We start from the raw sequence: 59,944 nt of genomic DNA on the forward strand, positions 1-59,944 counted from the left end.
TTTAATAGTCCAGAACGGCCTGTTCCAACTTGAGAACGACCCGTTCTGGGCAATGAACTCGCATATATTTTGGTAGTTTGGAACGGCCCGTTCCAATTTCGGAACAGCCCATTCCAAGCTACTAATTCACCCCTATACATTTATAAAATTTACCAAAATACCCTCAATTTAATCAAATAAAAATGAAATAAAACTAGGGTGTTACAATTCTCCCCTCCTTTTAAAAATTTCGTCCTCGAAATTACCTGAAGCAAATAAAAATGGATATGAAGCTTTCATCTTCTCCTCTAGCTCCCCTGTAGCACTTTCAGATGTAGCTCCTCCCCAAATAACTTTCACCAAAGGAATTTCCTTACCCCTAAGTTGCTTCACCATTCGATCCTCAACTCTCACCGAGGTAGCTTCCATAGTTAGGTTCTCCTTAACCTCAAGATGATCTGACTCAATCACATGCGAATGATCATGAATGTACTTTCGAAGCTGGGAAATGTGGTAAACATCGTGGAGATTTGACAGATTAGGAGGCAAAGCAATTTGGTAGGCAACACTACCGACTCTTTTTAGAATTTGGAAAGGACCAATAAATCGAGGAGTAAGTTTTCTGGATTTCAATGCCCTGCCAACCCCAGTCCATGGAGTGACTTTCAAGAACACATGGTCACCTTCTTGAAATTCCAAGTCCTTCCTTCTCCTGTCAGCATAACTTTTCTGTCTACTCTGAGTTGTCCTCATCCTCTCTTGTATCAATCTAACCTTATTAGTGGTTTGTTGCACAATCTCAGGTCCTAAGATAACATTATCACCAGGCTCGCACCAACACAAAGGGGTCCTACATCTCCTACCATATAAACTCTATCAAAGGTAAAAGACTATCCCAACTACCCCCTTGGTCCAACACACAGGCTCTAAGCAAATCCTCTAAAGATTGAATAGTCCTCTCAGTCTGACCATCAATTTGAGGGTGGTAAGCTGAACTAAGTCTAAGTTGGGTCCCCAAAGCTCGTTGTAGGCTCTCCCAAAACCTATAGGTGAATCTAGGGTCTCTGTCTGAAATTATGCTAGATGGTATCCCATGCAATCTCACAATCTCATCAATATACAGTCCAACCAATCTCTCTAGAAAATACCTAATGTTAATAGGTAAGAAATGTGCACTCTTAGTCAACCTATCATCTAGAAACCAAATGGAATCATGCCCTCTCCTAGTCCTAGGCAAAGCAACTACAAAATCCATAGAGATGTTATCCCACTTCCACTCGGGTATACTCAAAGGCTGAAGTAGTCCTGAAGGTTTCTGATGTTCTATCTTAGCCTTCTAACACACTAAACAGGCACTCACAAATTCAGCTATATCTTTCTTCATCCTAGGCCACCAAAATATCTTCCTAAGGTCTTGATACATCTTAGTTGCTCTTGGGTGAAAACTAAGCTTGCTCCTATGACCTTCCTCTAGGATCAAACGTCTAAGTGTAGGGTCGCTAGGCATGCATACTCGGTCTTTAAGTCTTAACACTCCATCTACACCCAAGGTAAATTCTCCTCCAAAACCTTGTCCTATAGCATCACGTCTAGTCACTAGAAATGAATCCACTAACTGTGCTTCTCCAATTTCTGTCAACAACTCACTAGTCACCCGAGTCATACCTAGTCTCACACTACTAGGGGTCACCTCACAAGTCAAACTCAAGTCTCTAAATTGATCCAAAAGGTCCATCTCCCTAATCATAAGAGAAGACAAATGCAAAGATTTCCTACTTAAAGCATCACCTACCACATTGGCTTTGCCCGGATGATAACTAAGATCAAAATCATAATCCTTAAGGAACTCTAACCATCTCCTTTGCCTCATATTTAATTCCTTTTGGTCACACAAATACCTAAGACTCTTATGATCACTAAACACCTCAAATTTTGAACCATACAAATAATGTCTCCAAATCTTAAGTGTGAATACCACAGCTGCTAATTCAAGATCATGGGTGGGGTAATTCTTCTCATGTATTTTCAATTGCCTAGATGCATAAGATACGACCTTTCCCTCTTGCATTAACACTCCACCCAAACCCATCTTAGAAGCATCACAATAAACCACAAAAGTCTTACTAAGGTCAGGCAACACTAAAACAGGTGCACTAGTCAACTTCTCCTTAAGGGTTCGGAAACTATTCTCACATTTACTATCCCATACAAACACAACTCCTTTCCTAGTTAAACTTGTCAAGGGTAATCCTAATTTAGAGAATCCCTCTATGAATCTTCTATAGTATCCAACCAATCCAAGGAAGCTCCTAATCTCACTAACTGACTTAGGTGTTTTCCACTTAAGCACCGCCTCAACTTTAGATGGATCTACTGCTATACGCCCACTCGAAATCACATGTCCTAAGAAACTCTCCTCCTCTAGCCAAAAGTCACACTTAGACAACTTGGCATAAAGTTGTCTCTCCCTGAGGGTTTGAAGTACTACCTTTAAGTGTTCCTCAGGTTCCTCTTTAGTCTTGGAATAAACTAGTATGTCATCTATGAAGACAACTACAAATTTATCCAAGTACGGATGAAAAATTCGGTTCATGTAATTCATAAAACTTGAAGGATCATTCGTCACACCAAAAGGCATTACTAGATACTCATAGTGTCCATAACGAGTCCTAAATGCTGTCTTAGGTACATCCTCACCCTTAACTCTAATCTGATGGTACCCCGATCTAAGATCAATTTTACTAAATACACAAGCACCCACTAACTGGTCCATAAGACCATCTATCCTAGGCAATGGATATTTATTCTTAATGGTCACCTTGTTCAACTGGCGATAATCTACACACAATCTCATGCTACCATCCTTCTTCTTAACTAATAGTACGGGTGCTCCCCAAGGTGGTACACTAGGCCTCACAAACCCCTTCTCCAACAAGTCTTCTATTTGTTTCTTAAGCTCCACTAACTCTACGGGTGACATCCTATAAGGTGCAATAGAAATAGGTCTTGTTCCTGGTACTAAGTCCATGGAAAATTCTACTTCTCTTCTAGGTGGTAAGCTAGACATATCATCAGAGAAGACATCCGAAAATTCACACACAACAGGCAGTTCATTCACCAAAACATTACTCTCAGAATTCAAAGAAGCTAACAACATGTACACTTGGGCATCTTCTTGTAAAAATACCTTAACTTGGTTGGCAGTCAAATAATCCTTACTTTTTCAACAGGCTCACCAAAAATAATAGATTTATTAGCACAATTCAAAAGGACATGATTGGAAGATAACCAGTCCATACCCAGAATAACATCTAGCTGACTTAGAGGCAAACAAATTAAGTCAACCATGAAATCTCTACCATCAATAATCAAAGGACACTTTAAACAGACATCAGAAGTAGACACTGAACCACTAGTTGGTGTCTCTACTATTAATTCAAAAGACAAGGAAGAAACAGGTAATTTTAATTTGGACACACACGCATGTGATATGAAAGAGTGAGTCGCACCAGAATCATACAAAACAATTAGAGGAGTTCCATTGATGAAACACATACCCTGGATTAAGTCTTCGGATTGAGTAGCTTCAGCACCACTCAAGGCAAACACCCTTCCTGTCGTTCTAGGTTTACTAACACTCCCTCCAACTTCTGTTGTTTCTTTCCTATTCTGGGGGCATTCACTAGCTTTGTGTCCCTTCGCTTGACATTTGAAGCATGTTATAACTCTTTGCATCCGACACTCAACTGCCCTATGACCTGGCTGCCCACATTTGAAGCAATTTTTGTGTGGAACAGAACCCATACTTCCCCCTCTAGAAGTTTGGCTAGTCATTGGAGCTTGAATCCTTTGTTGCAAAGAACCTTGGTTATTCACTTTAGAACTCGAATCTCCAACAGACTTGGTGTAAGGCTTACCCTTACTAGATGAATCAAACTTATTATTCCTCATGGGTCCTCCACTCTTATAATGAGTTACCCTAGCACGATTTTCCTCATCATATACTCGACACTTGTTTACCAATTCATGATAGTGAGTGATCCCTTGTAATTGAAAACTTGTTTAATCTCAGGGCGAAGACCACTCACAAACTTCACACATTTTTCCTCCTCATTGCCCACAGCATCATACATAGGACAAAATCTGACCAAGTCTTCAAACTTAGTCACATACTTAGCCACAAAATTTTTTCCTTGCTTCAACTCAAGGAATTCTACCCGTTTCTTATCTCTTACATCTTGGGGAAAGTCTTTCTCCAAGAATAGCTGCTTGAAATTCTCCCAGTTCACTTAAGTACCTGCAACTATCATTCTTTGCAAAGCACCTTGCCACCAAATGCCAGCCTCTCCAGAAAGCATGAAGGCAGCCAAAGTCACCTTCTGTATCAAAGGACATCCCATAACTTGGAATATCTTTTCAACTTCAAAAATCCAGTCAGCAGCTCCATCTGGATTATAACCTCCACGGAAGCTTGGCGGATTATTTTGCTGGAATCTCTCTAACCAATCTATCTCTGGTCGTTGGTTCAAATTCCCAAGAGCCTGAGCCATCGCTTGTAGAGCATCAGCGATTGCACGATCGTTCCTACCTCCTGCCATTACTTTTCTGATCTCCAAAAAAGTTAACAATTATACTATAAGTAAACAACAAACTTAATCAATCATTGCACTAACATATCAACAAATTCCACAATCAATTCATTCCATCAATTATCTACCAAACAAGCATAGTAGACTCATAACTCACGGCCGATTGGATCGACCTGCTCTGATACTACTGTGACACCCTTACTACCCCAACACATATATTGTAATAATAAAAACTGACAAATAAATTTTTCAATTTCGGTAAAAGGGGTTCACATAAAAATCTTCGAAATTATTCTTCAACAACCACAATAATAATATAAAAAAATGAAACGTAAGAGTTTACAAATTGTTTTCATAAATAACGTTTACAATTCCAAATCTATATAAAACCTATGTTCTAAATTCCTCTGCCCCGATGTCACAATATCAGAGCATCCCCACAATTCAACTGTTAGCATTCTAGATGCCACTCGAAGCCAGATCTTCCTCACCTAAAACATCAACAATTTATACGGTGAGAAAAGAAAATATCTATATGCAAAGCACATACAAACACACGACAATTGTAATCTCATCATAACTCGTTGCTTAATAAAATAATTACAAGCGTTCATATATATATTATAATTTATCAATCATTCATCATCTTCACATCTCAATTCACAACTACATCAATCCATCACAATCCACATAAATCTTACAATTAACATTATGTCAAGACCACGCCACAACTGACACAAGTGATACGGGTTAACTGCCTCACTCATCCCACACCATGCCAGGGGCACACTCGTCCCTGAAGCATCACCTACCCAGGGTTCATCTCATCCCTGGTCATTAGTGTGAGGAACCACAAGCACATTACAATCCACGCAATCTCTTGCAATTAACCCTATGCCAGGGCTGCCATATGTGACATAAGTGATGCGTGTTAATTGCCTCACTCATCCCACACTATGCCAAGGGCACGCTCGTCCTTGAAGCATCACTACTCAAGGTTCGTCTCATCCGTGGTCATTAGTGTGAGGTACCACAATCACAATCATAATCATATCCACACAACATCTCATTTCATCTCAATTCCATATTACATGCACAACAGATAAGTCTAACAAAATAAGAGTTTACACACCATTCGAGCAATTCACATCTAGATCATCAATTCTTATCAAATAATATACCAATAACATTCATAAATTAATATTATAAATAATGGAATTATCAATTTAATAAAACTTTAACGTAAACAATAAAACCCCCAATTCTTTCAAAACCTAACTCACATGCACTTTTCTACAGTTTCGTTCTCCCTCTCAGATCATCATTCTTATAAATTAAATATATATTTCTAATCCTCAACACATACAGAATCTAATGGTATCATTAATTCCTCAAACAAAAATATTTCAATTTTTCCAAAACCTAGCCTACAGGCACTTTTCTATAATTTCGTTCTCTCTCCTAGAGCATCATTTTTACAAACAAAATATATATTTATCGTCCTAAATATATACAGAATCAAATAATGCCGATAATTCTTCAAACAGAAAATTTTCTAAAATTGCTCAAAATTCTAAGGGGTTCTTCCTCTACCCAATTCCCTCATGTAACTCTATATATAAATAATTCCCTTTTCCCCCGTACCTGGATATGAAGAAGCTGAATCTAGACTAGATCTGGTTGATCTCCCTCGCTGGGTTCCCCCCGGTCTGAAGCAGAAAGTAGAGGAAAGAAGAGAGAGCAGAAGAAAAGAATTCAGAATCAGAATGAGAGGTGTGCTTTTTGGGAGTGGCAAACAGCTCTATTTATAGGCTTTTTACGCCGGAACGGCCCGTTCCAAATCCGGAACGGCCCGTTCTGGACCTTTAAAACATGGCTAAAAAACACATCCAGAATGGCCCGTTCCAAAACCAGAACGGGCCGTTCTGGTGTGCATTAATTACCCACAACGGTCACGCCCCGTTCCAAGCCCGTTTTCAATTAGGGTTAATGGCATAATTAATAGTCCGGAACGGCCCGTTCCATCTTGAGAACGGCCCGTTCTGGGATATTAACTCACACACAACTTGGTAGTTTGGAACGGCCTGTTCCAATTCCAGAACGGCCCGTTCCAATTCCGGAATGGCCCATTTCGAGCTACTAAATCACATGCTTTTTGGTAGTATGGAACGGCTCGTTCCAATTCCGGAACAGCCCATTCCAAGCTACTAAATCACCCCTATCACCTTTATAAAATTACCAAAATACCCTTAAAAAAAATAAAATTGAAATAGAAAAATGGGGTGTTACAATTCTCCCCTCCTTTAAGAAATTTCGTCCTCGAAATTACCTGAAGCAAATAAAAATGGATATGACGCTTTCATCTTCTTCTCTAGCTCCCAAGTAGCACTTTTAGGTGTAGCTCCTCCCCAAATAACTTTCACTAAAGGAATTTCCTTACCCCTAAGTTGCTTCACCATTCGATCCTCGACTCTCACCGGGGTAGCTTCCACAGTTAGGTTCTCCTTAACCTCAAGATGATCCGACTCAATCACATGCGAAGGATCATGGATGTATTTCCGAAGTTGGGAAATGTGGAAGACATCATGGAGATTTGACAGATTAGGAGGCAAAGCAATTTGGTAGGCCACACTACCGACTCTTTTTAGAATTTGGAAAGGACCAATAAATCGAGGAGTAAGTTTTCTGGATTTCAATGCCCTGCCAACCCCAGTCCACGGAGTGACTTTCAATAACACATGGTCACCTTCTTGAAATTCCAAGTCCTTCCTTCTCCTGTCAGCATAACTTTTCTGTCTACTCTGAGATGTCCTCATCCTCTCTTGTATCAATCTAACCTTATCAGTGGTTTGTTGCACAATCTCAGGTCCTACGATAACATTATCACCAAGTTCGCACCAACACAAAGGGGTCCTACATCTCCTACCATACAAGGCTTCATAAGGTGCCATACCTATACTAGAGTGGTAACTATTATTATAGGTAAACTCTATCAAAGGTAAAAGACTATCCCAACTACCCCCTTGGTCCAACACACAGGCTCTAAGCAAATCCTCTAAAGATTGAATAGTCCTCTCAATCTGACCATCAGTTTGAGGGTGGTAAGCTGAACTAAGTCTAAGTTGGGTCCCCAAAGCTCGTTGTAGGCTCTCCCAAAACCTAGAGGTGAATCTAGGGTCTCTGTCTGAAACTATGCTAGATGGTATCCCATGCAATCTCACAATCTCATCAATATACAGTCCAGCCAATCTCTCTAGAGAATACCTAATGTTAATAGGTAAGAAATGTGCACTCTTAGTCAACCTATCAACAATAACCCAAATGGAATCATGTCCTCTCCTAGTCCTAGGCAAAGCAACTACAAAATCCATAGAAATGTTATCCCACTTCCACTCGGGTATACTCAAAGGCTGAAGTAGTCCTGAAGGTTTCTGATGTTCTATCTTAGCCTTCTGACACACTAAACAGGCACTCACAAATTCAACTATATCTTTCTTCATCCTAGGCCACCAAAATATCTTCCTAAGGTCTTGATACATCTTAGTTGCTCCTGGGTGAAAACTAAGCTTGCTCCTATGACCTTCCTCTAAGATCAAACGTCTAAGTGTAGGGTCACTAGGCACGCACACTCGGTCTTTAAATCTTAACACTCCATCTACACCCAAGGTAAATTCTCCTCCAACACCTTGTCCTATAGCATCATGTCTAGCCACTAGAAATAACATTTACAATTCCAAATCCATATAAAAACCTATGTTCTAAAAATCCTCTGCCCCAATGTCACAATATCAAAGCATCCCCACAATTCAACCGTTGGCATTCTAGATGCCACTCGTAGCCAGATCTTCCTCACCTAAAACATCCACAATTTGTACGGTAAGAAAAGAAAACATCCATATGTAAAGCACATACAAACACACAACAATGTAATCTCATTACATAATGAAATATTTACAAGCATTTCTATATATCATAACTCTATCAATCATGCATCATTTTCACTTCATAATTCGCAATCACACTCATTTATCTCAAATCTTGCAATTAACATTATCATTTTCACATTCATAATTTACACAATCTTACAATTAACACTATGCCAAGGCCACGCCACAACTGACATAAGTGATACAGGTTAATTGCCTCACTCATCCCACACCATACCAGGGTCACGCCCTCCCTGTAGCATCACTTACTCAGGGGCCGTGCCATCCCTAGTCATTGATGTGAGGAACCACAATCACATCACAATCCACACAATCTCTTACAATTAACCCTATGCCAGGGCTGCCATATTTTACATAAGTGATATGTGTTAACTGTCTTACTCATCCCACACCATGCCAGGGTCACGCCCTCCCTGTAGCATCACTTACCCAGGGGCCGTGCCATCCCTAGTCATTAGTGTGAGGAATCACAATCACATTCTCATTCACATCCACATCCACATCCACATCTCAATTCCACAATACATACACAATCCACATAAAATAGTGGTTCACATACCCCTCAAGTAATTCACCATGAATCCTCATCTAAATCATCAATTTTATCAAATAATATAACAATAACATTCATAAATTAGTATAATAATCAATGGAATTAGCAATTTAATATAATCTTAACCCAAACAATAAAACCCCTAATTTTTTCAAAACCTAACTCACAGGCACTTTTTTACAATTTCGTTCTCTCTCCCAGATCATCATTTGTACAAATTATTAGCATATTTCTAATCCTCAATACATATACAGTCTAATGGAATCATTAAATCCTTAAATATAAATAATTCAATTTTTTTCCAAAACCTAACTTACAGGCACTTTTCTACATATAAATAATTCCCTTTTCCCCCGTACCTGAATATGTAGAAGCTGAATTTATACGAGATCTGGTTGGTCTCCCTCGCTGGGTTCGCCTCGGTCTGAAACAGAAAGTAGAGGGAAAAGAATAGAGAGCAGAAGAAAAGAAATCAGAAAATGAGAGGTGTGCTTTTTGGGAGTGGCAGAGAGCTCAATTTATAGGCATCCAGCTTCGTCGGAACGGCCCGTTCCAAATTCGGAACGGCCCGTTCTGGACCTTTGAATCATGGGTAAAAATCACACCCAGAGTGACCCGTTCTCAAACCATAACGGCCCGTTCTGGTTGCATTTATTACTCACAACTGCCATAGCCCATTCCAACCCCGTTCTAAGCCATTTCCCACTTAGAGTTAAAGGCAGTTTTTAATAGTCCAGAACGGCCCGTTCCAACTTGAGAACGGCCCGTTCTGGGCAACGAACTCGCATATATTTTGGTAGTTTGGAACGGCCCGTTCCAATTCTGGAACAGCCCGTTCCAAGCTACTAAATCACCCTTATACATTTATAAAATTTACCAAAATACCCTCAATTTAATAAAATAAAAATGAAATAAAACTAGGGTGTTACACTCATCTTCATCAAACAACTTAACAACTTTACAACCTTATAAACAACTTCAACAATATACAACATATTTGACACAAAATACAAATCAACGAACATATTTAAAGTTCATCTATCATGCCAACTTATAAATCAACTTAATCACCCAACAACTCAACCATTTCAACAAGAAAACACAATGCATAAAGCTTCCTTAACCTGAATATTGGCTCCGAATAGCCAAGAATTCAGGAATAAGAAAAAATTTCCTCTGAGCTCGACTCCCGAACTTTAATCCTTCAAAATCAAGCTTCCTAGTAGACCAGAGTCCTTCTCTCTAAACTTCTCTCCCTCTTTCTTTCCCTTTCTCTCCCTCCTTAACGCCTATTTATAGAGGTCAAGAGTGGCCAAGATGACCCATTTTGAATCTGTAACGACCCGTTCTAGGCTCCTTCATCATGTGTAAAATTCACATGCAGAACGGCCCGTTCTGGCATGTCTAGAACGGCCCGTTCCCAAACCATAATGGCCCGTTCTAGAGTTGAATTTAACTCACAACAACCACATTTGGAACGACCCGTTCCAGTCTAGGATTTATAGGCCAATTTAGTATTTTGGAATGACCCATTCCAGTTTGGGAATGACCCGTTCTGGGCTACTAAATCACCCATCGCCTTCTAAAATGCTTACTACGTTACAGAAATTATATATTATATAGTCTTGACATGGTTTGTTGGAGAGTAAAAGAGACGATTATAGGTCCATCGAGGAGGATAGGTGAAGCCTTGATTAGTAGCATTATTGTTGAAGATCCTTGTCCATGGAAGATGATTGTATTATTTTGTGTATCAGTTGCCCATTGCATACTAGGGAAAATGATGTGTACCAAAATGGTGAAAGATCCAACATGGGGTGAATCCATCTATATATCAATTAATAATATATATATATATATATATATATATATATATATATATATATATAACACAAAAGAAGTGAGAACAATTATCCAATAAATACAAATTAATAAATAGAATGTACAAAATTCTTTTGTAACCAATATTCATTATAAATTCTAGATTTTTCTTGTTGTAGTGAAATTTGAATTATTCCTGTAGTGATTAGTCAGGATAAATGAGTTTAATCATAATCTTAAATAACAAAAAGATATTTCACCTTAAGTTCTTTACTCATTTAAATCTCTAAGATCAAACTTCCAACTACAAATTAATTCAAATTTTCATTCTTATTGCCATAGATTAACATTTATCTTTATAAGGAATGATAATATAATAATAAGTTAAGCTTAGAAAGATTAACAAAATTATATGATAGTTAGAAATAATAAAAATGTTTAAACTAAACAATTTAAAATATTTTTAGTTATATAGAATTTAGTACAACATAGTTTACAACAATAAGATGTGTTTAAGAACATTAAACTAGTTATATGACATAGGCAAATATCATAAAATAATAAAACAACATAAATTAATAACACTTTATTGGCTATTTAGAGTTAAAAGTATTATAGAGTAAATAAATGAATGAGGTTAGGGGCACCTCACTAAATAAATATATATAAATATAACATAAAGTAAATAAATATAATAATATAAAAAATTAAAAGAGATAAAAGTCTCATCCCCCTTACTTTAACAAAAGAGTAAAATCAGTTAAAGATAACTTAAACAAGGTAAAATAATTTTTCCCACTCTTTTTTTTTTCTTTGAGTTTCTTCTCTTCCTTCTTTCTCACTTTCTTCCTTCTTTTATGATATTCTCTCCCTTTCTCCAATTTCCTCTCCTAAAGGTCCCCCCTTATCCTATTTATAGTCAAATTTAATTATTATTACTATTATTATTATTATTATTAACCATTTAGTTTGAATTGAATCGAAAGTTTTGATCCTCTTTTCTTTAGATAATTCCTATTACTAAGAGATAAGAGGATAAGATTCCGTGCTACTGAAGATTTTATCTGCAGTCATTTTTTTTAATAAATCTTTCCTCTTTTTATATAAATATATATTTTAAAATAATTTAAAATAATTTTATTACTTATATTAAATATTTAAGATTTAAGATAATTCAATATATTATTATGAAAAATATTATAAATAAGATTTTAAAATTTTATAATATAACTAAATATCATATAATTCCATTTTAGTTTACTGGGAATATTAAAATAAAATTTTTAATGTATTATAATTATATAAAAATATTGTACTTAATCTCTATTTGTTTTAAGTTATGATAACTAGAAATTTAGACTATTATCTTAAGAATAAGATAATAATAATAAAATTGAGAATATTATAATATTGTATCAAAATTTTAGAATACTACAATTCTCCCCTACTTACAGAAATTTCATCTTTGAAATTTTTATTACTTAAAATAAATAAGGATAACTTTCCCTAATTTTCTCTTCTAATTCCCATGTAGCGTCTCCAGTGTCATTATTTCAAATGAACTTTACCAGTGAAATGTGTTTGTCTCTCAACTGTTTGATTCTCCTGTCTACGATCGGTACATACATTGTTTCAAATGTAAGGTTATCCTTTAATTGTATTGTATCAGACATTATTACATGAGAACGATCCTAAATATATTTTCTTAATTGAGACACATGAAAGGCATTGTGAAGATTAGAAAGAAAAGGAGGTAAAGAACGAAACCTATTTTTCTGACGATTTGGTAAGGATTAATAAATCAAGGAGTGAGTTTCTTAGATTTCATTACCCTAGTAATTCCAGTTGTTGGTGTAACTTTCAAAAAATACATTATCACCTTCCTAAAATTCAAGAGATCATTTTTTCTTATTAAGATAACTTTTTTGTCTGCTTTGAGTCATTCTTAATTTTTTCTGAATCATTTTAATTTTCTTCATGGTTTGCTACATTATTTCAAGACCCAAGATTAAATTTTCTTTAGTTTCAAACCAACACAAAGGAGTATGCACTTTCTTCCATATAGGGCTTCATAGGGTGTTATATTTATGTTGGAATGGAAACTATTGTTATAAGTGAATTCAATCAAAGGCAAATATTAATCCCAACTACTAGAATCTTCTAGAACACAAGCTCTTAACAAATCTTCTAAGGATAGTATATTCCTTTTTAACTATCCATCAGTTTGAGGATGATAAGCTTGTTGTAAACTTCTCCAAAATCTAGAAGTAAACCTAGGGTCTCTATTAGATATTATGCTAGATGGAACACCGTGTAACCTTACAGTTTTCCTTATGTATAATTAAGTCAACTTTTTCAATGAATATCTAATGTTGATGGGCAAAAAGTGAGTAGATTTTGTTAATTTATCCACGATAGCCCATATGGAATAAAATTTATGAATTGTTCGTGGAAAACCAACTATAAAATTCATCGATATACTATCCCATTTCCATTCAGGTATATCTAAGAATTGTAGCATTCTTGTTGGCTTTTTGTGTTCTATCTTGGCCTTTCGACAAATCAAACAGGTAGCTACTTATTGTGCTACTTCCTTTTTTATTTTAGGCCACCAAAACATTTTCTTAAGATCCTGATACATTTTTGTTGCACCAGGGTGTATACTCAACTTGCTCTTATGTGCCTTACCTATGAATATATTTTTTTTAATTTCTAAATCATTAGGCATACATACCCTATCATTAAATCTCAAAACTTCCTTTTGATCTATGTTAAACTTTTAACCATCCTTTTGTGCCAACAATCTCTTTTTCTTCTGGATGAATTCATTAACTAATTGAGCCTCACAGATTTGTCTATGTAAGTCACTAGTAATCTAAACTGCATGTAATTATATTCTATCATGACTTACTATAGCCGACAAATTCATATCTCTAAATTTTTCTATCAAGTTCATCTCATGAATCATTAATAAAGAGATATGTAAGGATTTTCTACTCAATGCATCTGCCACAACATTGGCTTTTCTTGGATGATAATGAAATTCAAAATCATAATCTTTCAAAAATTTCATCCATCTTCTCTGTCTCATATTTAATTCCTTTTCATCAAACAAATATTTTAAACTCTTATGGTCACTAAAAACGTCAAACTTACCACCATATACATAATGTCTCCATATCTTGAGTGCAAAAATAGTGGTGGCTAGTTCTAGGTCATGGGTTGAGTAATTCTTATCATAAACTCTCAATTGCCTAGAAGCATATGCTACTATCCTTCTATCTTGCATAAGAACACTCCCTAATACTATTTTTGAGGCATCACAAAATATGACAAATTGTCCATTAGGATTGGGTAAGGCTAAGACTGATGCAGTGGTTAATCTTTTTCTTGAGTTCTTGGAAACTATTCTCACATTTTTTTGTCCAGTCAAAGGGTTGTCTTTTCTTGGTGAGTTGAGTTAAAGGCATGACTATTTTAGAAAATCCTTCAATGAATCGTCTATAATATCCCACCAAACCCAAAAAATTATGAATTTCTATCACCATCTTTGGTGGTTTCCATCGTAGAATTGCTTCTACTTTGGATGGATGTACAGATACTCCATCTTTGAACATCACATGTCCTAAAAACTTAACTTCATTTTGTGACACCCTTACTACCCCAACACATATATCGTAATAATGTAATTAAATTAAGGAAACAAATTTTTCAACATCGTATTGGTAAAAGGGTTCACATAAAAACTTTCACAAATGTTCTTCAATGTCCAACATAAAATTTGGAAAATAAAATATAAGAGTTTACAACTTGTTTTTAAAAATAATAATTACAAATCCAAATTCATATAAAAATTTCATATCCTATAAATTTTCTGCCCCGATGTCACAATACCAGAGCACACCCATAATTCAATAGTTGGCATTCTAGATGCCATTCAAAGCCGAATCTTCCTCGCCTAAAACATCCACAAATTATACGGTGAGAAAAGAAAACATCTATATGTAAAGCACATAAGGAAAACACAACATAATCTCATCATAACTCATTACATTATGAAATATTCACAAGCATTTCTATATATCATAACTCTATCAATCACGCATCATCTTCTCATCACAATTTCACAATCACACCAATCTATCACAAATCTTGTAATTAACACTATGTCAATGGTAACACCACCTCAAGGTCGTGCCACTCTAGACATAAGTGATACATATTAATTGCCTCACTCATCCCACACTATGCCAGGCGCACGCCATCCCTGTAACATCACTTACCCAGGGTCCTCTCATCCCTGGTCATATGTATGAGGAACCATAATCACATCACAATCACAATCATCAAAAATCTTACAATTAACATTATGCCAAGGCCACGCCACAACTGACATAAGTCATACGAGTTAATTTTCTCACTCATCCCACACTATGCTAGGGGCACGCCGTCCTTGTAGCATCACTTACCCAAGGGTCGTCTCATCCCTGGTCATTAGTGTGAGGAACCACAATCACATCATAATCCATACAAATCTTACAATTAACCCTATGCCAAGGCCACACCACATCTGACATAAGTGATACGTGTTAATTGCCTCACTCATCCCACACTATGCGAGGGGCACGCCATCCCTGTAGCATCACTTACCCAAGGGTCGTCTCATCCTTGGTCATATGTGTGAGGAACCACAATCACAATCACATTCATATTCAATACAACATCCCATCTCATAACTCAAATTCCATATTACATACAAATAAGTCCATACAATACAATGATTCACATACCCCTCAAGCAATTCACCATGAATACACATCTATAACAATAATATAACAATGATATTTATAAATTAATATAAAATTCAATTAATTCACCAATTTAATACAATATTAAATCAAATAGTAAAACCTCCAATTTTTCCAAAACCTAACTCACAGACACTTTTCTACAATTTCGTTCTCTATCCTAGATCATCATTTTCACAAATTAAATATATATTTCTAATCCTCAATACATATAGAATCTAATGGGATCATTAATTCCTCAAACAGAAACAATTATAAAATTACCCATAATTCTAAGAGACTCTTTCTCTACCCAATTCCCTCATGTAACTCTGCATACAAATAATCTCATTTTCCCCTGTACCTCAATAAGCAGTAGCTGAAACTAGAGCAGGATCTAGTTGGTCTCCTCTGCTGGTTTCCCCTCGGTCTTTGGAGAGTGTAGAAGAAGAGAAGAGAGTAAAGAAGAAAAAGAAGTCAGAATTGAAAGGTGTGCTTTTTGAGAGTGCCAGAGCGCTCTATTTATAGGCATCAAGAGTGGCCGGAACGACCCGTTACAAATCTGGAACAGCCCGTTCTAGACTCTTACGTTATGTGTAAAATTCACAACCAGAACGGCTCATTCTCAAACCAGAACGGCATGTTTTGTGGTTGCATTTAACCCATAAGGGCCATATTTGGAACAAGAAGTTCCCAATTAGGGAACGCCCCGTTCCCAACTAAGATTTGTAGGAAATTTTAGTATTTTGGAACGGCCCGTTCCAATTCGGGAATGACCCATTTTGAGATACTAAATCACCCTCGTTTTAGTAGTTTGGAATGGCCCATTCCAATTTGGGAACGACCCGTTCCAGGCTACTAAATCACCCCTATTGGGCCTTGGGCCTTCGTACAATCTGTGAAAATCGGGTTGTTACACCTTTAACAAAAATTCACACTTAGAAAGTTTGACATACAATTATTTATCTTTCAAGATTTGAAGAACAGTTCGAAGGTGTTCTTCATGCTCCTCATGAGTTCGAGAATATATGAGAATATCATCTATAAAGACCACTACAAAAAGATCTAAAAATGGATGAAAAATCCTATTCATATAATTCATGAACACTGTAGGAGCATTGGTCACACTAAAAGCCATCACTTGATATTCATAATCACCATACCTTATTCTAAATGCAATTTTCTGTATGTCTTCTGCTTTCACTTTAATTTGATGAGATATCTTTATATTAGATCTATCTTAGAGAACACAGTTGCTTCTCTCGATTAATCCATCAAGTCATCTATCTTAGGAAGAGGATATTTATTCTTTATAGTAAAATTTTTTAATTGTTAATAATCTATACATAATCTAAAACTTTCATCTTTCTTTTTCACTAACAGAATAGGAGCCCCTAAGGTGATACACTAGGGCGTATAAATTATTTTTCAAGAAACTCTTCCAATTATTTCTTTAGCTCAGCTAATTCAGAAGGTGACATCCTATAAGGAGCCAATGAAATTGATCCAATTCCAAGCATCAAATCAATTGAAAATTCAATCTCTCTCTTAGGTGACAAACCAGGAATATCATTGGGAAAAATATTAGAAAATTTTTGAATAACTGCTATACCTTTCAAATCAACTTCCTCTTTTGCTTCCATAGAAGATAATATTAAATATCCTTGAACTTTACTCCATGAAAACTTGTTTATTAGATTGGATAATGAAATCGATAGGTCCTTAAAATTTGACAAAATATTACAGACTTTTCTGTACAATTGAGAAGGACATGATTGGAAGATAACCAATCCATACCCAAAATCACATCCAATTGTGATAAAGGTAGACAGATCAAATTTACAAGAAATATTCTATCACCAACGAAAAGAGGAAAATCTAAACAAACTTTATTGGAAATCATAGATTTATTTATAGGAGTTGAAACAATTAGATTAGTCTCTAATGAAGAAACTGACAATTGAAGGTGTTAAATGCAATTATTAGAGATAAAAGAATGAGTTGCGCCTAAATCATACAGTACTTTCAAAGTTTTACCTTTAATGAAACATGTACCTTGTATTAGATCGTTGTTTTGAGTAGCTTCAGTTCCAGTCATGGTATATAAACTCTCTTAATTGTAGTAGGCCTTGGTTTGGGTCCAGAAGTATTTGCATGTGTCTTTGGTTGTCCACACTTAGAAAACACATGACTATGCTTCCCACATTTGAAACAGAGAGGTTCTTTGAGATGACAGTCCTTAGCATAATGTCCCTCTCCACACTTAAGACACTTAATCTGATTATTTATAGGTCTACCAAAATTTCCTAAAAATTAAGAAGATTGGAATTTCTATTAAGGTCGATCATAAAGTTTTTCTCCATTATTTCTTTTTTTGTTAAATTGAAGGCCAAAAGATTTTGGTCCGTTATTCTTATTATGATCAAAACCTTTCAGAAAGTGACACTTGTGGATTAGTGTAGGAAAATCAGAAATTTCTAATATTCCTATTGCATTTCTTAATTCTGGTCTAAGTCCATCCTCAAATTTAATACACTTCATTCTCTTATTAGGGTAATAAAATAAAGTGGAATATTTTCCCAATTCTTCAAACTTAGAATCATATTCTCCTACTTTCATGTTCTCTTGTTTTAATTGCATAAATTCTATTTCTTTAGCTCTTCTAACATAATTAGGAAAATATTTTTCAAAAAATTTAGCTCTAAATAATTCTCATGTAATAATTATTCCTCCTCCTTCTAGTATTATCTCACCAATATCATGTTTCTCCTACTAACAAAAACATCACATAATTTACTTTTTGGTTATCATGACAATCCATAGCTCAAAATGTCTTTTTATTTCTTTAATACATAATTCAGCTTTTTCAGGATTATATCTCTGTCAAAATGGGAAGGTTTATTTATCCTAAACTCAACCAAACCTTGTGATTCACCCAATCATTTTGGTTTTTGATTTCTTAACAAGGCTACAACCATATCTTTAATAGCTTGCACAGCCTCTGTCAGTTCTGTATTTCTTTTTCCTGTCATCTAAAACTTTTATAGGTTAGTTTATCATATTAGAAACATGGTTAGCACATTTCCGAAGTTACACATGGAACGTTGCTTTGATATCATTAAAATGTAACACCCATTAAAAAAATGACTTATAATATCTATTTAATAAAATAAATATAATAATAATAATAATAAAGATAAATTATTACACAACCTATAAAACCCAAAGTAATTAGAGATGCGTAAAGGATAAGTTTAATTATTACTCAAGCATATAATTACAAGACACATTTACTAGCATTTTTATCAACTATTTACAAAAGAAGGAAAGTTTTTTTTTCTTTTATTTATTTATTATTTCACAAACCCCCTTCATATTTCTTACAATATTTGTACAATAAAAGATATTATATATTATATAGTGGGTTGACATGGTTTGTTGGAGCAAGAGTAAAAGTGATGGTTAGAGGTCCATCAAGGAGGATTGGTGAAGCCTTGTTTGGTAGCATTATTATTGAAGATCCTTGTCGATGGAAGGTGACTATATTATTTTGTGTATTAATTGTCCATCGCATACCAGGGAAAATGACGTGTACCAAAAGCGGTGAAAGATCCAACATGGGGTGAATTCATCTATATATCAATTAATAATATACATACACACACGCATGCACACGCGCGCGCACACACACACACACATACACACACACACGCACACACACACACACACACACATATATATATATATATATATATATATAAAAAATATAAAAGGAGTGAGAACAATTATCCAATAAATACAAATTAATAAATAGAATGTACAAAATTATTTTGTAACCAATATTAATTATAAATTTTATATTTTTCTTATTGTAGTGAAATTTAAATTATCCTTGTAGTGACTAGTTAGGATAAAAATGAGTTTTATTATAATATAATAGCGAAAGGATATTTCACCTAAAGTTCTTTATTTGTTTAAATCCTCAAGTTTAAATCTCTAACTATAAATTAATTCAAATTTTCATTCTTATAACCATAGATTAACATTTATCTTTATAAGGAATGGTAATATAATAATAAGTTGAGCTTAGGACGATTAACAAAACTAGATTATAGTTAATTAGAAATAATAAAAATGTTAATTAAACTATACAATTTATAATATTTTTAATTATATAGAATTTAGTACAACATAGTTTACAACAATAAGATGTGTTTAAGAATATTAAACTAGTTATATGACAGATGTAAATATCATAAAATAAGAAAACAACATAAATTAATAATACCTTATTGGTTACTTAGAGTTAAAAGTATCATAGAGTAAATAAGTAAATGAGGTTAGGAACACCTTTATCACTAAATAAATATATAGATATAATATAAAATAAATAAATTAAATAATATAAAAAATTTAAAAGAGATAAAGGTCTCCTCCCCTTACCTTAACAAAAGAGTGAAATTGGTTAAAGATAACTTAAATAAGGTAAAATGAATTTTTCCCACTTTTTTTTTTCCTCGAATTCCTTCTCTTCCTTCTTTCTCACTTTCTTACTTCTTTTCTCTCGTTCTCTCCCTTTCTTCAATTTCCTCTCCTGAAGGTCCTCCCTTATCCTATTTATAGTCAAACTTAATTATTATTATTATTTTTTAAACCATTTAGTTCGAATTGAATTGCATGTTTTAATCCTCTTTTCTTATAGATAATTCCTATTACTAAGAGATAAGAGGATGAGATTCCTTGCTGATTTTATCTGCAACAGTTTGTTTTTAATAAATCTTCCCTCTTTCTATATACATATATATTTTAAAAAATTAAAATAGTTTTATTACTTATATTAAATATTTAAGATTTAACATAATTAAAATATTATTCTGAAAAATATTATAAATAAAATTTTAAAATTTTAAAATATTATTTAATATTATATAATTTCATTTTAGTTTACTGAAAATATTGTAATAAAAATTTTAATATATTGTAATTATATAAAAATATTATAATTAATCTCTATTTATTTTAAAATATGATAACTAGAAATTTAGACTATTATTTTTAGAATAAGATAATAATAATAAAATTGAGAACATTATAATATTGTATCCGAAATTTAGAATATTATAATTTTATTCTTAAGTTTTTAAATATTAAAAATTAATCATTCTACTTAAACTCAATTTTTAGATTCAAAATCTAAATGTAATACTAATTAATTTATTAAATATTAGTATTTATTAAATATTTTTATTAAATAATAAAGGAGATTATCCTATTTGGTGTCTACAATTTCTATATCTATTTTTTTTTCCTTACTAACTTCTAAAAAAATTGTTAAAAATATTAAAATAGTAAAAAAAAAATATCATTAAAAAAGTATCATTACGGAATGTCTTTTTCCTATTATTAAGTTTGATTAAAAAAAAAGACACAGAAGACGTACAACTGAGTCGAAAAAAAAGGGTGAGTTAAAAAAATGGCGAGGAAGGACGTTTTTTATTAACCCGTCGAATCCAATACGTGATATGGTGCTTAATGGATACAATCACTTTTCTTTTTTCTCAGTTTCCATGTTTCTTGTTTTTATTTATTTATTTATTTTTTGATACATGGTACGTTTCTTTTCATAAGTCTATTATTAGGCTTATACTATTTTTGTTTTAATTTTCATTCTATATTTGTAATCCATTGATTAGTTCTCTAAATAAATGTTAAGTGTCTGCTTATCCAAGAATATTTTCAAACTTCACAGTCAACATGTATAATAACTGAAATAATTTTAAAAAAATATATATATATATATATATATATATATATATATATATATATATATATAAAACTCCGCATAATGCATATGATAATGAAGGATAAACCTCTCATGCATAATCTATATCAGTTCGTGTATGATTTACTCAATTCATTTCATATATTGCTACAAAACAAATGTGTAAATGATTTGTGTAATGTTAAGAGAAATACTCAATACTCAAATTGAATCACACCAGCCGAAAAATTCTTCACATACTGTATATTCTTGGGCTCCATCGAGGTAAAATTCTCTTGCTCCAACATAAGATGAACACCCTTCCCAACTTATCTTGGTGCTTGCCCTTTCTTTTTCTTCTGTTTTCTCTCTACTTTCACAATCACAATTTGTTGAGTTGATGTCACACTTTTGATTAACTTTTGTTTCATTGTAGTGTCTATTACATTTTATGTTGTCCTCTTTTTCTTCACTGTTGTTCTCTGTGCCTAAATCTTCTTTCAATGGTTCCTCCTGCTCCTCCTCAGAGACACTTGAATTTTCTGGTGATAAGTGTTCCTCTACATGGATTTTATTGCTATCTACTAGACATGGCAGTGCTGAGACAACCTGCAAATTTTACCAATTTAATAATATCAGTCAAATGAGGTATAATGATCAGCATATTATATTAAAAGTAATTTTTTCATACCCTATGGAGAGGTGAGAGACAAGTGTGGGAAAGAGTGAGAGAAAAATAGAAAAAAAGAAGAGAGAGAAAATGAGGATCTTGGTGAGTGATGTGATGGAAAAAAGAAAACAAAGATTAGGAAAAAAAAACCCTCAATTAAGAAGGAGATGTAAAAGAAACAAAGATAATTTAATTGATTTAATTATTTTGAAGAATTTGATTAGAAAATTAGGATTTGAGGATTTTAGATAAACAAAAAAAAAATTGATGGGGACTAAATTTGCTTAATTTTTATTTATAAAAAGGAGGACCTAATTGGTTACAAAATCTTGAAGAATCATTAAAAGGAATAAAAATGAAATTAAGCCTACTCTTTATTATGATATCTTTACATCATGGGTCATGTCCATATTCATCTATGAACTAATGCCTTCATAAAACTATAAATCTATACTACCATGCATCTCAAAAGCTTATTCACTGACTTCACATTCTTGTCACAGTTTAGAAGCAACTTTTTTCAGCTGAATCTGACTTCAAATATTTTCATTGTTCTAGAGCACTATCATAACTTGTTATGAAGATTCAATCAACTATCAACGACTAACTAAGCTATCTCCATTCCAACAAATTAAGACAAACAAAATCATGTTTTGCATCTTTTTAGTGATTTAATAGCCTACTACCTTCACACTGAATTAATATCCCAGCATAAAACTTGGACATCTAATAATTTTAGTTATTCGACTGGCATTTTCCAATATGAAAATCTTACCATATTCATTGTTAACCTTTCCTTTGGATTCTTTTTTAGACAATGTTCTGTTACATGGATCAAGGAAAGAAGTTCTTGTTCATCATAGGAGCTGCTGAGTTCGGGATCCACCAACTGTAGAAACTTTCTTCCTCCAAGAAGGTTCCTTGCCTGAAGAAATTTTCCAATGCACATAGGGAATGAAATCAATACGATATAACAGTCTGTGGGGATTGTGGTTTCAATTTAATCGAAACAGTTCAAGCCTAAAAATGTACAACTACCGAGTAAAAATAGGTTGTGGAATAGGTTTACAAGTATATTCCAATGATTCTATAGGCATGTTTGGATAAATTTATCCAAAAACATTAATAAGACAAGAAAAATAAAAATGTATAAAGTAAGTTTTTCTATCGACTAAAATTATCTGAGGTGTAAGTTAATTTATAAAAGTTCTCTTTATATTAACTTCTATAAAAAAAAAATTTAAAACTTATACATAAGTAAGTTTTAATTTATGAAAAAAAAATCCTATTTTTTCCTACTGAATGTACTTGGGGGGAAATTTAACTAATCAGACCATATGAAAACTGAAAGTGAGAAATGGCTAAGTGTGTTTGGATAGAGAATTTAAATGGAGTAATTCATTTATTTGAAGAATTTCAATTTCTTTGAGGTGAAATATCTTGTTTGGATGAGAAATTTATAAGGAATTTGAAATTCAAGCATTTGTGAAATTCCTTGAAATAGTAGAATTTCAAATTCTCCCAAAAGAGTAAGAATTTGAAATTCCTCATATTTTTTTTCTTCTTATTTCACTTATATATTTTATCTTATCTATTATCTCTTCATGTTTTTAATTATTGAATATTCAAAAATATATTTAAAATTATTAAATATTATCTACTATTAATTTTTAAAATTATTAAATATTTAAAAATTAGCTAATATTTATTTTTTAAAAATTGAATTTAAAAATTTCAACATATAAATATATTTTTAAAATTAATTTTATCATAATGGAATCAAATTATCATATCCAACCTAACAATTTAAAATTTGAGAAATTTGAATTGACTTATCCAAACAAAATATTTTAAGAATGATAGAAATTGAAATTAAAGTAATTCAAATACCAAGAATTTAAAATTCCTTGAATTTGTAAAATTCCTCATCCAAACACACGATAAAAGACCCAAAAGATTCAGAAAACAAATTTTGACTCCTCCAACCAATCTACAATCGAGTTTTAACCCATGAATATGCTATTGGAAGAAAATGCGATGATCTGTATAAGCTCGTATAGTTACTACTTATAACAGAAAAAATGCTCACAGACATCTACTATAGGATGTATTTTAAAAATGACTTGAGCTCTACAAAATAAAGTAACAAATATGGCTATTTTCACAATTCTCAGGAATATAAGAACAGTAACATCAAAATTGTTCTCGGACATGGTTACACTATATATCAAAGAAAAGTGAAACATAGTTATTGCTTACATATTATTGATGTTTCAAAAAGCGGACCCATCATCAAGTTGATTAGGATACGGAGTCACTAAATTAGAGATTAAATTGGTACGTCACTAATTAAAAATCATGAACTAGTCTATTAAATTTTTAAAAATAATATATTCATGTCATATATTTTATATCTATAAATTTTAATAAAATTTATACTACGTCTTAAAAAAACCTCTAAAAAAAGTTGTAGTCAATATAATAATAACAAAACAATCAAATTATAGGTTACTTAAACCATATAAATTAATATATAATTAAATATATAATTTTAAATTAAAAATATATTATATAAATTATTTAAGTCAATTGTATAATAATAAAGATTTTTAGTTTAATGGTCATTAAGGTATTAAATAATTATATTCACCAATGTATAAGTTATATCTTTATATAAAATATAGTTTAATTTAGTGTGTATATACATTTACACACACTAAATTATACTCTTCGGATTAGATTTTTGAGTGTATCACTACATCATCTAAAGATTAACACTAGAAACCTACCAGTTCACTGGTTTGACTAAAAACTTGCTCAAACCAAACCGAGTCTTAATAGGTTCATGACATATGTGAGACTCGGACTGGTTAAAACTATGCATATTATCCTAATTAATTGCAGTAGCCAGTAGTTTGTAGAAATAAAATGATAAGGCACTTACACATTCAACAAGACATTTCTGTGAATGTATTTTATCTGTAATCATACGTCCAGTGATCAACTCCACAAGAACTACACCAAAAGAGTATACATCTGCCTTAGTTGATAGTTTTCCACCCTCGTGACACTCTGGGGCAGTGTATCCACAATTTCGCATATTTTTATGCTTGTAGGGACTCTGCAATTCACATCTTTCTTTTCCAAGCGCAAAATCTCCTACCTAAGTATGCATTGCATTCAACAAATGGTTAATTTGTTAATATTGCAGATTAGCTTATTCATATTGAAACTTGGCAAAATGAAAAATATATCCACAGCTTCGAGGTTCGACTTGTAAGTACCAGTGGTTTGAAGTCATGATTTAGAAGAATGTTACTCGGTTTTATTCTTCCATGTATTATATTGTTCTCATGTAGATATTTTAAACCTCTGGCAACACCTATTGCAACTTTCACCCTTTCCCCCCAAGTCAATGATCTACCGCTTCCCCCTGCATGATTCAGAAATTTTCACTGGTATTAGCATACTTTAACTAAGTCTGTGTACATGGTGCTCAAACTTAATTTAAAATAAACTTGTGCTAATAACAGTTAGGATAAACTTTCTCAGAAGTACTTATAGGAGAAAAAAATAGAAAGGAAAAATGAAATAAGTTTTTTATAAGGGAAAACTAACTTATTCATAAGCTAATTTATAGAAACTCTCTTAAATAGTTTCTCAAAAAAATTACAAATTAACTTATGTTTAAGTTAGTTTTAACTTATGGAAAACAAGAAAAACTTGTTTTATTTTTTCTTCCTAAAAGTGCTTCAGTTTATCCAAACACACCCTGAATTTAACATTGACATATTTATCCTTACTTGATAAGTACTGATCAAGTGAACCATTGCATGCCTTCTCATATACAACCAGCAACTGACTTAATCTAATACAGGAACCCAACAGCATGATCACGTTTTCGTGTCTTGCATTTATGAGCACTTGGAATTCTGACATGAACGCCTTCTGTTCCTGTAAGCTTGTGAATGCATGTTGCTTAATAACTATTTCCTGGTTATTCTCTAACTGGCCTCTGAAAACAGGTCCATATTCTCCTTCAGATAGAGAATACTTAATTGAAAATCCTTCTGTGGCAACTTGAAGTTCTTCATAAGTATATTTCTTTTGCAATCCACTGTTTGGACGCCTACTTTTGCAGATTGAGCATATAAAAAACTTTGAATTCTCCAAAATGATTTTGGCTTCATTCCCATCCAACAAATCCTCATCACAGCTTCCCTGCACTTGTTTTTTATCCTTGCTAACCTTTTGTTCTTTTTCTACTTTTTTATCCATTTCTTCTATGTGGAAGCTTCCCTTTATATGCTGTTTTTCCTTGATTTGTAGGTCAGAGTTTATCTGATCAATCTTGTCATTGATGGTAACTGCTACTGTGGACATTTCCTCATGAGGGCTGCTTTGCACATTTTCTCCACCCTGTATCAGCTGATCTGCATTTCTCTGATCTATCATGTGATTGGTTTTGACTGGTAATCTTAGGTTTCTTTCATCCTCATATTGGTTTCTGTCAATCCATTCTTGTTCCTGCTTCACTGGATCAGCCTTCATTTGACCTATCATTTGGTTATTGTTAAGCCCCTCTGACCACCTTCAGGGAAAAAGCTAAACAAAGATACTAGAAACCTAACTAGTATTTAGGGCCTGTTTGGGTGAACTTCACCTAAAGTACTTCTAGGAGAGAAAAATACAAAAGAAAAATGAAATAAGCTCCTCTGCAAGTTAAAATTAGCTTATACCCAAACTAATTTATAGAAGCTCTCTTCTATTAGTTTATCCAAAATTTTATTTTTAACTTGTATATAAGCTAATTTTAGATTATAGAAAAGCTCATTTCAACTTTTCTTTCTATTTTTTTTTTCTTGTATAAGTGTTTCTGAGAAGTTTACTCAACAAGCCGTTAATTTAGTGATTGTATGTCTACGATTTTGTCTATGGGGATTGATTTGGAATATTGAAACAAAATAGTATTCAGCAAGTGGGAATCATGGTTAACTGGATTGAAAACACATCCTTTATATCCCTATGTTTACTTACTTTTGGTAACTAATGAAAAAAATTCAAGTCTTATATCGACTAATGATATGGTCCATATAGACAAAATAATATATATAAGTGGGAGAAATTGTTATCTTATAACTTGCCTTTTCAAGTTGAGTTAGGCCAAACCTAAATTCTAAAAGGGACAACAGTTGACAGTTGCATACAGTAAAGCTCCTCATCATATGAAGACTGTTGCTTTGTCAACTTGAACTGCCTGGATGTTACATTTTTCTTTTGTGGGGATGCTACTTTTTATCTCTTCTTGTTCTCTTAAATATTTAATCATGTAATATCATTCAGTTGTCTATTTATTACTTTTACCGATGTCTAGCTTTCTAATCTGTCTATATGCCTTAGCCCTATTGCAGTTTTCTTAAATTACCTTGTATCCTAACCGTAGCAGGATCATCATGTGTTAAACATGACTTTTCTGGGGAAGAATATTCAATTACACAACACTCATCTGATTCTGCTATGCCTTGCAGTGCAGATACAACCTGAAATAGCGAAAGAAAACATATGTAAGTTTCAAATGATATGCTGTTGACAATATATATATATATATATATTAGAAAATGTCCATAAGACTATGTTTCCTCTCTATATTTAATTACATTGTGAACTAGTCGTGTTGGTCTATTTAATATTATTCTTTATTTTCCTTAATTAACAAGTGAACTGTATACCTATTTCTTTTTTAAGCCCCATCAATAAAAATTATTTTCTTTTTCACATTGTTATCTAGGTTTTGAAATTTAATGCCATCATTATCCTTACAACTCTGTATATTGTTTCTTTTAGGTATAGTGTATCAAAGAACTTCATATTAAATGGTTGAATGATTTTTTCATGTATAAACATGAAAATTATAATTATTTGTTGCTGTGAATCAACTCCCCCCATACATTATTTGTAGAGTTTTTCTATTTTGGCTTTGTCCTTATGTTGAACTTCAAAGTGTCCCTGGTGAAGAAGTATAAAATCATTTTTGGACTCTAACATACCAGTTTAACCTTTTAATCACTAAGCCCTTTAGGATGACCAATTTTCTTGAACCCTAAACTCTTCCAAAGTGTCCCTGGTTAAGAGGTATACTGTATGAACTAGCACGTTTTCTTTTTTCTGTTTTATGCACTTTCTGATTGACATATTCCACGTCCCTTGACTTACCATATTCATTGTAAATCTTTCCTTGGGATTCTTTCTGAGACATTGTTCTGTTACTTGGACCAACCATAGAAGTTTTTCTTCCTCATAGGAGTTAATGATTTTCGGGTCCACCAACTGTGGGTACTTTTTTCCTCCCAGTAATGGCCTTGCCTAGAAGGGAAAACAAATACAAAGAAAGGGTTCGGTATGATGCACATAACCAACCAAATTAGAACGTGAACACCAAAATTCCCAAACCAATAATGAGTTGTATAGGCAAATAACTAAATTTGCTCCAACAATTTCTAGTCCCTGATGTTTTGGTTTTATGTGACTACGGCCTGTATAAAATGAAACAATGATGAACAGAAACAAGATGAGAAACCTTTGCAAGTGACTGCTCCACTGTATTCACAAAGAAATATGATGAACGAGTAGCATAACTGCATAAGCCTCCTCAACAATGTATTTGCATGGCATTGACAGTCTAATGTTATTTATACCAGTCATGCATATATGATGTTTTGATGTTATCATGTATTTATACTTGGGAAAATTATGGGACAAATTACAAGCAGGACTGTCTGTACAGATTGTATTTCTTGATGTGAAAAAATAAACATGCCTAAGAATATATCAGAGAGGTTATAATGAATAGAATGTATAAATATAATCGCTAGAAAATATAATGCCCTGAACCTGGATAACATTTTGTATAAACAAAATGGGAGATGAGAAGGAAGATTTTGTTCTGGTATCTCCAGACTTTGTTTTTTGAAAAGGCGATATGATTGAATTGCTTATTAAAAGGGTGAGCCATTGCACAAGGGTTCCACCTAGAGGGGTTTGGGGGGGTTGATAACTGTCACGTGATAGCAACTACTATTGCTGTCAGGCTCATCATCCTATAAATTATAATCTATATCCATTTGCATATTAATATGTCAAGTTATTAACATGATTCTCTTACCCATCCAACAAGGCCTTTCCCACCAGGTAATTTGTCCATAGCCCTCCGGCCAGTAATCAGCTCTAAAAGAACCACTCCGAAGGAGTACACATCTGTCTTATTTGATAGTTTCCCATTCTCCAGATACTCAGGTGCTGTATATCCAGAATTACTTGCGCTTTTATCTTTGCGGGATTTCTTTTGATCAAGTCTCCCTTCTCTGAAGCTGAAATCTCCAATCTAAATATATATGCAAATAAAAGTAGAGATTTGTTTAAAGATAACAAGTAATGAAACTGTAGACAGACAAAGAAAAGCTTCAAATCCACCAAGGTTCAAGTAAATACCAATGGTTCAAAGTCATGTGTTAAAAGAATGTTACTAGGTTTTATATTTCCATGCATTATGTTATTCTCATGTAGGTACTTTAAACCTCTGGCAGTACCCATTGCTACTTTCAGCCTTTGATTCCAAGTCAATGACTGGAAACTTCCCCCTGCATAATGTTTAAAATTCTTCTCTTATATCTTCATCTCAATAGCAAAGTCATTTGTCTAATGAAATTCCCAGCATAAAATGCTTAAGAAGTAACAGGTCATATATTAGTCCTTACTTGTTAGGTACTGGTCAAGTGAACCGTTGCATACTTGCTCATACACAATCAACAGTTGGCTATTCTCTGTACATGAACCCAACAGCGTCACCATATTTTTATGTCTAGCACTGTTGAGCAACTGTACTTCTGACTTTAACACCTCTTCATGGGACGTAGTAATTTGATATTTCTTAACAACTATTTTCTCCCGTCTCTCTAGCAGGCCTTTGAAAGTAGGTCCATCTTCACTTTCAGATAGGGAGTTCTCGGTTGAAAATCCTTCTGTAGCTACTAGGAGTTCATCATAAGTAAAGTTTTTTGGCCATGCAATGTTCAGACGTCTCCTTTTGCAAATGGAGCATGCAGAGAACTTCGAACTCTCCAAAATGGTTTCATCTTGATGTCCATCCAGTAAATTCTCATGGAAGCTTCTCTGCATTTGTGTTTTATCTTGGACTGGCTGATCTGCTTTTGTTTGTTCAATCATTCCACTAGTAGGTGCTTGTATTAAGCCTATCTTCATCTCAGCAAAGTTGCTTCCCTCTTCTAGATTCTTCTTCAGCTTGTCACCATTTGTGTGATCTATCATGTGATTAATGCTAATTTTCTGTGTTGTGATGTCTTCCCGATAGAGGGTGTTTGACATCTGTTCCTCTAACTCATTTGGCTGACCAACTACCATCTGGTCCTTCGTGTGGTCATTGATTATCATCTTTCCTGAGATCCTCTCCTCCCCTTGAGGCCTTCTCTGCATCTGTTCTTCAGTCTGGCTCAGTTTATCAGAGTCCCTCTGACTTATCATGTAAAAGTGAGTGTTCTCAACTATTAGTCTTAACTTATTTTCCTCCCCATAGAATCTGCTCTCAATTTGCTCCTTTTCCAGACTTGGCTGACCAGCTTTTGCTGTTGTTAGACCTACATTTGATTATTGTTAAACTCTTCTGTCACCTCCAGGAAATGAAATAAAGACAAAAAAGGATCTTAACCTATGAAGTAAATAGTGTCTTCACAAGTATATCTAAGGGGTTTCCGTTTGAATACAGAATATACAAACTGAACATTTGTTAATATACTTGTGATTTACTTGGTCAAAATATTTTTACACTAGTGTTTTGCTGCTTACTCTTTTAAAACTTTATATGGTGGAACCTTTTCAATATTAGTTATTTTGATGTTACAGTGTGCTACTACTGTGAATTTGATACTGCTATTTGCTTTAGTCCGCTTTTTTGTCTTATTCAGACATCATTTAATAAACCAACAGGTGATAAATTAATGCATTAATAAGTAATAAAACACATACCAATGTCATTGAAGATTGACTCAGCTAGGAGGATCAAACTATACAAACCCAAAGATCTTGGTTTGATCCCTACCTGTGATCCTTCATTGGTAAATCCATTGTAAGTACCAAGAAGAGGTTTTCTAACATACACCAACTAGTAACCTCCCTACCCCTAATCTTTCTTTTACCAAAAAAGAATATACTAATAATTGTCTGCATTGGCTATCCTCTCCTGTCCCCTTCGTTTCAGAGGCTGTTATGTTCTTCTAGGCTCTAGCTTTCATGATATAACCTTTCAAGTTCTAGAATTTTCCTATAGGACCCACTACGATTTGTGTCATCCTGTTTGTATTTATGCTTATGTTTTTTGTTCTAGATTTTCTTTGTTACCTTGTGAACCATATATATCTGGCACAATTCTTGAATCTGATATAGCTGGAGTAATGTCTTCTGTCATGTGGCAGAGTTCACTTTCTGCTATGCCTTGTAATGAAGAAACAACCTGAAATTCCCCAATTGTATGAGATGCAAGTTGACAAGATATATGTGAAGCTATAATAAAATAGGCACTTGAACATTTTTGTCTTCTTGCAATGAATCCATTCTGTGTAACTTTTCTTACTTATTTGTTTTTATCCTCTTATAAATCATGAAAAGTGAATCTGGTCTATTCTATCATCAAATAGCAATCATAGTCTGGATATAGATATTCTAGTTCCAGACAGAAAAGGACATTGTTATCGATAAAGGGTTAGTGCATATGCAGATATACTGTTATTTGCATATGTTTATCAGGCATATTTGAGTAGTTACCTTCGAGTAATATACACAAGCACTGGTGAAGTAATGCATATTCTGTTTACACTATTAAGTGACGCTATACAAGAGTGCCCTTGCAGGGGTTATAAAAGCATTCAGTGTTTTGCTTAATACTTTTAAGCTTTAGGTTGAGCAGCTACTGTTACTAAACTGGATGGGATATGATCATGATGCTTTTTTCATTTGTAGTTTGCAATTGCATAGTGATTGACATCATAAATTGTTGGAACTTACCACACTCATTGATAATCTTTCCTTAGGATTCTTTTTTAGACATTGTGTTGTTACTTGGACCAGCCAACGAAAGTGGTCCTCTTCGTATGAGTTTCTGATTATGGGATCCACCAATTGTGAGTACTTCTTTCCTTTAAGAAGAGGCCTTGCCTGAAAGGAAAAAATAATAAATAAAAAATCAGCGTTGTATGATGCCATAAGCAACAAGGTCACTGAGAAAGTAAGCATTGAAATATCCAAATCATTTAATGAACCAGTTCCATTTACATATGAGGGACAATACAATTAACATTATCAGTGAAGAATATTGTGATCCCAACAGAGATGGAAGGATATGTTTGAAAACTGCTTTATAAGTTATATGGGTAAGGTATTATAACTAGAAAATAAAACATTCTTATAATAACAAGTAAGCCTTTTCTTTAGATATTCTCAGTTATAAGCTTGTAGAAAATTAAACTCTATTGATTGGTATTTTGATAATTTGCTTGCTGTATGTGATAGTAATGCTGTGTCACTTACCCATTCAACGAGGCCTTTATCTTCTAACATCATATCTGTAGTCCTTCTCCCAGTGATCAACTCTAAAATAACCACACCAAATGAGTATACATCTGTCTTATTCGATAATTTCCCCTTCTCCAGGCATTCTGGTGCTATATATTCATAATTCCCTTTGTTTTTATTTTTGGAAGAATTTAATTCAAGTTCTTTCCCGAAGCCAAAATCTCCAATCTAAAGATATGTGTATCATTTAAAGTAAAAGTTAGTTCCATCAATGAAAAAAATGTGTATTTATATTGGAAATTAGACAGATAGCAGAAATGCATCGGCATCAAGGCTGTCAAGGTTCACGTATGTACCAGTGGTCTGAAGTCATGTGTTAGAAGAATACTAGTTGGTTTTATATTGCAATGAACAATGTTCTTGTCATGTAGGTACTTGAGACCTCTGGCAAGACCTATTGCCACTCTTTCCCTTTCTATCCAGGTCAATGGCCTGCAGCCTTCTTCTGCATAATTCAACAAGTGCAATTAGTAAAAAATTATACATGCCATTGATATCATATATATCAAATTCTAGTCCCCTTTATTCATTTATCAGATTCTGCATATACAACTAAATCATGTCTTACTTGATAGATACTTGTCAAGTGAACCGTTGCAAGCATACTCATAAACAGTCAGCAGGAAATGTTCTGATGTAGATGAACCCAGTAGCATGATCACATTCTTATGTCTAGCTTTGAGGATGGTTTGGACTTTTGACTTCATTTTTTCCCTTAATTGAGTGTTTTTTATTTCATGCTGCTTAACTACTAGTTTCAGACCTCCCTCCAGTTGGCCTTTGAAAGTGAATAGTTGACCACTTTTGGAGAGACAGTTCTTCAATGAAAACGCATCTGTGGCTGCTTGGAGTTCTTCATATGCGAATTCCTTATGCTGTCCAATATTTGGCCGTCCAGTTTTGCAGACAGAGCAGAAGGTGCACATTGAATTTTCCAAAATACTATTCTCTTGCTCGCCATCAAATATAACCCCATTGGAAATGCTTATTGTCTGTGCTTGATTCTGGCTTAGCAGATCATCTTTTGTTTGATCAATCATTTCTTCTGCATTTGTTGGGTTCATCAATTCCCACTTCTCATCATGGAAGAAGTTGGTTGTCTTTTCTTCATCCTGGTGCGAATGATCAGCTATTTCTTGAGTTGTTTGATCATTTTCAATCACAGTTGTTGTGTCCCTCTCCATCTCATGGGGCATGCTTTGCGTTTGTCCTTGATCCTGGCATTGCTCATCTCTTTCTATTTTATCTATCATTTGGTTACTATTTATTTCTGTTTCATCCATGCTCGGGTGATGCAAACTTGTCTGACATGTTTTTTCATTAATGTTTGTAGTAATATTCGAGCAACCCTCTTCCTCACAGGGACTTCTTTGTATCTGGTTGTGCTCATCATTAGATGTACCTGTCATTAGATTGTTATTAGTTGTAATATCAGGTGCTCAAGAAGATCTAGACTGAAACATGAAATGAATCAAGGGCAGAAGATCTTAATGGAACATTAAAATCATTGAAAATTGAAACAAGAAAAGGTGAGAAGTTGTTATAATTACTATGTGGACTGAAATCTAATGGTGTTTCAGTACTCACTGTTGGGGAAAACATCGATGCCAAAAAGATCTTTATATGGAATACTTGGTAAACTTCCATCATATGTTTCATGGCTGCTACATTGTATTTCTTCTGGGAGATCTATAGGTCCTCTTAGTTGTTCAATCTGATTGTTACACCTTAATATAGATATACCACAAGAAAGCTGCTCCTGGAAAAACTTCTCATCTTTCTTCATTTGCCTGTGAACCATGTGTATTTCTTTTAATATCTGGTTGTCTTCAGATTATTGATACAACCAAAGATGTTTTTATTTGATATTTCTTTGCTGAAGTCATTACTATTGTTATGTACACAGTGGCTGAATTATCTGATTAGTTGAATTGTCTTCTAGGTATGACATTCTTGTGATTTTCAGTTGGTAGCTTAAATCATTATCTACAAGAGGGAGAATTAAACTATTATACCTGACCTATAGTTTATACTTATATTCTCCTGATATTTTGCTAAAAGAGATTTTAACTAAAATATGCAAACAATGGAAGTATCAAATTTGTTTGAAATTTTTCTGAATGCTCGAAACATCGTAGTTGAAGTTGTAAAAGAAGTCTGAGTAATTTATGAAGCTCAAAATAAGAGTTCCTTTCTGTAGAAAGATACAATTTGCATATACTCCATGCTATGTCAGTTAGTAGATTTTATCAGAATAATGTGTTGTGACAGTCTTCATACAAGGTGGTTAGAAGAATTATTTTGAGCCTCTTTGGATACAAGCTTAGAAGTGCTTTTGAGAACTTTTTACTAAAAAATACTCTTTATTTTCAGTAGAGAAGTTTTTAAAGGCGTTTCTAACTTGTATCCAATCAGATTCTTTGTCTGGGATTTTTCCAATTAGTTTATAAGTGGCATTTATATGTTGGAAATCGTCCATGAGAATGAAGAAACAACATAATGTGCCATTGCAGTCAAAACATTTCACAAGATGCTAGAGCAGTTTTAAATGCCTTTTTATGCTGATACTAGAAGTTGCATTAAAAAGTAGTTTTAACTGACTCTGATTTTCTATATGCAATTCCACTTCATATGTTTGTGCTTTATAATAATAAAACTTCCAAGTGAAATCAAAATTTTGGTTAAGTTTGCCCCTGACCTGTCAAGTATCACCCAAGTTGCCTTTATGTTTTTGGCCACTTCTAAGGTCACATCTCTTAGTGAAGATCCTTTAAACAACTTTATCTTAAACGCAACCTGAAAATATTATGCACAAGTTTATAAATTGCAAAAATAGCAAAGCATGTAACATCGGACGATTATTATATTCTTTCGTAGTATTTATCTCTTGCTAGGAACCAAACAGATGCATTGTAACATCTTAGTTGAATAACCAAAATAAGTTTACACCATTGATTGATTTTCATCCATTATTCTATCAATTATAATATGGAAATTGAGGATGATGTCTAGTGTATTATGCAATAGATATTTGAGGTCGTATCTATATATTAATATTATTGAAGAAAGTGAAGAATGATCCACACCTTGGCTTTTAATTTCTTGAAAAACGTACTCTCTTACTTTAGATTTGCAAGAGTCTGAAGGAATACTATTTGGTCTGCCGTCTATGAGCTGCAGAAATATGCTGTTTATTTTCTAATGTTAAAGGTGCTAATTGTTGCAAATGGAGGATTTGTTTAAAATTAGGAAATGATATTCAATGTAATTCTGGCTTGTTATATATTTTCTATAAAATTTATGATTTACAGTTCCTGCATTTATTGTTTTAAACTTTTAGTAGCCTTGTTACACTTCATGATCTGGTTAGACTTAATAATTTCAGAAGCTTTATTCAAAAAGGTTTCAGCTCCAACATATTGCTTTTCCTGAGACCCTTCAACATGGTTAACACATCTAGGGCAGAAAGTAAGATCAAAATAACAAATAGGTGATTCATATGTTGTGCCCTATTGTGTCGGCAAGGTAATGATACCTTGGGGTTTAATGATTCAACAGTTCTACATTTTAAGAATACTGCACAGAATTTTACACTAACTATTGTCACTTACAGCTTGCTTGGATATAAGATAGAAGTACTGTTGAGAGCTTATCTTCCAAAAATAAAGACTTATTTTTAGTAAAGAAGCTTTCAAAAACACTTCTAAACTTTTATCTAAACAGGTTCCAATAATATAATGCAAGTATCTCTTAGATTACCACCAAGTTAAAACTATTCTAGAGCTATTTTGCATTAATTTTCTTAGTGTAATTACTTTTTTGATCATGATATAGCCAGGTGAAATTCAAAAGAAAACCAGAATTAGAGAAAAGGTTTCTAAATTGGTACTGATATTACCTTATTTGATTCATAGAGTTGAGCAATCTGAGCAAGTTCCACATTGTTCAGATACTCTCCCTTCTTCTTTGCAAGTTCTTCATCGATGATCCTCTGGTTTGCTCCAGCCAAAACCCCCTCATTGACAGTGATTTTGTACCCCACTACAAAAGGAATTGGAGGATAGGGGAAAAGAGTGACAAATAAGTAAAATGAATATGATGCACAAAAGGGTTGCAATGTTCTTCATCCTGAATTACTCAAATACTATTTTATCTTTGTTTATTTATTTTCTCACTTTCTTTATATTCCAATTTTTCTCTTCTTTTTTGAGCGTATAAATAACTAGAATTTCTGAAAAAACAAGAAAATTCTTAAAAGCTTCCAATTGTGGAAGATTACGTACTAGGAGTATAAACCTCATGCAGGATTGCAACTACGGTAACCATATCTCCTGGCTTAAGTTCTAAGCCATTTATGATCCAATTAAAAGCTCTTAAATTAAGTATTTTAGATGCATCCTGTATCACCAACACATTCTTTGCTGTTGTTGCCATGAATTACCTGCTTCAATCTCTCTCTACAACTGAACTTTAGGTGATAAAAAAGTTGTAAAGGGAATACAAAAACAAAAAGAGCCACAAGTTTGACATAGCTTACTATTAATGCTAGTGAAAAATTATGTCAAACAGAACAATTTCTTTAAGAGTCATGGAAACAAACTAGAGTTTGCAGATCTTTGATTGAGGATGAATCTCTGATTATAAGGGAATTGTAGAGAGATAAGATGGACATGCATATTGTGATGTATCATTTCACACTAACATCTCTGAAGATAACATTTCTTGCCATTATCGGCTATACTAAGGAAATGTCCCTCTTTATTGTCACTGATTAACAGCTGAAACTATGTTTTGGCAAAATCTAAGCTCGTTGTACTAAAAACCGTCGTCCTTTTGTGCTTGTCTTAGACACATGACAAAATGTTTTGACCAAGTCGTTGAAAAAACACAAACCATTTCTTAGTTAAGATACGAAGTTACTATGCCGGCGTGACATTTCAAGGCCCTCATGTTCCACTCCAGCTGCAATCTTGCACTATGCTTAGTCTAGAGGGTAGGACATGCATTCTAGGCTTATTTTTGTGCATGTGTGTATATAATTTTTTATTTTTTATTTTTGTTCTGTCACGAGTATTCTCGTTTAATAAGAGACTAATCTTGCTTATAATAAATTTAAAAAGATTTTTCGTATATGATAAAAATCGAATATAGGTTTTTCTATTAAATAGATCACCTATACACATTCTATGATAGCAAGGTGTCTGATCACTACGTCAATCTATCGGGTTATAGATGTATATAATTGATAATGAATCTTGAAAATTTATTTTTGCTTCATATAAAGCTTAAGAAGTAAAACAAAATTGCTATGGTAATGTAACTATTTTATTGCATCTAAAATAACACGCAGAACTTGGCTAACATAAAATTTGTCTTTGGCTAGTACCAATGTTGAAATGGCGTTTTGTATTTGTTTTTAGCTCTGAATGTTGCTTATCGTTGGTTTGTGTTGGGTCTGGCTAAATTCTATTGGGAGTTATGTTCTATAAAGAATGAATGTTTAAATACATTCTTTTTATTCAAGTTTACTTGATCTTTTGCTCTCTTTACATTGAAAGCTTAACTTTTATCGCTATAATTTTAAAAGTTTTAGTTTTAGTTCCCATCAATTTTAGTTTATGTAATATATCTAAATACATACCTTACTACATCAATTTGGCCTAATATTCTATATTTTGAAGGGATATGTTGGAATACAAACTAGATTGTACATAGTTAGAAAAAGAAGAGAAATATAAAAATAATTATAAAGTACAACAAAATCTTCATTCATATGCATTCTTTTAGATTGATTAAAACCAATTATGCAAAAATTTAAGTTTAAAGTGGGTAACATCATATCAATATAAAAATATTTGTAGATATTCTATACATAACAAGATTTCATATTTACTCCTCTGAAATAATATATATATATATATATATATAACATAACAAATAAAAATAAATTATTAGAATAAGAAGAAAAAAAACTCAATAGAAATGACACTTGTACAACAATACTAACAATTTAAAAAATTATCATTTATTGTGCCTATTTCTTTTCATAACATCATTTATAAAATTATAATAATTAAGAGGTAAATACACAAAAAATTATACAAAATTGTAGTATATATAAATTGTTATACATTTATCATTACTCATAATTTATAAATATAATAAAACATTAAGAACCAAACTAAAAACATGTAACTACAAGGACCAAAAATTAATCTTATAACTATAAGTACTATAAACTAAATTTTTAAATATGAAGATCAAAACCAAAATCAAGGTGAAGAGCAGGACACATATTTTAAACCGATAATGAAAATATGTGATCCTTAACCTTTGTTATTTTTCCAAAGGAACACATAGGTTTTACCCCAGAAAATAGAAAACGTCAAGAACAAGAACAAGAAATGCTGTGACTATAAGTGCATTTATATATTTGCTTTTGTGACGGACTTACATAGAAGAAAACTTCCCTTGTATAAAGTTATAGGCCTTCTTCCTCTCCTTTGTTTAAAGGAACACCCCACTTGAGGCATTCCACACACCACTTGGTTTTTTCTCTTTCTTTCTTTAAACATCCTAAAAATCATCCAAGTGCAAACAGTGAATGCCTCGTCTTAGAATCCATTGGTTTGTGAATTAATTATAATTAATTATAATTTTTTATGCCATGTGTGGGAGCAATGGGCTATGTTCCGTTAACTTTTATTTTTTTATTGATTAAAATTATTTTTTTCCTAAATGACATGTATCCTCCACTGAAATAAATTTTCTTCATTGTTTTTTTATATAGTTTTATTAATAAACTTTTTTAAGTAGCTTTAATATGTTACTTTAGTTGCTTTTAACCAATATTGATTAGTACAAGTTATACCCATTTATGTCTTTTAACCAAGTTGTCATAAGTATACAAATCGTGACTTTAATTAGTTTCTAGCAATAAATACTTTATATTACTAATGTCATGTTGTAATTTTTAGTTTTTTTATATTTTATTTCCTATCCACCCTTGAAATATTTTTTTAAGTTTTTTTATTACCCTTTTTTTACGCAAGGTAAGATTTTTTTATTTTTTATTTTTAGTAAATAATCATTTTGATCTCATTAAGTAGTGAATACTATAACATTGAGTGGTGAACCTAATTGAGATGTGTAAATGCACTCCTCACTTTGAAAAAAAATTAAAATATGTATTTAGTGTTTTTCTATTTGATCCACGGACTCTAATTTGTCACTCTACTGTCAATTTTTTTTATTCACTGGCTAACATATTTCTTACTTTTTGTTTCACATTTTTAAGCTTTCTGGATACCTTATGTTTTATTCAGCTATAAACATGTTATTCCATTATATGATGATAATCATAATTATTAAGTTATATTTTTTATAAATAAATTATCTTCACTGAGTTGGGTCATAAGTCGGCCACTAACATTCGTCCTTAAAACCAAGAAAATGTCTGATAAGCCTGTAAAATATCAGGGTTTATAAATTTAATTACTTATTGTGATTTTGGTTCCCAAATGCACATCAATATTAGAGCTTTAGAAGGGTGTTTAGTAGGAGAGAAAGTTTTTCATATTTAGAAATCCTGACTGATGCGAATTACAAATTATAGGAATCATGATTCATAGAAATAGATAAAATAGTTACTTATAAAAGTTCTCTAGAATATTCATATAAGATTCTCAAAAAGTACAAATTTTCATATTTGGTTACAATAGTATATTCTTAGGTATATAAATATTTTTTACAAAAAAATTTTTTATTAAAATAAACTCATTAGATATATTTATTTACTCAAATCTTATTACAAATATGACATTAAATTATTTTTAAAAAATTGAAAGTTTATTAAAATTATTTAAATACAGAATTAAAAAAGAATTAAAAAATGTTACATTATAATTAAGAAGAATAAAAATATATTATTTCCTTTCATTCAAATAAAAAATAAGTAAAGTGTTAACAAATACCATTAAAATGTAGAAATAAAATACATTTTAATACTGTTATTAAAATTGACAAGGTCAATAAATAATAAGATATAAAAAAGAGAAATAAAGATATGGAAGGGGAGAGAGAGGGGGAGTGAGAGAGAGAGCAAAAAAGAGAGTGAGAAAGAGAAATAAAACGAGAGGGTGAGAGAGAGATAGATCAAGAGGTAGAGGGAGAGTGAAAGTGAAATAGAGAGTGAGAAAGAGAGGAGGAAAGAGAAATAAAAGAAAATATCTTTATGCATAAAACTTTCCTTTTTAACTCAGCAAAAATATATTCCCTACTTTCCTTTGTCTCTTTAAGATTTAAGATTTAAAACATATATCTTTCATTATACAAATATAGAACAAATAAAAAAAAATAAGAAGAAGAAAAACTTTTGTTACTTAACCAAATTTGGGAAAAGTTGTCTCTTGAAACATGTTTTGCTATGTTGTAGCCACCTTTTCTCTCTTTATAGCACTATAAGATAAGACTTATTTTTTATACCTTTATAGCACTATAAGATAAGACTTATTTTTTATACCTACATAAGAATGTGTTTATTTCAACAGTTTGGTATTCTCAATATCTTTCTCTCAAGCTTTTATATATAGACTTTGAAGTCAAGAAGAGTGTTGAAATATTTAGGGTATAAAAACAATGAAATATCTCAAGTGATTTTCAATTTTATCTTATCTTTGGAAATTTCTTAGTCTCTCTAAAAAACCACAAGTATTTAAGTGAAACTTGTTTGTAATAATATATATAACCTCACATTGTGAATTGAACACTCACTACAAGAAAAATGCTGATTTCCGACGGAAATTTTCAACGGAAATAAGTAAATTTCTGACGGATTTTTCTTTTTCCGACGGATTTCTGACGAATTTCAAACTGTCAAAAAAAGTGGCTTCGGAAAAAAAAAATCTGTCAGAAATAATTTTTTTTGACAGAAATTTCTGTCAGAAATTTCTGACGAAAATATCTGTCGAAAAATTCCGTCAAAAATTTCTTACGGAATTTTCCGTCAGAAATTATAATTTTTTTTTTTAATTTTAATAAATTTATTAATGTAACAACCCTCATATTTGGTCTCTCAAGAGTTCTATTTTACAATATTTCACTGTTTAGCGTGTTTTATCCTTAGTTGTGCAATTTCTGGGAAACTTCCCAGAAGGTCACCCATCCATGTACTACTCCAGGTCAAGCACGCCTAACTGTGAAGTTCTAATGAGTAAGCTACCAAAATGTATATGTATGTTGTCAGTATAACGTATAAATTATTTCATTTAAGTCATCCTCAAATATATAATATCATATTTGTACTATAATAATATATATAATAATTTTATATTACGAATAATAATAATAATAATATATTTAATTATCCTTTATTTATATGTACTTACTTTTATAATTAACATCTACTTATTTCTATTTAAAATTATAACTTAAATTATTTAATTTTATAATTTATAATGATAATATAATTTATAAAATTATAAATATTTATTTATTACATACTTATAAATTAAATTTTAATATTTTAAATAAATTATTAATTAATTTAATACATTTATTTACCTTAAATCAAACATATAAAATTCAAAAAATGTATTTATCCTTTTTTTTCTAATTATCAACTATTAATAAAATACTAACTTAAAATCTTATCTAATTATATATAATATTCTCATATCAAATTTAAAACCAGATATTAGTTATACGAAAATATTAAGATCATATAGAAAATTGTCAATAGGATTTTATTTAAATAATTTAAAATAATTAATGTTTCAATTATATTGTTAATTAGCAAATAATTTATTCCAAAACTAATTAATTTTTTTATATTAATTATTAGTAAAATTTAATAACTTTTAATTTAACAATTAATTGGATCGATGAAATTTAACACACACCATGAGTTATTGAGCGGAATAACTTTATCAAGAGTTATTTTGTAAGTTATCTTAAATCAAAATATAAAATTCAAAAAATGTATTTATCCTTGTTTTATTTTTTAATTATCAACCATTAATAAAATACTAACTTAAAATCTTATCTAATTATATCATAATATTTTCATATCAAATTTAAAATCTGTTCTTACATTTTCGATAAATATAAATTTGTCTGAAATATTCTATTAATAATATAGTTTTTCCTACAAAAATTTTCTCATTGAAAATATAAATTTTTCGACAGATTTAATTTTGTTTTATAAGAAATCATCTTCGATTAATTTAAAATTTTGTATATATGATTTAAGAGTAAAAGATTTTCAATTTAACGTTGAATTTACAAAATTCACATTTAATATAAAGTTATTGAGCGGTGTAACACTTAGTAAAATTTACATCATTGTAATTATAACCCCCCTCATATATATATATGTGTGTGTATATATATATATATATATATATATATATATATATTAAATGTGACTACTAAGTATTACATTGCTCAATAACTTTATATTAAATGTGAATTTGGTAAATCCAACTGTTAAATTGAAAGTTCATATCTTTTATAGATTATATATACAAAACTTTATATTAATCCAAGATGATTTGATACTTCATTTTTATAAAACAAAATTGATGTAATATATTCATTTCAAAATACACTAAAATATGAACACTTTGATTACCTTCTAGTTGTTGTTCAATTTTAACAAAATTTGATATACACGTATAAAGGGATATGCACTTTCAATTTAACGGTTAGATTTACAAAATTCACATATATAATGTAATATATTAAAATAAATAATTTTTTGATAAAATAAAATTTGTAGCATGCATGTTTATCTTTTGTGTTTTTTATTTATTGTATACGTTGATTGAAAAAATCAAAATAGTAAAATTCTATACATTGATTAAAAAAATCAAAATAAGAAAAATCAGAAGATTTATGTTCCATTTAGAATTGTTATTATAAGATATATTTTAAAATAAATTATCATCTAAATATATATATTAGATACTAAAAGCATATTTATATCATAAATAAATTAAACTTTATTTTTATAAAATTTAACATATTTATTTTTATTTTTAATAGTGTTAAATTATTATAAAATAAGTCTTTATGATTGTAGTTCTACCCAAACATTTAAAAAATGTCTATGATAGATAAATAAGTCATACTTAAAATATATATTTTTAAAGAAAGTTAGGTTCAAATCAACTAAATTATAATAAAATATAGTGTGACCTAATTTATTTTTGTGACACTCTCTACCCCAACATACATATATAGTAATTGTATAAAATAAATAAAATAAAATACAATTCTTCAACATAAGACGATCAAATCTCCAACAACATAAGGGTAAAGAGTTCACATTCATAAACTTAATCCAAATAACATGTAGAGAAATTACAAGGAAATGAAACTGAGTTTTTTCTCAAAATGATTTAATAAAAATAACATTCCAATCTAATCCTAGTTAAGCCCCGATGTCACATGTCCTATCAGAGCAAATCCCAACATAGAAGCCTAAGCTTCATCACCAACATCCTCAGCCTCATGCTGATAATAACATGTATGACAGTTAGAGAAAACAACACAAGAGAAAAGGGAGTGAAAAACATCTCACTCTGACTCACAGTGTAGAAATATATGCCAAATAGCCAAACACAAACAAAAACAAGTATAACATAGATAAATTAATAATAACATCACACTCATCCAAGACATAAACCATCACTTTATCATATAACATTAAGAATGCATATGCATGGATACGGACTACATATTATCATGCATGTGGCGCCAGTAAAACATCACATGGCATATTGCCGCTAGCAATACATGAAGAGTAGTCTAGGAGTACATGCCGGGTCACACCCTCTGCGCACTCTCACTAGAAGGATATACTACCAGAGTCTCGTCGGGATAGCTAAGCCACGCAAGATACATCCCATGCACACAATGGGCGAGACTAGGACTTCCAAACCGAGCTATCCCCAAGGACTAATCCCCAAAGCTTTTACACTAGGGGGCCTTCTCTAGCGGTGTATTCCATATCGTACCCTTAAAACACTTATGAAAATGATGCATGTCAATCACGACTTTATGCATTCTCATATCACATTATCATTTCCCATGGTCATTTCATATCATCACATTTTGTCATCACATTTCATTATCACATTTCATATTATCTCATCATATTCACAAAGCCTCCACAGAGCACTTTAATTTATATCAAAACTCGTTTATTTATAAAATTAAATACATATTTACATTATACATCACACAAGGAACGTAACAGAACATTCAAAAAGCAAAACAGAAAATATTTATATTTTGCCCGTTTTCTCATAGGGTTTCCCGTAGAAACCCACAGAGCACTCTAAATCATATCAAAACATATTTATTCTCAAAATTAATCACATACTTACACATTACATTCAACAAGGAATACAATAGAGCAATCAGATAGCAAAACAGAAAATATTCATATTTTGTCTGTTTCTCATAGGTTTCCCATAAGAACCCATAAAGATCTCAAATCATACAATTAATTGCATATAAGAAAAATAATAAGCAAAATAGATACAATTGGGAGAAATCCCTCATACATGAGCATACAAAAATACAACAAACACAGGATTGGGAGCCAATCCCACTACCCAGCATACAATCCCACACCCAGAGCGAGGTTTCTCACTCCCCCCTTACCTGGATGAGCAGAAGACGGATGGTCTTGGTGTGATCTAAGATCGTTCCTGAGTACTCTTCCTTAGAGCTCTTTGTTTCTCCTCTCTTTTTTTTCTTCCTAACCCCTCAGAATGCAAATGAGGCAGATAAGGTTAACACTACCTGATTCCTTTCTTAAAATTAATCTATTGGGCTGGGTCAACCCAACCCATTTTCCTTCTCTTCTAACCCACTTCTCTTTCTCCTCAAAATAATTAAATAAAATAAATACATGTATATTATAAAATATTTTTCCTCTATAATAATAATATATTTCTTACCCAAAATATAATAATAAATTTCAATAACAAAATATCATATAAAATCAACCTTCTCTTAAAACATATAAATATTTATTTAAAAATACTAATAAAAATACTTATTTAATATGTACAAAATAATTGTCCAAAATAATAATTATTTAAAACGTATAAAATAATATTTCTATATAATTATTAAAATAATTATGATCAAATACCATATAATAATAATAATAACAATAACCTTTTTGAAAACTGGGGTGTTACAATTTTCATCTTTAATACTAATCGTAGATATAAAAAACTTGTAATAAATAATTATAATATATATTTATACCTTTAAAAGATATATAAAATTTTTAATACTACAAATATATATAAGAAATTAAAAATAAGAAATTAAAATAAGAATTAAAAATAATAATTAAAAATAATAAATTTCTGACGGGATTATATTTCTGTCAGAAATTTTTGACGGAAAAATAAATCTGTCAGAAATTTTCGACGGAATATTCCGCCAGAAATTTTCTGTTAGAAATTTCTGACGGATTTATTTTTTCGTCAAAAATTTTTTACGAAATTTTTTGTTGGAAAGTTTCCGTCGGAAAATTTCGACGGATTTATATTTCCATCAAAAATTTCTGACAGAAAATTTTTGACAGAAATTTTTTATGGAAGTATAAATCCGTCAGAAATTTCTGACAGAAATATCCATCAGAAAATTCTGTCAAAAATTTTCGACGGATCCATATCCATAAAAAATTTTCCACAGAAATTTACATTTTTCTTGTAGTAACCATTTATTTACCTTTTTAAAGAGATTAAAGAGGCTTAATAAGAATGAGAACTTGGGTTGTTTAAATCTCACATGTATTGAGTTTCTTTTTATAATAAAGGTCGAAGAGACTTGGAGAATATTTGGTGAACTTTTGTCAAGTTGATAGAAATCCTTCAAATTAAGTGAACTAGCATAAAATTTTGTTTATTATCTCTTTCCTTGCTCTTTGTTTTTCTTTAAATTCTAAAACTATTTTCAAAATGCTATCGATTTTTGAAATGTTTTTCAAAGTTTAAAAGCACAAAATTCAACCTTTGTCTTGGGTGCTCCCTTTTTCACTTTTTAAAACTCATCACCTAAATACGAAAGCAAGACCTTTTACACAACAAATAACAATCCTTTTTGTTATCAACATTCATTGAGTTCCTTCCAAACATGAGTTCCTTTCTAAGCCTATTCATAGCCATAAAGTCACGAACTATGCATACCATATCAAAGCACATATTCATCTCTCACAATATGTTTTCACCATATACCTCTCACTTTTTTATTCATAGAACTTGACCTTGTCACATTAACAAATGGATTTGTGAATCTACATTTATGAATTTGCCTTGCAAATCTATAACTAGAGAGTAATGAAGTTGGAGAATTTTTTAACATGAGCATACACTTAACTATAAAAGTTTCTGTGATTAGGAAAAGAGATAGGAGTTTCTTATTTATTTTTTTGGACAATGAGGAATATAGTAGGATGTTGGATGTTAGAAGTGGGTATTGAATGTGCAATTAGTAAGTCGAGCAAATGGGGTCGAAGTCTTCTTCCTTTGTATTTTCTATATGCATTGCAATTTAGTTTTGAAATGAATGTTAGAATATAAGAAGGGAAAGTGAATTATTTCCTTTTAAAAAAAATTCTTTTTACATCTATTACTCAAAAGACAAGTCTTTTGGGTGCTAATATTGAGCGTATTTTTCTAAAAATAGTTTCAAAGTTTATTTGTTTATGATTTAGATTATGCAATAGTATAACAATGAATATAGTAATTTAAATAAACAAGTAAAGAGAAAAGGAATGAGAGAATGCACATGGGATTTATACTAGTTCACCCTAACTGGGTTATATCTAGTCCCCACACAACCTTGTGGCATTTTCCTCTAAATTGTAGTCAACTAATGTTCAAAAACTTAATCATTTGTTAATACAAAACCATATTACTACACATCCACCTACAGTTAGTAGTAAACACTTAAACACCTGTTGAGATTTTTTCACTCAATCACCTATTGAGAAAATAGCATTACAACCACCTGTTATGAGACTACAAACATCTGTTGTAATTTCCTATTACTTCCCTACACCACTACACTATCAATTTTGGGTAGGGAAAGTATTTACAATAATGGTTTTTTGTGTTCTTGTAGATTGTAAAGACCATAGGTAACTATCCTACAATGGAGTTTCCACTAAGGAAGGTTTCACACTTCTTTTCTATTACAAAACATATATGCAAATATGAAGTTGAAATCTATAAAAAAAAATTAGAGGATGAAACAACAAAGGATTTAGCTTGTTAAGCTTAAGTAATCTCTATTTTTCTTTGTTTTTTCTTGCTTCAAAAAGAAACCATTGTCTTCCCTTTATAGGCACTTAACAATATATTCATTGTAACTTGCTTATTTTTAAGCTTAATGTTGATGTCATTTTACTTTTACATTATGTTATTATCAACCTTTATAAATGATGTGCTTTATGAGTAAGTTTGCACTTCAAGTTTTCTAAACTAGGTCTTCAATACAAGTCTTTTGAGAAATATTATTTAAATTGAAGGTTTTTGATCAACTACTTGAAATGATAATCTTCTAAACTAGGTCTCAAGACAAGTCTCTTGAGAAAAATGTTTTACTTGAAGCTTTTTGTTAAGCAATTTGAAATATTCATTTACTTACTTGGGATAAATATTGTCATTTGTACTGAACAACAATCCTTAACATATATTGAATTTTCTTTTAGATTATCATAAAAATTTATGTATAAATATTTTAGATAAATATATCCTTGATCATTAGGAATTGGTTTCATGTTATTTGGACCTCTATAGCACAAGATATTCCTAAATTGTTGCAACAACATCATGTTGTTTTGGATAGACCAACGTTTCCATATTGTAGACATAATTTGTTCATGATAGAGACCATATTAGCCGACAATTTCTTCATCAAAGTTGTGGAAAATTTTTCTATTATTCATAGTCACCATGTATGGCTCAAAATCAGGTATACAAGTCTATATATGCTCAAAAGACTACACTATGTTAGTGTTACAACTCAAAATGATGTTTCCATTTTGATTTTCATATTTGCCCATGATATAGGATCTTCTAGTGCACAAATTCTTCATAAAAGTTGTAGATAATTATTTTAAATTTCCATATGCACAAAGTTTAGCATAAGATCATTTCTACAACTCAAGATATATGCAAAATACAACAATCGTGTTTTGTAGTCAAGATCAATATCATCTGCAACTTCTTTTGCAATTTTGCACATGATCTAATCTATATAAGCTCTTGACTTTTTCATGAAGAATGTAGATACTTCTTCAAGATTTTCATAACCACCAAGATCTCCTTAAATGAATTCCTAAAGCTCAAGATATCACAAAAATGGACTTCATAACCTTCTACAGATTTCATTATTTAATGTATAGTTGAGACATCCATTATGAGTCATTCTGAGTTCTACATTTTAAAACTTCATCTTGATATTTATGCCATATTGATTCTATTTTATTTGACTTAAACTTGTTCTTTCTTGTCCACCTTCTTAGATTCATTATGAATCAATCTTACATTTACTTTAATTAATGTTACGAATACACTAAGCAAACTCATCAGTAACATAAATACTCATAAAGCTTATGATTTTTGTTCATAAGTGTGGAGAAAAAGGAGACACTAGAAAAGGGGGTTGAATAGTATCAATCAAAAATTCACTTTTTTGAAATATTAAGGTAGTATCATTATAGTAATAAGTGAAAATGAAGATATAAGAATATGAACATAAGGTATTTTCATATTGATTTGTCTCAACTTGATGAAAATCTAATCCCCAAGGATCCTTTTGAAAGAGGTAAGACCAAGAAGGGTGAAGGTTGATCCATAGGAGAGCTCACACTTGAAGACCATTGGGCCTTTAACTAGGTCCATGGTTAGGAGGCTTCTATATATGAGGTGCTTTTTAGACCTATACTCAATATAAGCATTAAGTATGATTCCTCTTTTTAGTCTCATAGTCTCTATTGTACATACCTTGTATAGTTTGAGTTCTTGTACCTTGTATATAGTAGATAGTTATGTAGGTGTATTTTTTCTTTGTATTTGTAAGGCACCTTTTCCTTTTCTCATAGGTCATTCCCTTAGGATTTTAGGGTATGTTGTTTAGAGACTTTTGCTCCATTTGACCTTGTATTAAGGGTCATTGATTTTTATATTTTTAGTAGTAGAAGTGAGGTGACAAATAGTAAAATGTGTAGGTGAAGCTAGCAATTGGGCTTATAGTGGGTTTAGGTTAATTTTTACATATTGAGCTTATTTTGCTCCATTTAATCCAAGGAATTAATTTAGCTAGGTCTCACCCTTATTAGGTGAACCTAACTAATCCAATTCCAAGAGTTTTGGATTGGATTAAATGAAGGAAACAAGCTTGGCCGCCTAGCTTTCTTCCCTTGGTCGAATTGCCTTTGGCTTCTCCCACACACTTGGATAACTTGTGCTACAAGCTTCTAACTTAGTTTGCTCCCCAAGCTTCAAAGCTAAAGCTTGTTCCACAAGCTTCTAAGTTACTAGACCGGTTAGCTTGAGTCTAAGAAGGCTAACCATGGTTCTCTTTGAACCATAGTTAGCCTAACTTGCACCACAAGCCACTCCCTCACTATATAAGTTTTTTCCTTCACTTTGTAAACACTTTTGATGCATTATATGATAGAATTTTGATTTTTCCTCTGAATTTTCTCTCTTCCAAAAGTTTCAACCTCTTTAATATTCATCCATTCCTTTTATCTTCTTCAAACATGAGTGTGGTGAGGATTGAAGTGGCTAATCTTCCTCCAAGGAGTGGTGCCACTTGAGAGTGCTCTTCACCATCTTTGGTGAAATTCTAAGCTTCATCCACCATTGGAGGCTTTGGAGAAGCTTAAGGAGAACTAAGGAGACAAAGGTCTAGGGAGAAGCTTGAAGAGGAATCAACTCCAATCCAGTTTCTCAACAAGTCTTCCATCACAACTACTGAGACTACGTCCATTTCTTGATCGAACTAGATTAAGTTCCATTATCTTATACAAAGATACAACTATTATTTTTCCAAACCACTTTTGGCTCAAATTTAAGTGTTCTTTGACTTGCCTCTTCAAGTAACTATCTAAGTATTCTTTAAACATAAAGTCTCTCCAAGTTTTAACAATCAAGTATTCTTTTATAGACAAGCCTTTTCAGGTTTTAACAACCAAGTATTCTTTTACAGACAAGCATCTCCAAGCTTTAACAACCAAATATTCTTTTGCAAACATGTATCTCCAAGCTCAAAGCAATAACACTAAGTTATAGTCAAATATGATAACAATGTTGTTTTTGACTTACTTTCAAAATGTGATATAATCAGTAAAATACGTAGTTGATTTACAAAAATTATAAATATGAAAATGTTCAATAATAATTCTTTTTCTTTTTGAATCATTGTGATTCCTTATATAGATGCTTCAATGAAGATGTTTGTTGCAAATCCTAGAGCATCTCTGACAAGCTTGCTTCGTCTATCTTCATCTTCATTACTTGTGGTGAGAAGTGTCTATTGGTGCATTAAATGTTTTTATAGTTGCATTTCACCAAATTGTCACTTCTTATCTGATCAAGGAAGTTACTTATCACCTTTTAGGTATCAAACGAGTGGAACCATGTGTGTGTCAAGTTTATATAGCATTTTTTGTGATTCAAGGGATTTGCTTGTCTTTTCTGACGCAAAACATGTCTTTTGTTCCTTTTAGTTGAATGTGAGTACCAAGGAAGTTTTTTTTTCATTCAATTTATTAAGGAATCATACAAACACAAGTGATTATGTTATTAGATATCTTAAATGATATGAAATCAAAATGTGTTTCTTTCAAACTAAATACTTCAACCAACTAGATAACTTAATCATTTTAGTGCCTAATTTGTCATAGAGTTTTATTCTGCAAAACTTTTCTCTAGAAAAATATTTACGTTTGTTGACATTAAAAATTGAAATCCTAAGGGATTTAATATCATCTTTTGACCTAACAGTAAGGTTTGTCATAATTAAAATATAAAGGATTTAGACTCAACAAGTTTTATATTCAAATGGAAGATTGTATAGGGAAAGGGATTTACAATGATAACAACGTGGGATCAAATTCATTTCTTATAAGGATTGGGTATCCCTTGTACCTTTTTTTCCTCTCTTTCAATAGTATTCTTCTTTGTTGATCAAAAAGTAAAAATAAATAATGTATGGATTAAACCCACTATAGTGAGCCTTCGAGATGAAATTTTCCAATCTTTCTCATGAGTATTTTTTTTTATAAAATTAAAGTTGGTATGTTTTTAGGGAGTTGTGTGCTAATGAAAGTAAAAGGTATATTGCGAAGACATGTTATTAGACATGAAAATGTGCTTTATGATGGTGTGCATAGTTTCGTGTGTAATACTCTAAGTTTTATAAAAGTTATTAAAGAAATATTTTAATTAATTAAGGGAGTTTTATAAAATATTTTAGAACCTTTTAAGAAATTACGAGTTTTTAATTAATAAAGAAGATCTGTGAAGTTATTATTTTACAAAAAGTATTTAGAGAAAATATATGTTTTAATTAATATTGGAATTAAATTTATTTTTAGAAAACACGTGTTTAAATTATAAATGCTTATATATTTTGTTTTATTTATAATTGGATTGAGAGAAATATGTTCATTTGATATATTATTTATTTATAAGTTTTAATATTTTAAGGGAAAGGAAGTGTAACTATGGTTTAACTATGGTACTAGAGGGTTAAACGTGGGTTGAGAAGTTTTCAAAGGGGATAACATCATTTTTCCTTTATACGCTTCTCATTTTTTATGCTTTTATTCTTTGTGCTCATAAGAACTACCTAATAGATCAAGAAGGAGATTACCCTAGAGATTAACGTTCGTCTGTGAGTGCTCATTGAGGTAAAAAGGGAGTGAGGGTTTTCTCCTTTAGGAGCCACTCGTCTTGTTGGAATGGGGTTACGTTCCTCTTTTGCTTATGTATGCAATTCTTAAGAAAATTCAGTTTGACTTGAAAAGTGAAATTCTAGTTCTTTACTCTTCTTATGATTAAGTTGTATGTATGATTGATTTCACATTGAGAAGGTCAATAATCTATGAATTCCTGTAGTTCTTGTAGGAAACCCTTTATTTATAGAGAAAAGTAAAAATTGATGTTAATTGCATGAATATGTGAAATTGATGTTGGATTTGAATAATTAATGATATAATAGATTAATATTAAGCTTTAACCGTGATTTTTATCAATTGGTTTAGAGTTTTGGATTTGTATTTGTGCGATTTTTGCAAAATTGGTAGGTCTTCCATAAACTAGTATCATGCTAGATGTCAAATGGGCCATGTCAAGTGCTATTTGGTGTTGTTCTTGTGTAGTTCCATGCTGGGCATGACCTTAACCACATTTGTGTTGTAGAGAGGGTGTTGTTCTCTTCACATTGAGGGCGAAAAATACATGTCGAGCATTATAACTTCAGAATTAGATTTTGTGATCTTCATATGAATTGAAGCATCGGATGTTATCATTCCAATGCCATTAGAAGCACTCAAAAAGAAAGGATATAAAACTCAAGTTATGATAATTAGTGAGTGGAGATCAAGTTGTTAGATTTAGGTTGAAAATGTTGTAGTTTTATATATATATTTTTAAAAATAATAGATGGTAGAATCAACTCTCGAGGTCAATATTGTAATACCCATTATGCCCCTAACAATTCTTTTCCTTTTTTCACTTTCATTTTCCCTCCCTTGAACCATTATTCCTTCATTTTTTCTCAAGGATTAAGTTGTGTGCATTGTGGAGTTGGGGTTTACAGTAGCGAGGCAGATTGGAATGAAGTCAGCACTATGTCCAATTCTTTCTTTTCCCCTTGCGTCTCTTGCTTAAAACCTTGGAGCTCGGAGACTCTTCTTCCTTTTCATCTTATCGGGACTTCCATTCAGGTTAGGGGAGCTTCACTATCTTATTTTTCCTTGGATTTGCTAAGTTTTGTTGTGGGTTTGATTTTTGTGGGTGAATGTGGTAAAAGGGTTTGAGTTGTTATAGAAGAAAGGGGCGGATGAGAAAATTGATGATTGCATGTTATTGATTTTGATGTTTAGTTGTTGCATGTGTAGTAAAATGCTATATTATTGTTGGTTTTGTGCTTGGGAATCTTTTGAGTGCATTCTTTTGGTAAAATTCGAAGTATACTTATGTTGGTCTTTATTCTCGTATGAATATGTGACGGGTGCACATTCAAGGTGTTGGGTGGGTCTTTAGCAGAGGGTTAATTTGCTGGTCATGTCGAGTGTGAGGTTAGTCTCACCGAGCGTGAATTTGAAATTTGGGTCTCTAGATAAAGGGCGTTAGGCGCGAAACAAGGCATGCCGAGCGCAATATCAGTAGGATGATGATGGTGAGCTCTATTAAGGTCACGTTGGGCGTGGAAAAGAGATGTCGGGCATAATCTTAGAAAAGAGTTTTTAGTTGTTTTACGCTAGGCACGAAGTGTCCTTGTCGGGCACAGATGAGGCAGGGAGCCTCGGGTTGATTCTCGTTGGGCGAACGTATATTTTTTGCTGAGCGTAATTTAGGTGGTTAAGTCTCTAACTTACCATCGCTGGGCGTGGGACTCCCAAGGGAGTCCCTGACTTGGTTTGCGTCGAGTGCAGGTGTATCTACGCTAGGCGCGTAAGTACTAGAGAGTGCCTTGTCTCTCTAGCGTTGGGCGCGGGCTTGACCACGTCGGGCACGAGTTGTGGACTCAAGATGAACTATGTAGTAGAGAATTTAAGTTATATAGATGTTGCCTATTGTTGTCAAGATGACTATTGATGTAAAGTTGTTAAGATTCCTATTGTTGTGAAGTTGAAAGTTGGGAACATATGATTAAGATATATGTTTTAAAGTTGAAATACATGGAACTAAGGTGATTAGTGAAAGTTGTTTTCAAAAATTTTGAATCCCTTAGTACTATGTGGGTGGCATGGAAGTAGTCGATCCATGTCATGGTTGAATGACCAATTTGAGTAAGGTATCTAGTTAGAGATGTAGTCTTTGATTTGGTACTAAAGGGTGTGTGGTACTTGGAGGGTAGTGGGTGGGCTAAATCCATATATGGATTGGTGATGCAAGCCAAGGCTGTGGTAGGCCCACACTTAAACCCTTCTGCCCTGACAGTAGTACTGGACCTCTGAGTCTAAGTGGCACACCTAAGAAATCAACTATTGTTGTCTATACCTAGTTCTCCTCAGAGTTCCTAACGATGTCTTATACCTAACTTGGCTAAGATAGGTGTAACGCTGGATTCGATAGGGTTTTTATCACCTAGACTACTCAACCTCAATTATTGGAGATCTCCTAGTTATATATGTGTGACGACGCATTAGTTGATGTTATGGTTGACGTTGTATTATTATTGTATTATTGATGTGTATGTTGTTGTCTAAAAGTTGAATTGAATTGTTAATTTGATGTACGTTGTTGTTGTCCATTGTATGTTGAATGTTGTTTTATGATGATTATTGTTGTGAGCTCGCCCTGGTTGTTTCCTTATGGTTGGAACTGCAATGACCATACCTCGGTATGCGAGTAGATCAAGAGTAGGTGACTCTGTGGCGAGTGAGCTGTTATTGGTTGTGAGTTAGTTGCAAGAAGTATGTTTTGTTGTATTTTGCTAATGGCTACTAGATATTTGTATAGGATATTTATTTCACTCACAGTTGTATATGTATTTGAGATTAGTAGTTGTAGATTCTCAGTATGATATAACTTTTAGTTGTAAATATTATATTTTTATGCATGATATTTGGTATGGACCGTGTTCTCTATACATAGTCCACTAACGTTATAGACTGTGTGAGACTTGACAAGTTATTATAAATATAAAAGTTATAGATAATTGTATTATCTTTCTAATAAAATTGATATCAACTTGATATCATAAGTATATGTGACACTCATTCTACCCCAACACATATATTATAATCAAATAAATAATAAATCCTTCTAACTCAGGTAAAATGGTTCACATACTAAAATACTTCCAAATATCCAAATAATTTAAAACTGAATTCAAAATATCTAAGGTAAGAGTTCACAATTGTATTTAACAAAATGTCATAAAATCCAATTACAATAAAATTATTATTCTAAAATCTCTCGCCCGGATGTCACACTAGCAAAGCAATCCCAGAACTCAATTGTAGGCACCTTAAGTGCCACTCACATCTTGACCTTCCTCACCTAAAAATAACCATAAAACATATAATGAGAAAAAAGACATTCATATGAACATCACAATAGAAAATTTCTACCAAAACAATCTCAATCTAAAATAGAATAATATATATAATAGCAATAGCCATCATCCAAACATGTTTAATATTATTAACTCTAAATTCATTCAATTCCACTACCACATCACATCGAACATCGTATCATGCACATGCCCATGTTGATGCAACACACCATGTCACGCACATGACTGTGTCAATGCATCACACAACTAGTATTATATCACGCACATGCTTGTGCCAACACATCACACATCTAGCAGCGTGTCATGCACATGACTGTAGGGATGGCAACTATACCCGTACCCGCGGGTAATACCCGAACCCGTCCCAATTTTGACGGGGAATACCCGGTTTGACCAGGTACGGGTACGGGTATGGGTAAAACCCGATATATTAAATCGGGTACGGGTACGGGTACGGGTATGTACTTACCCGCCCCATACCCGTACCCGTACCCGTCCTCGTTCCCATTTTTAATTTAATACCCACTTTCAATTTAATTATATTAAAAAATATTAATATTTTTTTATGTGTGATTATTTATTATAGTATGAGATAGATAAATAATTTAATTATAATTATAATATAATAAAAAAATAATTTAAAAATATCATTTAAAAAAAAAAAATTTAACGGGTACGGGTACGGGTATACTCGATACCCGACGGGGACGGGGATGGGGATGAAAATCCCATACCCGACGGGTACGGGGACGGGTTTGGGTTTGACTTGCGGGGACGGGGACGGGTATCATAAAACCCGTACCCGCCCCGCCCCGTTGCCATCCCTACATGACTGTGCCAAGGCATAACACAACTAGCATCGTATTATGCACATGCCCGTGCCAATGCATCACATATTCAGCACCGTGTCACGCACATGACTGTGCTGAGGTATCATACACAACATTCTCAATGCCACACACATCAATTATTTAATTCACATTTAATTTACATCACATCCAACACTCACCAAATACACACACACACACACACATATATATAAACTTGTCAATACTTCATCAATTCACAACATCAATACAAACTCACTCCCGACGAAATTAGAATTTTGCCTAGTGTAAGCTCAACCTGAAAGCTTCTACTCTCGCCTGCCCTCGACGCCAAGAAATCTTGCCTGATGCTAAGGCTTGGCAGAGACCACCTTAAAGAATTACGCCCAGTGAAATTATAATTTCACCTAGCAAGAGGTTATTCCAAAAACTCATGCCTGGTGAAATTACAATTTCACCTAGCGTAAATATTATGAATTTCACATTCATCCATGAATGTGCGCCCGAGGCTAGGAACTAAGCTTGACGTCGACACGATTTCCAGAACAACGGACAATTAAAAATACCCAATTCAATCCAAACCAATCACAATACATCATTTTAGCAATCCAATCGGTCAAAATGCCTAATTTTGCAAGAAAACACAACATACATCATCAATTTTTCAAGAGCATGTGTCAATTGTTAAATTCTCAATCCCTCAAGAACCCTAACTCACATGCACATTTCAACAATTCAATCTCTTTCCCAGAACATCAATTTTAACAATTTTTTACCAAAAATACAATCACAAATACATACAAAAACTATTATAACCATCAACCCTTCAAACAAAACAAATATAAGATTACTAAAAATCCTAGGGAACTTTCCCTCTACTTTTTCCCTCATGTAACTTCACATACAAAGATCCCCTTTTTCCCCGTACCTAGTTGCGTTAATCAAAATACTCTTGATGTAATGGAGATCATCCTTGATCGCTTCGTGAGCACTCATTCCCAGAGCTCTTGTTCTCCTCTCTTCTTCTCTTACTGTTTCGTAAATGCCAAAATGAGACAAGATTGAGGATTAGTTCTTTTGACCCCTCTTAACATTTCCTCAAGTTAGGTCACCCAAACCTACTTCATTTTCTGACCCGCTTCTTTTTTCTCCCAAAAATAATTAAATAATAATACATACAAATAATAATATAAAATAATTTTCCTTTTAAAATAATAATAATAACAACAAAATATTTCTAACCCCAAAATATATTATTATTATTATTATTATTATTATTATTATTTTGAAAAACCAGATGTTACAGTATAACCTTATGTATTGTGTTTGGATGCCATAATGTTGTTAAATCTTAAGATTAGGAGAGACAATTTGAGGGTTGTAATGGTGAGTTACTTTACCCTTTAATTGTTTAATCCTAGAGATGGTTTGAGAAACTTAAATAAATAATTAAGAAAAAGAAAGAACGAGAGGCTTATATACAATATGAGATGTTTTATGTGATGTGCATGATATGAGATGTTTATGCATAACATAGGAAATTATGGAATATGAGATGGTTATGCATACTATGATGAGATATTGATGTTTGGCTTGAGAATAGGTTGTGTGCAAAGGTTGAAACATTGGTGAATGATGAGATGTGATGATAAAGTGCGACATGATAATGAAACAATGATAATGTGTATGCATAAGAGTTTCATTATGATGATATGTAAGCGAATGAGATGAGTATGATTTGAATCCATGATATATGTGTAATAATTACATATAATATGTGTGTTATGAGTAAGAGATTTGTGTCATGAGTATTAGATATGTTTAACAATAGCATATGATATATATGCTATGAATGAGATATGTGCCACAAGTATGAGATATGTGTCACAAACATGAGATTAAGCCTACAGGCCATGCTGATAAGCCTTTGGGCCACAAGGATATGTCATGAAACTATGAGTAGAGTTATTGAGATTTTGAGCTATTTTTTATTTATGTAAATACATCATTGTTCACTATGAATTATAAATTATTACTTTGTTTTATTAAGTATAGTCTGATTATATTAGAGTGAGACATTTCTCACTTCCTCTATTTTTGTTGTTTCATGTTGAGTGTGTTATAGGTAATGATTATCATGTTGATGATATGGGTGACAAGACTTGAGCCTTGTAAATTGATATGTATGCTCTAATAAAACGTGACACTAAGGGAAGTAGCATAATAGTTCTTATTATTTTGAGTTATGATTAATCTCAGGCATTTGACTTGTTTATGCTATGAAAACCTTTACGCATTTCTTCCAATTTAACATATGTTGTGAATTTTATGAATGTTATTAAATGTGAAGGTCATTGCAATTATTTATGTTTGAGTACCTTGATATTGCCTTGGGGGTAGTAGGTGTTGTATAAAAATGGCGGACGCACTTATGAGTAACCTGAAACACTGAACAAACACGTTAGTAAAATCTCCCCTGAGGCGTGTGATGACATTGACCTTAAGGACTTATCCGCAGGATATGTGTAAGCCCTCCAAGATACAACAAGGTCGTTTCAAGGATTTGAGGAGCATAACTAGCAATTGAAAATATTGAGAACTTAGAGAAGGAAGAGAGAAATGTTTACTTCATATGATAAAATAGTGTGCTAGAGGCCTCTATAAAACAAAATCAAATTTGAATTTGAGATGTGAAAAACTGTCATTTTCGGATAAGGTTTCCTTAATTAATTAAAAATAATTTAATGTAATCAAAATAAAATTATTTTCGGATCTCATTTTCGCATGCACAAGGGGGGGCAAATCAACATATTTGAACTATAATGGGCTCACAAGGCTCATTCTTACGTGCACGAACCCACCACTCATTACTTGCCTCTTTGGGAGTGTAAGGAGCACTTTGATATATAAAGGCTTTACACTTGAGTGATTTAAGTAATGTGAGACTATTTTCTTTTGAAATATCATATATGTGCAACAATAAGTGTTACATAGTATCTATGATTGTGATTGGACTTAGGAAAGAACTCAATGAATATTAAGAGTTAAAGATCTTATGTTATTTGTTATGTAATTGGGGA

General features: G+C 32.2%; 1 protein-coding gene across 1 annotated transcript; it reads right to left on the reverse strand.

Moving 5' to 3' along the window:
• Positions 1 to 21,534: 21,534 nt before the first annotated feature.
• Positions 21,535 to 37,182, reverse strand: LOC114916182 (uncharacterized). The gene is made up of 19 exons (XM_029272366.2): positions 37,028 to 37,182; positions 36,647 to 36,869; positions 35,447 to 35,544; positions 34,336 to 34,538; positions 33,317 to 34,150; positions 33,045 to 33,193; positions 32,704 to 32,916; positions 32,182 to 32,331; positions 31,519 to 31,630; positions 29,862 to 30,758; positions 29,596 to 29,744; positions 29,270 to 29,488; positions 28,321 to 28,470; positions 27,533 to 27,647; positions 25,911 to 26,663; positions 25,392 to 25,540; positions 25,052 to 25,270; positions 22,883 to 23,032; positions 21,535 to 22,046 (listed from the first exon to the last, which is right to left on the reverse strand). The coding sequence occupies exons 1-19, from the start codon at positions 37,180 to 37,182 to the stop codon at positions 21,660 to 21,662; spliced, it is 5,325 nt and encodes a 1,774-aa protein (XP_029128199.2). The 3' UTR covers positions 21,535 to 21,659.
• Between the last annotated feature and the right edge of the window lie 22,762 nt (positions 37,183 to 59,944).

Source organism: Cajanus cajan, chromosome 2 (genome assembly GCF_000230855.2).
Source record: "Cajanus cajan strain Asha chromosome 2, NIPB_CcT2T_4, whole genome shotgun sequence".
Lineage (NCBI taxonomy): Eukaryota > Viridiplantae > Streptophyta > Magnoliopsida > Fabales > Fabaceae > Cajanus > Cajanus cajan.

What these genes read in the sequence shown, in the direction of transcription:
- LOC114916182 (XM_029272366.2), bottom strand. Translation starts at nt 37,182, where the DNA reads ATGGCAACAACAGCAAAGAATGTGTTGGTGATACAGGATGCATCTAAA. An exon ending in CACATGACTTTGAACCATTG is followed by an intron (nt 29,489 to 29,595) that starts GTATTTACTTGA and finishes ATATATATTTAG; the next exon opens with ATTGGAGATTTCAGCTTCAG. An exon ending in AGAAATGTCTTGTTGAATGT is followed by an intron (nt 23,033 to 25,051) that starts GTAAGTGCCTTA and finishes AAATTTCTTCAG; the next exon opens with GCAAGGAACCTTCTTGGAGG.